The following is a 60,948-nucleotide window of genomic DNA, read 5'->3' as shown; positions in this document are numbered from 1 at the left end:
AATAAATAAAAATAAATAAATAAATAAATAAATTTATATATATAAAAACGGTATATGCACACCAATGTTCACTGCAGCATTATTTACAATAGTCAAGATATGAAAGCAACCTAATTATCCATGATAGATGAATGAATATATAATATATATGATATTACTCAGACATAATAAAAAATGAAATCTTGCCATTTTTGACCACATGGATGAATTTAGAGAGTATTATGCTAAGTGAAATAAGTCAGACAGAGAGACAAATACCATATGATCTCATACGTGAAATCTAAAAAACAAGAACGCATACAAACAAACAAAACAAAATGACTCACAGATATAGAGAACAAATGGGTGGTTGCCAGTGAGGAGGGGGTGGTGGGCAAAATAGGTGAAGGGGATTAAGGAGTGCAAATCACCAGTTATAAAATAAATAAGCCATAGGGATGTAATATACAGCAGAAGGAATAATGGTCAATGATATTTTAAGAGCTTTGTGTTGGGACAAATGGTTACTAGACTTATCATGGTGATCAGTTCATAATGTATGCAAACGTCAGATCACTATGTAGTACACCTGAAACTAACACAGTATTGTACATCAACACTACTTCAATAAAAATTAAAGAACCTTTAAAATATTGACCCAACATACAAATAACTGCCATCAAGAAAAAGACCAGTATTATTTAAAGAAAGACAAGACCAAGTCATCAGCCACATAAAATTGACAATGTTCAGCAATCAGTGAAAAATTACTAGACACATAAAGAAGTAGGAACATGTGACACTTAATAAGAGAAAAACCATTCAATGGAATCAGGCTTGGACATGACAGAGGAGACAGACCTAGCAGACAAAAACATTAAAACATTGATTACAAATATTATCCATATACTCAAGGATGTAAAGGAAAACATTAACATAATAAAAGAAGAAACATAAGATTAAAAACCAAGGAAATTAACTTGTAGAGAAGAAAATAAATTATCTGAAGTGAGAATTTCACTGAATGAGACTAACATCAGATTCAATATTGTGGAAGAATAATCAGTAAACTTGAAGATGTAGCATCAGATCCTATTCAAACTGAAGAATATAGAGAAAAAAGGTTGGAAATGGTGAACAGATGCTCAGAGCTGATAATGAGATAATATTGGGCAATATCACATATGTAAAATTGGAGACCCAGAGGAGAATAGAAAAAAAATATATATATATATAAACATTGGCTTCTATTTTTAGAAATTTGATCACTACTATAAAATTTCAGATTCAAGATACTCAACACCCTCCAAGTAGGATAATCTCTGTCTCTCTCTCTGTCTCTCTCTGTCTCTCACACACACACATTTACATGCCAAGGCACATATTATTCAATTATTAAAACGCAGTGAAAAAGAGAAAATATTAAAACCAGCTAGAGAAAAATATAAACTACAAAGAAAGAAAGATGAAAATAAGGCAGAATTCTCATAAGAAACTAGGCAAGCCAAAAGAATTTAAACAACAGAACGGGGAAAAATTTAACCTAGAATTCCTAATCCAATAAAAATATCTTTCCAAAGCTAATGTACATGAAAACTTTTCCAGACAAACACTGGCTGAGAGAATTCATCACCAGCATACCTACACTACAAAAATATACGAAAAGATCTTCAGGTAAAAGGAAAATGATACTATAGAGAAACTATACTGTCATCTTAAATTAGAAATAAATCTGAGAAAAGAGGCAGGGTTATCTTAATGCAAAAGGACAGCTTTATTGTTCGCAAGGTTTGCAAACCAGGGATAAGAAGCCTTTGGCTGTAACCAAAAGTACGTTCCTTGGAGGTGAAGGGGTGAGGGATTTTTAAAAGCACAAGCCCCAGAAGCCACAGTTGAGAGACTTGTAAAAGGGGATTGGATGGCCCTTGCAGCCTGACCAGAAGTTTCCAATGATGGCTGTCATTGGAGCATCTCCTTAGGGTTTTATCAGCACAATCAGAAGTCCTTATAGTTTTTGTTCGTGGTTTTTCTAAGAACTCAAGAGTACGTGACTGAACCCTAGGTCTGTCATGATTGCCTGGTTCCATTTTATTTGGGGTACCTGTTAGCCACAGCAGGTCCATTTTCTAAATATGTTCTTTCCACAGGGAATTCCTCTTATTTTTACTCTTCCTTAGGGGATTTTATTTTTACAACAAAGGGATGAAGAGCAATTGAAATGGTTCATATGTGGATAAATATAAAATAGTTAATTTTTCTAATTAAAAAAATCTCTTTAAAATTAACTTCAAAAAATACTATATTATGGGATTTATAACAATATATTATAGGTCACGTTATGGGCATATCAAAACCATGCCAAGGTAAGCACATAGAAGAAAAAATATTACATGGAGCATAGTTCAATTTAATAATAAAAATATCTATTTCCTCCTTGCCCTCACAACAACTCATATAGAACTATCAAGAAGAAACCTGGAGACCAGATGTGAAGAGATGTTATTTCTGGAAAGGAAGCAGGGCCAAGTCATCCAGGACCTCCTTGTTCATAGACCTCTGAAGCACCACCGTGAAGAAGGGGACTCAGACACACCTCTCAACACTATTCCCTTGTGAGTTTCTGCACCTGTAAGGGAAACACAGTTCTGAAGTAAGGGACCAGTTTCGTGGAAGGTTTGCTCTGGAAAGGACAAGATGGAGGTGTCCCCAAATCAGGGACACCTTAAGAAGGGCTTCTCACCTGGTATAGTAGATCCAGGTGAGGCCATAGGTGAGAAGGAAACCAGCCCCCATCAGGGCCCCCCTGAGCAAGGTGAGGACTAGGGGCCAGGAGCCCTGCCGCTCCCCAGAGACTTGGGGGCAGGAACAGGAGACACCTGGAGGACGAAAAGAGAGAGGAAGGTGGACGTTAGGTGTGAGTTTCTGTAAGTCCACACCATATTTTTTTTCTGGCCGCGCTGCTTGCCATATGGGAGTTCAGTTCTGTGACCAGGGATCAAACCCACGTCCTCTGCATTGAAAGCATGGAGTCTTAACCACTGGACCACCAGGGAAGTCCCTGTAAGTCCACACCTTAACCCTGCTTACCACCCTAGCTCAGAACTCAGGCATCCTTGCTTATATTCATCCTGTACAACTAGGTTCAGGGAGACACGGAGCGAGCCCCTCAGGTGCTGGGCTCAGCAGGTTAATTCTCCTCCATCCCCTAAGACCACCTGGGGCAGCTCCAGGACCCCGGGATCCAAAGGCTGTGAGGGGCTCAGTGTCAGGCACCCCTGGGCCCAGCTTATCCTGGCGGGTGGGTTGCTGTCGACAGCACAGACCAGGAGCAGGGACTGGCCCTCCACGACCCGAAGGGAGGTGGCATTGCCCAGGACCTCTGGGACTAGGGAGACAGAGAGAGCTAGAAGGGCAAGGCTGAGAGGCCCTTCTCTCCCTCTGTCCTCCCAGACACAGGAACAGCGGCTCTGAGACAAGCACTGCAGGCAAGGCCAAGGAGCGGGGGCGGTCTATGAGGTGAGATGGGGGAAGGAGAGGCAACTTGATGATCCCAGGACAGGGGGAAGTGGACGCTTGAGGAAGAGTCGGCCATATCTAGGCCTGGGAGAGAACATCCCAGGAGGTAGCCCCTGATGTGTGAAACTGCGCAGGGCACTGACACACGTGGGTCTGGCCACTTGGAGGCCCGCACACAGGCGATGAGGGCCCCAGGGAGCCACGGGAGGGTTCTGAGCAAGGAAGCCATAGGGTCAGATCTGGGGCATGTAGAGATCCCTTTGGGGTCCCAATTCTTGCTGGCTGGACAGGGCCAAGACTAGCGGCTGACAGGCCAGGGGGGAGGCTGGTCCGGGTCCAGGCCAGAGAGAGGATGGAGGCCTGAGTTGGAGCTGCGGTCATGGGGATGGATGAGGTCGATGACGTGAGTCATTTTCAGAAAGTCAACTTTGCAAAACTCACTGAGTCCTGGGGACGGTTGGGTGAGACACAGAGTCTAAAGGAATTTCCGAGATTTAGGCTCGGATTACTCATATCAGAGGGTCCCTTGCAGGGGGAGTGGAGGGCACTCAGGACAGAGGTTTGTGAGAGTCTTCAGGGCAGAGGTAGGATTGGAAACCCCGGGGTAGATGAGCTTCCCCTTGGAATCCTGCAGAAATCAGCCAGAAGCCTGGTACCCAGCTTGGGAACTCAGTCTCCTTGTGGGAGAGACGGAGACAGGGAGGTGGCAGGGAATCAGGGAAAGGATGTCATGGGAAAGTGAGGAGGGAGCAGAGGTGGGAAGGGAGGGAGCAAGCGGAGGTGACAGTGAGTTGTCACTAGGAATCCACAGTGGCCCTAAGGTGAGTCCTGCCAGGGGACAGGGTTGGGGGGCGGAGGGCAGACGTAGGAGCAGAGAGGGGATGAGGAGTGATGGGCTTGATTCTGTCCATCTTCACAACACCCCTGCATCTGACCTCCATTCCACCCAGGTGCTCTCCCACCTGTGCTATTTCCCCGGAAGACACGAATGTCCAGGTTCTGTGGAGCGTCTGGAACAGAAAGAAATAAATGTCCCCCTGCAGTGTGATGACGTGTCATGAGTAACATGACACCGTGGGGGGGGGATCTCAGCATTCTCCTCATCTTGACCCCAGCGTGCCTCTAAGAAGAGTCCCCAAGTATCCCACCCAGGCCTCCCCGCCCCGACGCCGTCCGCCCTCAGGGACCCGGCGTCCTGGCCCCGCGCTCACAGGACACGTTGAGCCTGACGGTCCTCTCCGTGCTCACGCCAGCTCCGGGGAAGGTCACTCGACAGGTGAGGTTGGTGCCATGGTCCTGGGGCCTCAGGGCGAGGGTGAGCACTGAGGAATGGGGACTCTTGGGGTGCAGGGAAGTGAGGGCAGCCCCGATCCAGGAGAAGGTGTGGGGTGTCCCCCTCTCACAGGCCCAGGGCACTGCACAGGTGATGTTCCTGGGGCGGCCGGATTCCAGGGTCCCCTGGACGCGGATGTCGGGTGTCTGTGTCAGAGCTGAAGAGGAGAGAGAAAAGGACCCAGGCCCTGGAGGGGGGACCCCGAGTGTGCCCCTCAGAGCGGTCTCTGCCCCAGGCCAGCCACAGCGTCCTGTCCTCCTAGGTCCCCTTGGGTCCCTCCCAGGATGAGAAGACAGGGGGTCCCCTCCCAGCCCTGCCCTGGGGGCCCTCAGGGCCCGTGCGTCTGTGTGTCCTCTCCTTGACACCATCCTCACCTGTTACATTCAGGAAGATCGTGTTCTCTTTGTAACTATATTTCACAACAGGCCCTCTCTCCACCCTAAAGAAGTATGTGCCCGTGTCTCCCCTCTGTGCATCTCTGATGTCCAGGGAGCAGTTGTAGGCCCGGGGGTCTCCAAGGAGGTGGAATCGGCCCTGGGACTCCGTCAGCACCTCACGATCTGGGTTGTTTGTGGCCACTGGAGGATCCTGGTAGATACTGGCACCTTCCCGGAACCAGTAGCCGTGAGCTGGGACAGGGTAGTCCCAGTAGCTCCGGGGATAGTAGAAGGAGCAGGGCACGCGGACACACAGGCCCTCCTGCACCGTCACGGACTCCTGCACTTGCAGCCAGTAGTAGCTCGAACCCTGAGCCAGGGACCCTGCGGGGGAACGAGGGTCAGCCGCAGCCCCTGCCCCGCCCAGCCCTCTCCCCGCCGCCCACCCACCTGCCCACAGCAGGGACAGCAGCAGCGGCGGCATCTCTGAGACGGAGGGCTCCTGGGCGTCCTGTGTGTGAAAAGAGAAGCAGGAGGCGAGAGGGAGGCAGGACTGCGGGGAGACCCCCGGGAAGCCGGGGAGGAACACGAGACTCCGCTGTGCACAGAAGAGGAACTGCAGAGCCGCAGCTCGTCCCCCCTCCGCGCAGAGCGGACGGACACCCCGCGGCCCAGAGACCCCGGAGACCTGCCCAGAGAGGAGCAGGCGAGGAGGAGACCCCTGCCCTGCCCCCCATCTCGGGTGGGTCCTTCCCGCCCCAGAGCCTCTGAGGACACGGGGACGTAGGACACGGCGAGCCTCCTAAGGGCCTCCCGTCTGAGCACCGCTGTCCACACCAGGGAGCCGCTCAACCCCCGTCTCGACCTGGAGGCTCACAGCCTCACCTAGACCCTCGGGTGGCCGGTCCTGCAAGACGTAGGGCTCTTTAGGGTCTGTGTGAGCGTCTGGGGCAGAAGACAAGAAGGGGCTCCTGGGTGACGTGAAGGCAGCAGCCAATCCGCCACTCACTCCTTCACCCAACAGTGAGCACGTTGGGCTGGTGACCTGGAGACCAGAAGGGCTAGGCTGGCCTGGTCCCTGCCCAGGAGATGCTCCCACCCGGCCCCATCACTTCCTCCCAAACAGGCAGCAGTGTCGGGCTTTAGAGCTGCATGTGAGATCGCCATGTGTCCTGGTAGCATATTGGGATTTTTTTTTAATGAGTATGATTTTTTTTTAATCTAGTAAAAAAATAACTCTTTTCAAGTTGAAAACCTTGAAATTCTGTACCTACTAAACAACCAATCCTTATTCCTTCTTCCAGCTCCTGGCAACCACAGTTCTATTTTCTATGTCGAGGAATTTGACTACTTTGTCTACCCCGTATAAGTGGAATCGTGTAGTGTTTGTCTTTTTTTCACTAGGTTGTTGAACTTACCATAATGTCCTCAAAGTTCATCCGTGTGGTAGCAAGTGTCAGAAATTCCCTCCTTTTTCAGGCTGAATAATATTGCATGGTTTTGCTTATCCCTTCATCTGTTGAGGGGCAGTTGGGTTGCTTCCATCACTTGGCTATAGTGAATAATGCTACTAGGAACATGAGTGTGCAAATATCTCCTAGAGTCCCTGCTCTCAGTTCTCTTTGAGAGATATCCAGAAGTGAAAGTCAGGATCATATGTTAATTCTATATTTAAGTTTTTGAGGAAGTATCAGACTCTCATCATCCCACCCCACCCACTTTTTTTTAACCTCATCTATTGTCATCTTACACTAGCTATACAATTTAAGGTCTCTACCCTGGACCCCTCCTCTGATCCCCAGACTTTCATATCCAGCTCTCTACATACATTTCTGCATCATATTTGATCCTCATTTCCCTTCACCTACAACGTCCAGTAGACAATTCTGTTGGCTTGACCTTCACAATATATTCAAAATATATCCTCTCTATCTACACGACCTCCTTGGTCCATTGCACCATCACCTCCTGCCTGGAGTACCCAGCAGTGTCGTGCCACATCTCTTTCTTGCTGCCCTGGATCCACTCTGGCTGATTCTGAACACAACAGCCTTAGGATCCTACCCAAATGAGAGTCTAATCATATGTCCGTTCTCCTCAAAGGCTTCCAGAATCCTGCATTGGCCTGCAGTCGCCTTGCACGGGGTCTGCAGAATCCTCCCATCTTCTCCCCAGTCCCTTTGTCTCCCCACACCAATATGTCACATGCTCCTGTCCTTGTGTGATTTTCCTCCAAACCTGTCAATAGCTGACATGCTCTAATTTTACTTATTATTTATTTGAAAAATCCTTGTCTGCATAACGACATCCCCATTAGGACAGAAGTACTTCTCGTTTCTAAAATCGCCATAAAACAAAATGCCATTTTAAACATTGCATACGGTACAATTCAATGGCACTAAGTACATTCACAACGTGAGCGCAACCATCATCACTCTCTATTTCCAGCATGTTCTCATATCCCAAACAGAAACTCTGCTGCAGTTACACAATTACTTCTCACCATCCCCATCCCCTAGCTGCAAGCAACACCATTCTACTTTCTGTTTCGATGAATTTGCCTTGTAGGGAGCTCATATAAGCAGAATCAAACGATATTTGTCCTTTTGTGTCTGGCTTCTTTCAGGTAGCGTACTGTTTTCAAGAGTCACCGGTGCTGTAGCATGTGTCACAATCGCACGTGTTTCTTTGAAAGGCTGAATGATATTTGACTGTATGTGTCTACCACATTTGGTTCATCCATTCTGCAGTTGCTGGATGCTGGGATTGGTTCCACCACTGCTGTGAATCTTGCTGCTGTGAACGATGGCATGCAAGTATCTGCTTGAGCCCATGCTTTTTTCAGCAATGAAGACCCATCGCCCCCCCCAAAATAAATAAATAAAAAATTTATAAAGTATGTTACATAATGAATATTTCAGTTAACAACTTGCCATCGCCAAGAGCAGTACACATGTGCAGGTCTGGGCTGGGAAGTCAGGGGTTGAGAAGGTAGCAGAGTTGCCCCTGGAGGTGGACACATGGACACATTCACCGAGGGGGAGAAGAGGGCCCTGGGCGGAGTACTGAGGACATGTACGCTCTCACGCGCGGTGCGCACGGGCTTAAGCTTAATTGTGGGTTGTAGGGGGAGGTGGTAGTGGTGACTGAGATGGCCCGGCCAGGGAGAGAGGAAGAGAACAAGGTGGTTATTGGTGACCCAGGTGAGAGTTCTGCCAGGCAGGGGTGGGAGAGGGCGGCAGCCAGACGGCCGGAAGCAGAGGGGTGACGCGAATGGGAGGCATTGCGCTGACCGCCTTTAGCCCTCTCCTATTTGAGCTCTGAGACCCCGCTTCTGCCCTGAGCCGCAGAAACCGACCCCACCTCCGTCAGTGCCGCAGAGGAGAGCTTCCCTCCTACCTGTGCCATTTCCTTGGACGGGGCCAATAGCCAGGTTCTGGGAGCATTTGGGATAGAGAAAGAAAATATTTTCTACTTCAATCATGGGAAGATATGGTGGCTTTAACTCTTTGGTTGGATCCACAGAAGGGTGGCGAGGTGGGGACGGTTGTGCTTTCTTCTCCCTTCTCAGGCCAGGCTTCTGGCCACACATCAGGTCCCACAGGCTCTGCAACTGGGTCCCTCTTCAGGGATCCAGGTGTCCTGACCACCCCCCACAGAGGATGCCGAGCCTGATGGGACCAGGAGCTCAGCCAAGCGGGGAGAGAGAGCCTGAGCTGCTAGTGTCAAGTAGCTGATTAAAGCAATGAGTCAAAGTGAAAATAACAATTAAGCCTTTAATCACTTACTTGTTAAAGAACAGTGAAGCAGACTTTATTCAGGACCATTGTCATAGGTGCAGGGACCCCTGCAATGGGGTTTTCCAGCAGGGGAAAGAGATCAGCCTCAACTCTGAATACAATGAGGAAAAGTGGGAATTTATTGCCAAGGAGCAGGGCGAGGGGTCGGCGGATGGAAAATTACTAAGAGGAAACATAGGGGCAAAGGGGGATTCTGGCTAAACCGACCTACCAGGCTTCTTGCTGAAGGCAGGCCAGGGTGATCGGATATCAGCTGGGGGCTAGTGGAGGAAGAGGAACCCCATCAGACATTGAGGGTAAGGGATTTTCGTTAAACTGACTTACCAGGATTCTTGAAAAAAAATGGACGATGCAAAGATAGATGCAGAAGTCAAGAACTTGTTGAAAAAGAGCTTGAAGAGCCTGGCTAGAGTTTAGCCAAGGAGAGAACCTTTGCCGATGGTCAGGGTGGCCAGCACAGACATGGGGGTCGTCTCACGGATGAGGGACCCAGAACAAAAAGCTCTAGTGGGTCTAAGGACCCTGGGTTGGGGGTGGCGTTGGGAATGGAAATGTACTGAGTCCTGAGTCAGAGTGGGGAAAAGTGTCTCCAAGTTTTCCTGCTCCTCCTCCATAAGGAGGCTTCAGTAGAGATGCCTGAAGACCTCTGCCCAAGGCTTCAGATAAACAGACCAAAGAATAAAGTCAGCTGAGCTAGGAATGCAAAAATGTGAACAGCACGATGGGCCAGAGCAGTCTGAGTCCTTCACTGCAACTCCTTTCAGAGACTACAGTGCATGCCTATGAGGCCAGCCAAGGAAAGCTTTTGCATTTGCCTATGATCAGGCCTGAAAAATCACGTATAGGTTTGTAGCCATAAGCTGAACTCTTCAGATGGCTCTACACACAGACCTATCACCTCCTAGGAAGGTCTCCTGACAACGCAGGGCTGGTGTCATGATCCTTTTTAAAAATTTTATTTATTTTTTAAAATATTTTTATTGGAGTATAGTTGATTTACAATGTTGTATTAGGTGTACAGCAAAGTGAATCAGTTATACATATACATATATCCTGGTGTCATGATCTTGGGACCCGAACATATGGGTGAATAATAAGGAATGAGGGACCTTGGGCCCCATGGAGGAGAGAAGCACCCTCCTACTGGACTTCGGGCTGTTTAGACTCCAAGATGGTTGTACTTCAGGTTAAAGGGATGTAGATTTGGGGTATCTGGTACAAGCTGAAGAGGAGAAAACGATTCAGACCCCAGAGAGGAGACCCTGAGACTCCACCTTGGCTTCCCCTGGGGTCCTCAACAAGTCCCCCACCCTCCAGATAAGCAGTACATGTGTTCCTGTCTCTGGGGTTCTCTCCTGGGGATCCCTGGCTACTTGTCACATTCAGATATATTGGGAGTCATTTTTCACATAATATTTCTCTACCTTAAAGTATCCCCACTTTCCCGCATCTTTGGAGAATCTGATGCTTAGAGAGCAACTGTGGGCCCCTGGATCCCACAGAAGGTTGGATTGGCCCCAGATTTCTTCCAGGTTTTGATGGGGTCTGTGGCCAGAAGGGGATTACAATGTCTGCTGCCCACCTCCAGGATCTGAAGGTGGATGTCGAGTGGGCTAAAGTCAGTCCAGAAAATCCATGGGTTGAAATGGAGAATGGGATGGGATGCATAGGTCCTCCTTCACCATCACTGAGTGAAGGTTACAGATCGCACCTGCACCAACCTCCAGGGACCACTGCAGGAAACAGAGTCTCTGTCTGCAGCCCCGCCCGGAAACCTCTTCCTCACATCTGTTGCCCTCACGGTTGTGGCCACAGCGGCAGCAGCATTTCTGGGCTGCACAGGATAATCTAGATTCGCTTGACACCATCTGATTAGCCTTTCCTAGCTTGGAGATGGGGGTGGCCATGGCGTGCTAAGAGAGCTGAGGATGCTTCCTGGGTTGAAGTGTATGGCTTCTATGTCAAACTTCTCCCTTCAACAGAATTACCCATCTCTCCCTCAGGCCACTGCGGGGGGAAGTGAAAGCCAAGCTCTTCTCTCCTGGGACCACAGCTGGGTGGACTCTTCCTGTACCCTGAAACACTGACTCTCACCTCCAAGACCAACACCCGCTCCCCTTAAGAGACATGGGGGGTTTGGGGGGTCTATTTTCCCCAGACAGGTTTCTTGGAGTCCAGACAGACGTAGATAGGGAGGCCTTTATCCTGTTCATATCAAGTCCCCAAGCCCTCCCAAGTCGCCTTCCCATCAGAACCTACCCACAGTGGGAATGCTCTTTCCAGCCAAGACACCATCTCGTCCCAGGAAGCAGGGGCGGGGTGTCGCTGTCCGTGGTGCTGAAGCAGTATTGGGTCTTGAGTTTAGGAATAACTGGATTGTACAGAAGGGTCTGACTAGACACGAACCAGATCTGGACCTCAGGCCAGAAAACCATCTGAGGCAGAAGGACTGGGCCTGTCTAGGAAGGAGAAGATCAGGGAGGGGCCGACCCTCTGGTCTGGGGCCGATCCTGAGCCTCTCCTTCTTCCTTCTTTACTCTCTGGAAAGTCTTGTAGATTCTGCCAAGCCACTGAATCAAAGCCAGCAGCAGCTCTCCCCGCCCCCCACCCCCACTTCTTGTTTCATGAGAAAAATAAAGCCCTATTTGGTTTTGGTTTTTTTGTTTTATTTATTTTTGGCTGCGTTGGGTCTTCATTGCTGAGCGCGGGCTTTCTCTAGTTGCGGTGAGTGGGGCTACTCTTCGTTGCGGCGCGCGGGCTTCTCTGCGGTGGCTTCTCTTGTTGCCGAGCATACGCTCTAGGCGTGCGGGCTTCAGTAGTTGCGGCACGTGGGCTCAGTAGTTGTAGCTCACGGGCTCTAGAGCGCAGGCTCAGTAGTTGTGATGCACGGGCTTAGTTGCTCCGCGGCATGTGGGATCTTCCCAGAGCAGGGATCTAACCCGTGTCGCTACCAGGGAAGTCCCGCCCTATTTGTTAAGGTTCCTGAAAGTCAGCTTTTTTTGTAACTTAGAGTGAAATGCATTTCTAATTGATACAGTATGTGGAGATGATTCCTCCAATTCCATTTGAAGCCAACACGACATTTTCCAAAAGTGCCCTACTCACATGAGAGTGCCCGGTATGCTTGACTTCTTTCACTTTTGCAAATTCAAGAGTAGAGAAACAGTATTATATCTTTTCTTTACTTTGCATTGATGTGATTATAAACAACCTTTCCCATCTTTTTAAATTAACTGTAATCCTTCTTTGTGATTTATCTATTCAAAGGGTTTACACAGAAGGACTGTGGAGTTTTCCTTATCAACTTCTCTAAAGATTCTGATCTCATCCCTATTATTAACCTTAGAGGATAATATATTTTTACCAACAAAATATGCATCCCTAGATTTCGAAGTTATGGTTTTACTATTTTTGACCTTTATGTGAATGGCATCATACAGTACACATTTTTTCCCTGGCTACTTCCACTTGGTATCAGCTAAAAAAAATTTTTTTATGGTAAAGTGTATAATGTTCAGAAGATACAAATGGGTAAGTGTGCAGCACAGTGACTTACCACAAAGCAAATGCACTCAGTTCACGAAATACCGTCAGTTTGAGATATCGAGTATTGCCAGCTCCCAAAATAGCTCAAGAGTCTACACACCTACCATCAGAGCATGAGGTTCCTACTTCCTCACATCTTTGCTACCCTTGCTGTTATCTGCCTTCTTGGTTTTCCAATCTGATGTGTGTAGAGCAGTATCTCATTTCGGTTTGATTTTTTTTCAACTACCAGTGTGTTTGAGCATCTCAATATGGACTTGTTTTCCATTCATATTTCCACATTTCTGAAATAAAGATTCATGTCATTTGCTATTTTTATGATGGCTTGTTTTTCTTCTTGTTGATTTGTTAAAGTTTTGGTACATTCTAGTTAAAAAGCTCTTGTGAGCTTAAATGAAGGAAATAATTCCTCCCATTCTGTCATTTCTCAATTAAATTGATCTCAGTTGTCCTCTATTTGATGGGAACCTTCATTTTGATGCAATCAAATCTATGTGTCTCTGGTCACAACACTGTGTATCCCTCCTAAAAGTATCCATGATCCTGGCTTTTACATTAACCATTTCCATGCTTTCTTTATAGTTTTATCACCAATGTATCCCTAAAAATTATAGTTCGGGGCTTCCCTGGTGGCGCAGTGGTTAAGAATCAGCCTGCCAATGCAGGGGACACGGATTCGAGCCCTGGTCTGGGAAGATCCCACCTGCCGCGGAGCAACTAAGCCCGTGCGCCACTACTACTGAGCCTGGGCTCTAGAGCTCGCGAGCCACAACTACTGAGCCCGTGAGCCACAACTACTGAAGCCTGCGCACCTAGAGCCCATGCTCTGCAACAAGAGAAGCCACCGCGATGAGAAGCCTGCGCACCACAACGAAGAGTAGCCCCTGCTCGCCGCAGCTAGAGAAAGCCCATGCGCACAGCAACGAAGACCCAGCACAGCAAAAAATAAATAAATAAAATAAATTTATTTTAAAAAAGTATAGTTCAGATAAACCTATTTTTGCACTTTCTATAAGTGCAATCATATTATATGTCATTGCCTGTGTCTTGCTTCATTTTTTTATTGTGATATAATTTACATATAATGAATATATATTTAGGTACATTTATAAATAATAGATTTATACACAACAAGTAAATTTTAAAATGATCAATAGACTTTTTTTTTTAGAACAGCTTTAGGTTTACAGAAAAATTGAGCAGACAGTACAGAGAGTTCCCATATGCACCCCAACCCCCTCATATTCTTCCCTATTATTAACATCTTGCATTAGTGTAGTATATTTGTTACAAATAATGAACCAATATTGACACATCATCGTCAACCAAAGTCCATAGTTCACACTGAAGTTCTCTCTTTGTGTTACACAATGCTATGGGTTTTGACAAAAGCATAATGTCATGTATCCACCATTATAGTATCTTACATACATATTTTATCATATATGCATGATATACACTTATGTATGACATATAGCTATATATATAAATAATTTTTATTTAATGTATTTATGTCTAGTCCACAGGTTTTTTGTTGTTTTTTTAAATTTTTTTTTAAATTAATTTTTATTGCAGTATAGTTGCTTTACAATGTTGTGTTAGTTTCTGCTGTACAGCAAAGTGAATCAGTTGTATGCATACATACATCCAGTCATTTTTAGATTTTCTTCCCAGTTAGGTCACCACAGAGCACTGAGTAGAGTTCCCTGTGTGATACAGTAGGTTCTCATTAGTTATCTATTTTATACATAGTAGTGTATGTATGTCAATTCCAATCTCCCAATTCATCCCACCCCCCCCCTTGGTAACCATAAGTTTGTTCTCCACATCTGTGACTCTATTTCTGCTTTGCACATAAGTTCATCTGTATCATTTTTCTAGATTCCACATATAAGCAATATTATACGATATTTGTTTTTCTCTTTCTGACTTACTTCACTCTGTATGACACTCTCTATGTCGATCCACGTCTCTGCACATGGCACTATTTCATTCCTTTTTATGGTGAGTAATATTCCATTGTATACATATACCACATCTTCTTTATCCTTTCCTCTGTCGATGGACACTTAGGTTGCTTCCATGTCCTGGCTATTGTAAACAGTGCTGCAATGAACATCGGGGTGCATGCATCCTTTTGAATTATGGTTTTCTCAGGGTATATGCCCAGGAGTGGGACTGTTGGGTCATATGGTAGCTCTATTTTTAGTTTTTTAAGGAACATCCATACTGTTCTCCACAGTCACTGCACCAATTTACATTCCCACCAACAGTGTAGGAGGGTTCCCTTTTCTTCACACCCTCTCCAGCATTTACTGTTTGTAGATTTTTTGATGATGGCCGTTCTGACTGGTGTGAGGTGATACCTCATTGTAGTTTTGATTTGCATTTCTCTAATAATTAGTGATGTTGGGCATCATTTCATGTGTTTGTTGGCCATCCGTATGTCTTCTTTGGAGAAATGTCCATTTAGGTCTTCTGCCCATTTTTTTATTGTGTTGTTTGTTTTCTTGATACTGAGCTGCATGAGCTCTTTGCATATTTTGGAGATTAATCCCTTGTCAGTTGCTTCATTTGCAAATATTTTCTCCCATCCTGAGGGCTGTCTTTTCGTCTTGTTTATGGTTTCCTTTGCTTAGCACACAGGTTTTTTTTTTTTTAATGTCTTTCCATTACTTCTTTTATTTATTTATTTATTTATTTATTTATTTATTTATTTATTTATGGCTGTGTTGGGTCTTCGTTTCTGTGCGAGGGCTTTCTCTAGTTGCAGCAAGCGGGGGCCACTCTTCATCGCGGTGCGCGGGCCTCTCACTGTCGCGGCCTCTCTTGTTGCGGAGCACAGGCTCCAGACGCGCAGGCCTAGCAATTGTGGCTCACGGGCCTAGTCGCTCCGCGGCATGTGGGATCTTCCCAGACCAGGGCTCGAACCCGTGTTCCCTGCATTAGCAGGCAGACTCTCAACCACTGCACCACCAGGGAAGCCCAGCACACAGGTTTTAATGACTTTTGATAAATGCCTACATCCACCCCAATCAAGATGTAGAATATTTCCATCACTACTCAAATTTTCCTTATACTATGCCTTCCTGAGGCAGCCTTTACTGATTTCTATCTCCATAGCTTAGTTTTGGCCATATTAGAACTTCATAAAAATGGAATCATAACTGTGTACTCTTTTATGTCTGGCTTCTTCGGATTCCTGCATGCTGTTGGTTCCTGCCTCAGTGGTTCATTCCATTTTATTGCTGAGTAGTATCTCTGGGACAGGGAGTCCAGAATCTGCTGCTTCCTGTATCTGCCCTCAAGTGCTGGAGAACTGACTCTGGAGATCCTGCTTATCTCACATGATCCATCCCGCTCCTCTGGACCCAAGACCTGGGGCCTCTGGGGCAAATTCATATCAGCAGGCATGTCTCCTCTGGGCTTCTACTCTCGGTCTTTCTTGCTGACAACTCCACTTTTCCCAGGAGCCCAAAGATAGGTGGGCATCTGAAGGCTCCAACCAGAGCCACAGGAGAGAGTGGGATTGGGAAGTGAAGGAGGATTCTGTAGGGCCTCAATGATGTGGCCTGACCCAGGGGCTCTGCAGAGACACCAAGAAGCCCTCGAAAGGCAGTGACCACATGCTCACTCATCCACCATTCACTCTACATCAATTTCTGGGGGCCCTTTGGGAAGGTCACTGTGCTAGACACTGACAGTAGACAAAGCTCAGAAAAACTGAACAGCATTAAAACAAAAAAAAAGAGATTTGTACTAAATGAAACTTAATCACAGCTCTGCCACCTTTTAACTGTGAGAATATGAAGCTATGACTTTAGTTGTAGTTTCCAAAATGCGTTGGAAGGTATTAATCACAGGTTTGAAAGTGACATTCGATGAGGCTTGTGAAGTCCTGAGCACCTGCCTGGCACTTGGTAAACACTGTACCCTAAATAATCCCCAATTTGGGGTTTCAAATAACCCGTCCCAATAGGAAACCATCAGCAATCTGCCCAACAGCCAATCAGTGACCCTTACTATGTTCACAGGGACCCAAGGAGAGGCCAACGCTGACCCACTCATTCATTCCCAAAGGACCCCGACACTCACTGCCCAGGAAGCAATGCAGTCACCCTCGCAAACCTCCATCACTGACCCCCTAGGTCTCCCATCCACTGGTTCCCACATGCTGTGCTCAGCACTGCACTTTACTGATTTCGTATGTCCTCCATCCATTACTGTCCCCCTTGAGTGTGTTACAATGTGAGCCTCAAAGCCCTCCAATCCCTGAAGCTCCTGCTCCCAATCAATCACTGCCTCCTACGGCCCCCCAAGTGGTGGATCACTTCCCCTAATGTCCCCCAGCCCCAGGAATAGTTCTCAGGAGCCTGGGGGCAGACACAGGGAGCAGATATTCTGGACTGCCTGTTCCTGGGACCATCTGGTTCCTCCTGCTGACAGCAGACCACAGGGGGCAGATGTTTCCTCGTCCACAGGCCTTCAATGTTACGGAGGTAAACCATGGTCTGGCTGATGAAGAAGTATGTGTTTGTTTTTGTTTTGTTTTGAATTAATTTATTAATTAATTAGGCTGCATCGGGTGTTGGTTGCGGTACGCAGGCTTCTCTCTAGTTGCGTCTCGTGGGCTTAGCTGCCCCATGGCATGTGGGATCTTACTTCCCTGACTAGGGATCGAACCCGCATCCCCTGCATTGGAAGGCGGATTCTTAAGCACTGGACCGCCAGGGAAGGCCCCAGAATGTGTTTGTTGGAATAGATTTGCTGGGGAGAGCGATGGGGAATCCGTGGGGTGAGTATCAGGGCTGTTTCCAGGGTGAGTGATTGGGGAGATTTACAGTGGGTGAGGGGGGGGTCTTTGAGGAGAGTGATCTCTTCCAGGGCGTTGGTGGGGAGAGTGACTGTGGGGGACTGCGTAAGGTGAGTGATGGGAGGATCTTTTGACTGCGTGACAGGGAGTCTGTGGGGTGAGTAACAAGGTTCTGAGTGTTGGGGGCCAGTTTCTCTAATTTAAGTTGGACGTATAGTTCCTGAAGTTTAACCCTCTCCTTTTGCTTTTCTGTATGTACGTATATAAGTACTTTTGTAACCGTTAAACTCCAAGTGTAATTTTACTGTTGGGTTTTACATCATTGGTTCATGAGACTTGCTCATTTGAGGACAGTGAAACATGCATCTGAGAAGGGACCTAAGTTTGGAACCTTACAGGAGATGAAGCTTGTTGAGCCCTTAGCACCTTCCTGGCACGTGGTAAACAGTGAATAAAATAAAAATCAGCAAGTTGCAGAGTCAGGTATCAGGTACCGTGTTTAATTTTCACACAATCCTGTCAGCTAAATAGTATGTTCATTATTACACCCATTCTGTGGATGAGGAAACTGAGGCTGAGGGCTGTTACATAATTTGCCTTAAGGTCCAAAGGGAAGTACAGGGAATCGGTCCAACGTCCGCCTCATTCTAAATTGCACACAACTGCCACTATCCCATCTGGTTCCCTACATGATCCAATTCCAGAAACACCATTTCCGTTTCCTGTTGCCTTCAGAGAGCTTAGGTTTTGGAGTGGCCATGTCTGGTGTGCCTACTCTGAGTTGTGGACATTTCACTGCCTATCCAGATTATTACAATAGGATGCTTTTCCAGTCTTTGCCCTGAGGCATGTGATGATACACATCTGTCAACTGCCGGCAAAGAAAGAACTATAATCCCATTTCAGGGATTGAAGCTTGCCATCTGCTAAGGGCTCAACTGTGCCTTTTGAGATGTTTCAGTAAACTAATAAGGAATGTGAAGACGTTATCTCAAATTTTGGCGAGCTGCTGTGAAGTCATAAATTAAATTAAGCACAAGGCTGATGTTCTCACTATGAGACAGCAAGTTTCCTGTCTGGATATTTGTTGGCTGAGCAATTCTTCTGGGAAGAGAATGAAAATTCTTTTACTGATGGGGCTCTCTGTTCATCCCTTGTTGTATAAGACTAAGAACGTGGCATGTGTTTACATGTATAATTTGGTATTTAATGTCAAGTATGTGGTTTTATTATCCACATTTTGTAACTGTACATTTCTTCCAGGTGCTCAATCCATCCCTGTCCAGAGAGTTTTAAAAATATAAATTCTAGTGTGAAAGCAAGCTATGGTTGTTAGAGAAAAATTTAAATGACAAAAAGTAAAAAAAAAAAAAAAAAAGAATAAGATGTTTGTGAGGCTTACAAGCGGGTGGGCGAGAGGGTGCCTCCCCAAGAACTTAGTGGGCTACCGTTTTATAATCAAAGGAAAAGTGGGGAGGGGGAGAAGACCACCTCCTTCCTCATTCTTGAGTAGACGTCATGCTTCCATCATCAGCTCCGCCTCCAGGTTGGGCAGGGGAGTTTTTTTGTCCCTACATGGTCAAGCCAGGACTGTAAAAATTATTTTAGGTCTCTGTATGATGAGTACCTTTCCAAAAATTATTGTTTTTTATGTGTGCAGAGAGCATGTCCTAGGGGTCATTAACCTACTGAGCTCACTGGGCAGGATGTGGGTCTCATGCCACCATTGTTTTATTGTTTTGGGACATGTCTCAAACTTCTGTCGCATGCCTTTGTTGCCAGGCAAGCCTGCTTGGTTTTGTGGTTAAGTAAACCTGCTTTCTTGAGTGATCATTAACGTACAGGGGTCTCCCATACTTTTTTCTTCACTTACAATCCCCTAGTGAGATTAACTATTAATTATCTAATTTGTCCTTTAGCTCTGTCCCTATCATTGGGACACTTCATTTAAAGGGAGGAGAAAGAAGAAAAGTCGAGTTAAGAGGAAAATACAGTTAGTCGGGACAATGCCAGCAGGCCCAGTTGGGCAGAATTTTCAGGAGGCTTTTCCATCATCAGAAACGTACCCTAGAAAAGTAGGCAGTAGTGGTCATAAAGTAAACAATGGGGCAGATTTCAGGAAAGGGAGAGCAAGGCCGAGTGAGGTTCTGAAGGAAAGGACCTGAAATGAGCCTCATTCATGGTAACACGGAAGCATTTCATGGTCACGGGAAGGATAGCCATTAGAAGGGAATATCACACAAGATAACACTGAAATAACTCAGGTCTACAAATTCATGACTGCACGAGAGAACACATTTCAGACTCAGGGAGAATGGCGATGCTTGGGAAATGAAACAAGAACGAAAAGTCTGGGACGAACCCTAAGACTGGTAAGAGGGTCACATTCCTTGAATAACATATTCTCACCCAGGTATTCTTCCATTCATTCAATTCATCCGCCCATCTATACATCCATCCACACATCCATCCACTTACCCATATTTCCATCCATCCCATCCACCCATCACATCTGTATTTCCATATATCCATCCATTCTTCTGGTCATCTCTACCAGGTAAGGTTCAATTATGAAAATGGAAATCACTCTAAGTATTTAAGACAAAGGAAATTTAATCAATAAGATTGGCTACACAGTTGACAGAAGAGATGAAAAATTCAACAGAGGACAATAATGCAACCTAGAAATGAACAACAGCAGGAGACCACCACCAGGACAAAGGGAAGGGGCAGTGTGACAGAGCCCAGGGATCTGGACACCCAGAGGAAGCTGGACCATGGCAGGTCCTCCCCTTTGGGAGCTGGAGGCTCAGAGGGGATGCAGCCACTGCCAGAGAGTTGCACAATGCAAAGAGAGGGGAAGAAATAAATACCTTGGATTTTACATTTTCCTCCTTGACTTTAATCTCCAGCATTTGACTCAGTAACTGAACCTAGCTGGAAGCCAGCTAATAAAGGTACTTGGAAAATGTAGCCTGCAGGGGTAAATCCCATTAGTACAGAGCAGTGTAGGTGAGGGACCAGGAAATGGCCTGAGAGCACACTAGCCAAGGACTGATCTGTACATCCACCCATCCTCTCCCATAGGTCCATCCAGTTCAGAAGACCAGACGTGAAACTGGACAGAGGTTATTTCTGGCTGAGAAAAGTCAGCAAGTATGACCTGATACACAGAGGTAAGCTGTGGTGAGAGCGACACCTGGGGGACAGAGACTCTGTCTCTCTGAGCTTCTGTGCCCTGCCTTTCACCACGTCCGGAGGAGAGAGAGTGGTTCAGCCCACAATCCCAGCCATGCTCCTCTAGGACCCTCCAATTCTGTGGGAAATGGTAAGAGAAGGTTCTGGGCTAGGGCTGCAGAGACAGACAAGGCCACTCTCCCTTGGGATTTGGGGGCTCACGTGTTAGATCATCTGAGGAACGGGCTGCTCACCTAGATCCAGGTGAATCCACAGGTGAGTACGAAGCTGGTCCCCATGAGGGTCCCCTTAAGGAGGGTCAAACCCAGGGGCTATAAAACACCTTTCTCTACAGACATAATAGTCATCTGAGCGAGAAGAGAGAATGAAGTTGAAGAAAGACAACTGTGGAGAGAAAGGGCCTTGGATTTTCAAGGTATGGAAAATAACCCTAAAAGGCAAGAGGAAAGGAGTGTGTATGAAAGTGTGGAGGGCAGAGGCGAAGAGAGGAAACCTTGGCAAGATTATATGTAAATGTAAATCCAAATTAAATATAAACATAAATATAATTGTGTTTGTGTGCATACGTGTATACATGAAGATACATACATTGTCAACCTAAATAAATTTAGGAAGCAATAGTCAAGCAGAAAGCATTTATTTGGGATCAAAGAATTGCAATTCAGGGCACACAGATTCAGGTAGCAACCCAAACAGCGTCCCACACGGGAGTAAAAGTCAGGGATTTTTAAAGGCAAAAAGGGGAGATTTGCACTACAAACATTTTTTATTGGAGGGACTTCCCTGGTGGCGCAGTGGTTAAGAATCCGCCTGCCAATGCAGGAGACACGGGCTCGAGCCCTGGGAGGATCCCACGTACCGCGGGGCGGCTGAGCTCATGCGCCACAACTACTGAAGCCCATGTGCCTGGAGCCCATGCTCTGCAACGAGAAGTCACCGCAATGAGAAGCCCGCACACCGCAATGAAGAGTGGCCCCCAGTCACCGCAACTGGAGAAAGCTCACGTGCAGCAATGAAGACCCAACGCAGCCAAAAATAAATAAATTTATTTATTTTTTTTTTTTAAAAAGAATTTTCATTAGAGTTGGAGGCAGAGTCTAGTCTTAGATGAACATGGTTGAGTGCTAAGGCTATAACTAGAGGGTGGAAAAAGTTCGTTGCAGTGACAAGTCGCAGGTGTTCTTGCAGTGTTCTTGAAATATCTGTGGTTTGATCCAGTTCAAAAGTTCATGGTTCCACCTGGTGGGGACGTGCATAAGGTCCACCCCCTTAATGGCCTCCTGGATCCATTTTAAAAACCCTTGACATAAATGACTCCATTTAATTTCACATTTCACAACATCATATATAATCTCAGAGTTGGGAATGCCAGAGTGATTAGCAAAGAGTTATAAGCTTATAAGCTTTAAAGCTTAAAGACGTAAATTCAACTATATAAAACGAAATTTGGATAGCAAATCCAAGCTAAATGAAATCAAAAGACAATGACAAACCAGGAGAATATATTCACGGTCACGTTATAGACTAATAATTGTGTTTCCTAACATAAAAAGAACTTGTCCAGGGGCTTCCCTGGTGGCGCGGTGGTTGAGAATCTGCCTGCCAACGCAGGGGACACGGGTTCGAGCCCTGGTCTAGGAAGATTCCACATGCTACGGAGCAACTAGGCCCGTGAGCCACAACTACTGAGCCTGCGCATCTGGAGCCTGTGCTCTGCAACAAGAGAGGCCGCGACAGTGAGAGGCCTGCGCACCGCGATGAAGAGTGGCCCCCGCTCGCCGCAACTAGAGAAAGCCCTCGCACAGAAACGAAGACCCAACACAGCCAAAAAAAAAAAGAACTTGTCCAAATCCTTAAGAAAAGAAATATAGACTAATAATGATGGAAACAGATATGAATAGTCAGTTCATTGAATGGCAGAACAGATTAGAATGGAAAATATTAATCATCATGAAACCTATTTAAAAATGCTCACCTTCATGCCTAAAAAGAGAAATTCTAGTTAAAACTACGATGGGGTACATTTTTCATTGTTAAGAATGGAAAGATCAAAATCAGTGCTAATGCAACCTGCTGTTGAGGTTGGAGTGAAGCAGAGACTCTCATCACATTGCAGGAGACGGTGATGCAAATTGGCACAATTTCCTGGAGAGCCATTTGGCCATATCTATCAACACTAGTAATGCACGTGCCCTCTGAGGAATTCAACTTCATACAGACATTTTAGCAGACAAGCATACCTTGGAGATAGTTCAGGTTCAGTTCCTGACCACCACAATAAAGCGAAATAAAGTGAGTCACACAGTTTTTGTTTTTTTTTTTTGGCTTCCCAGTGCATATCTAAAAGTTATGTTTACACTATGTAATCTGGTAACTGTGCAATAGCATTTTGTCTAAAATAAAGAAAAAAAGAAAAACAACCCAATGTACACACCTTAATTCACAAATACTTTACTTCTAAAACATGCTAACCATCATTTGAGCCTTCAGAGAGTTGTAATTTTTGCAATAGTAACATCAAAGATCACTATCACAGATCATCGTAAAAACTAAAATGAAAAAGTTTGAAATACTGCGAGAAATACCAAAATGTGACACAGAGACATGAAGTGAGCAAATGCTGCTGGAAAAATGGTGCTGATAAACTTGCTCAACGCGGGGCTGCCACAAACCTTCAGTGTGTTCAAAAAAAAAAAAAAGGTGCAGTATCAGTGAAGCGCAATAAAGCGAAGCGCAATAAAGCGAGGAGTGCCTGTATATAACGAGAGAATACATCCTTAAGTGCTCTCCAAAAACTACCACATTAACATAACAAAGGACACTTTTATGGCTCTCATCACTAAGGAAATGTCGAAGTTTTTAGGAGTTCTCTGTCAAGCTCAACACCTCTGGGCTCCCAACATCAGTGTAAAAAGTACAGAGAAAGGGTATTTTTCAGAATATGCAATGCTGTTTTCTCCTAGAACTATATATACACAAGTATTTAATTGGTCCCCTTCCAACGCGGGACAACTCCAAGACTTTTTAGGAAGGTTGCCTAATGTTTTCCCTGCCTGTACGGAATGGAAGTTCCTTGAAAATGGCGGCCTCCTTATCATAATCCTTATGGGCGCGGCCATGTCGTCCTCCTGACACAGTCCCTGAAAGAAATTGAACCGCGGAGTACAGAGACGACGTGACACGCCATGATAACTATTGGCAGGCAGTGGCTTCAAAGGTTCTAGTGAGCATGCGCACAGTTCAAACCCGGCCTCCCAAGTCCTGACCGGAATCCCAAATCGCAAGGGGCCCAGAGCGGCCATTTCGCTTATGTTGTCAACTGTTCTAAGCCGTGAACCGTCTGCGGGATGCTGAGGTGATGTGGAGTATTAGCAATGCAGAATCTGTTGGGTCAATGAGGGGAGATCGGCTTGGCGTGAGCGATGTGGGCGTTTGGGGGCCGAGTGATGGGGGGCCTGTTGAATGAGTGATGCCGGGTGCGCGGAGTGAGTGGTGGGGGTCCATGGGGTGAGCGATGGGGTTCTTAGTGGTGGAGGCTATGGGGTAAGCGGGGTTTTCTAATTTAAGTTGAATGCTTGGCTCGCTGATTTTCACTTTCTTTGCCTAATTTCTGTATGTATGTAAGTATTTTTGTAACTTGAATTCCAAGTATACTTTAATGCAGATCTTACATTGTTGGCCTGGGAATCTTGCTCATATGACAGTGAACTTGCGCCTCAAGAGGGCCTTGGCTTGGTACCAGGAGCCATTTGGGGAAGTGATCCACAGCTTGGGGGGGCTGTAGGAGGCAGTGATTGATTGGGAGCAGGAGCTTCAGGGATTGGAGGGCTTTGAGGGTCACACTGTAACACACGCAAGGGGGACAGTGATTGAGGATCTATGAAATCAGTAAAGTGGGGTGCTACGGGTAGCATATGGGAACCAGTGGATGGGAGACCTAGGGGGTCAGTGATGGAGGTTTGCGAGGGTGACTGCATTGCTTTTTGGGCAGTGGGTGTTGGGGTCCTTTGGGAATGGTTGAGTAGGTCCGTGTTGGTCTCCTCGGGTCCCTGTGGACATGGTAAGGGTCAGTGAGTGGCTGTTGAGCAGTTCAATGATAGTTTCCTACTGGGGAGCATTATTTGGAACCCTATGTTGGCGGTTATTTGGGGGGGGGGGGTCCTGTGGAAATCACACTCCCTTTGGAAACATTTCTTGGCAATCAGGGCAGTAATGATTTCAGAAGCCTGGCCGTGGGTGACTGGGAGGCATTTCATGACCTTCTTTGGTCTACTCACTGGGGATTTCTAGAGGTCAGTGTGGGCAACGACTATATTTTGGTTGGGGCGGGGAGGGAGAAATGGAGAGGCAAGAAATGGTAGGTGATTGGGAGTCCTGGTGCATGTCTGCAAGTTTTCCAGGTGAAGGTGGAGTTCCATATATTGAATTTGAGTTTTGTTTTTGTCAGAAAATGCTGAGCTGTCTATATTATGGATGGGCACTGAAAAGGCCAGAATGTCGGATTAGGCACTCCCGACACGGACAGCTTGAAGCCTCAGCTCTCTGAAGGCAACAGGAAATGTAAATGGCATTTCTGGAAATTGACCACGTAGAGGACCACATGGGATAGTGGCAATTGTGTGCAGTTTAAAGTGAGGCGGACCTGGGACTCACTCCCTGTTCTTCCCTTTGCAGACTGAGTGACCTTGTAACAGCACTGTTTCCTCATCCACAAAATGGGTATAATAATGATCATAATATTTAGCTGACAGGGTTGCATGAAAATTAAACAAGGTACCTGACACCTGACTCTGCAACTTGCTGATTTTTTTTTCAGTGTTTCCCATATGCCAGGCAGGTGTTGAGGGCTTGACAAGCCTCATCTCATGCAAGCTCCCCGATGCCTACGATAAATACCTTCCTTCTCATTTTGGAAACTGCAACTAAAGTACTATCTTCGTCTTCTCACGGTTAAAAGGTGTCAGAGCTGCAATGAAAGCTTCATTAAGTTTAGCCCAAACCTCTTCATCTTTTCTCATTTTTTACCCCAACAGCTAGACTTTTCTGAGTTTTGTCTACCCTCATCTCGAACACAGTGACTTTCACCTAATGGCCTTCAGAAATTCATGTGGAGTGAATATTAGATGAGAACTATGTGGTCGTTGTCTTTCCAGGACTTCTGGTGTCCCTGCAGAGCCCCTGGGTCAGGCCACATCACTGAGGCTGCAGGATCTCCCTTCACAGCCCCAGCCTGACTCTTCCCAGCAGCTTTGATTGGAGCCTTCTGATGCCCACCCAGCTCCAGGCTCCTGGAAAGAGTGGAGCTGTCAGCAAAAGGGACCAAGAACTGAAGCCCAGAAAGGACATGCTTGCTGATGTGAATTTACCGCAGAGGCCCCAGGTCTTGGGTCCAGAGGAGTGGGATGGATCATGTGAGGTAAGCAGGAGCCCCACGGGGACAGTTCTCCAGAACTTGAGGGCAGGCACAGGAAGCAGCATATTGGACTCCCTGTGTCTGAGACAATCTGGATTCTCCTGCGTAGAGCAGAGCACAGGTGGCCAATGTTTCCTCATCCATGGGCATTGTGTGTTACAAAGGAAACTGAACTGGCTGAAGAAGGATGTGTAGTAGAAGAGGGCTGGCCCTGGGGCAAAAGGAAGAAGCAAAAGTACATCCAGCCACAGGCGGGGAAATGCTGATTCCTTCCTTCTCAGCACAGGCGAAGATCCTGCATCTTCCATCCACCGCTGGGTCTTCGCATGGTCTTAGCTGGTCCCCACCTGACTCCTCACCCGAGACTGGCTGGTTTTGTCCTCATAGTTGACAGTCATTGATACTAGAGCAAGAACTGGCTTTTAAGGACCATGTTGTTTTTCCTACTTTAAAAGGTGAATAAAAGTGCCGGAGAATAATGTTTCCAAATTGCCCACAGATATTAATATTTGATATTTTGGAATGAGAAAGCAGGGTTCTTCGGTATACTCAAGATTTCCTGAAATTCCAAGTTATTCTGTGTATTTCATGACACTTTATTTGCATGTTTTTAAAATAATAATGACCCACTCCGAAGACCTCATTTTAACTTTGTTACCTCTTGAAATACCTTGTTTCCCCAAACACAGGCACATTCTGAGGTCCTGGGGGTTAGGACTTAATAAGCATATGAATTTCGGGTCGGGGCACACAATTCAGCCCATACCAGTGACACTGTTGTAGAAAAATGTCTTTCATTTTGTACTAAAGTTGGCTGAATTGTTAAGAGCATTTCCAAAAGCACGTTCAGTTACGTGTTAAGATACATGATACTTAGTAGCCTTGTTCCTTTTTTAACATTGAAGATATTTCGTTTGCTTGCCCTGATTCTGTTTTGCTCACTGAGATTTTCGAGCAGTTTCTCCGCTCACGTTAGAATGTTCTCCAACAACATTCACGTCATCTTGGCTTTGCAGCCTTCCCTCTACTCTGGCCAATACTGTGTTGTTAGTTTTTTTTTTTGGTTCTGTTTTTGTTTTTGTTTTAAATAACTCTGCTAATTTAATCAAAAGAGATATATCATTGTTGCTTTAATTTGTATTTTTTACAAGCAAGATAATTTTTTTTCCCAAAGTTTTATTGGTCAATGATTTTTCTCTTGTGATTTACTTTTCTTGTCCTTTGACAATTTATATTTTAGTTTGACTTAGTCTCTGGACTTTCAAAGATGTATTATATATTAATAACCCATTTTTCTTTGCATATCTGTGTAAATTTCTTTTGCCACTGTTTCCCTTAGAAGTAGTTTTTGGTTTTATTTGCACATGGTTTGTTTCGCTGGGCTTGTAAATAAAACAGCTGTGTCACCATTGTCTTTTCTTCTGAAATCCACCTCCTGAGAGGCAATCAATTTTTACCTTTTTAACTAAATGTTTTGGTACTTACTTCCTAATCCTTTAATGACACCCTAATATAGCTCCGCATCAGATTCCCAGGTTTATGTTTGGCCCTCTGTCATATACTCCCACCTGCAGCACTCCCATGCATACTTTTCACGCTTACCTTTCCAAGAGGTGGGTTAAATTTTGATTAGCTCAGTATTCCCTGAAATCAATTTACTTCTCCTGTGTGTCTCTCTCTACATAGAACACTTCACTTCTGACACTTATGGTCACCAAATGTGCAGGGATTTTTCCCACCCCAAGCAATTCTGTGACACCGGCTGGGTGTCCTACAATTCAGTTCAATTCTGACACTGTCTACCTGGAGACAGTGTCAGATCCCATACGTTAAGAGCTCAGTTCTTCAAGAGTCCCCCCACCCCCTTTCAAATGCCAATGGCACGTCCACCTGTGCTTCTGACCTATCGGCTATAAGTCAGAGGTTCTCACAACTCCCTCCTTGGGTTCAGTTAATTTACTAGGGTGGCTCACACAACTCAGGAAACCAGTTTACTCGCTAGATTACCAGTTTATTACAAAGGATAATTAAAGGACACAAATCAACAGCCAGATAATGAGATATATAGGACGAGGTGCAGAACAAAGGAGCCAATTTGTCACGCGGCCCAGCAGTGAGGCCAGGTAAGAATCATGGGGTTAGAGATGTATGCAATGTAGCCAATATTCAATTAATAAGTCACTCAGTTTATTGTACACAATTAGCACACAACACAGGTTCGTCAAAGTAGGGAGAAAAGGGGTGGGGAGTAAGGAGTCACTTGGCCCAGTGCTCTCATTATAAGGAGTCTGTCAATAGGATGTAATGGTTACACCCCAGGGGATCTTGTCTCGCTCAGTTGCTCCTTCTGTTCCAGTAAAGTCGTTCCTTATCTACTCTTAATTTATCACTCTGAGACGCTCCCAGCCCTATACCGGCTGTTTCACAACAACTAATGCGGAAGTTCACATTGGCCACTGTGACTCCATTTTGCACTACTTAACATAGCTTAAATCCTATGAATTTCACACAGAGGAGTAGGAATCATAACATAAAAGAAGTCACATCACTGGGAAGCCATATATATCATGGTGAAAAAAATCATTAAAAACACACCCTTGTATGTAAGTGCCCGTTCACCAATGATGACTAATTCTCATTGAGCTGGGGTATGTTGTTACAGGGCTCCGTGTCATTTGAGGACGTGACCATAGACTTCAGCAGGGAGGAGTGGCAGCAACTGGACCCTGCCCAGAGACGCCTGTACCAGGACGTGATGCTGGAGATCTACAGCCACCTCTTCTCCGTGGGTGAGCACATCTGACCTGGGACTCTTGGACAGGCCTCCTTGAGGAGATGCCCTTCCTTCTTGTGGCATGCAGTGGGACGTCTGAAGAATGTAATCAGTTTGCCCTTGGCTTGTCCCAAACTGTTGATTCCTTTTGGGCATCTTTGAGTGTTACTTTGTTCCTAGTGAAAGGTGTTGACTTTTCTGATGTGCCAATAGAGCTTCATTGAATGGCCTCTAAAGCCTAAGACCATGTCCGAATGCAATATCCTTTCTTATTCACAGGGTATCACATTCCCAACCCAGAGATCATTTTCAGGATGGAAAAAGGAAAGGAGCAATGGATGGGGGAGGCTGAACTCCCACGTCAGAGGTATCACGGTGAGTGACTGTCAAGTCCAAGTCGTGAAGATCTGAGGGGCCATTATTCAACCTACCACACTTATCCATTCCCCCAGTGGTGGACACAGGTTACCTCCTACTCCTAGTTTCTAAGGCTAATGCCGCCAAACATTATTTTGTAAATGTCCCGTAGGGGCCAACATAAGAATTTCTGAGGTGAATAGTCAGGAGTGGGATTGCCTCATCACTGGATATGCCTACACTGAATTTAGCTAAGTAAACCATGTGGCTCTTCAGGTGGGCTTCACCATCCACACTGTCATGTGGGAATGCACAAGGATTTGCATTTGTACATCTTGCTTGCCAGCATTTAATATTTATCAAATTCCTCATTTATGGCCTGTGTTATGATAGAGCTGCTTCATACTTTAATCTCATTTTTCTAATAACAGAGTGTTTCATGTTACCTGACTGGATTTTCCATCTGTATATTGCTTTTGTCATCTTGTTTTATCCCTTTGTGGAGTTTTCTGAAAGCCTTTTTTTTCCTTTTTATTTGCCCCCTAAATTCATCAATTTTTTTCCTGTGCTGGATCTTTCTTCTTCACCCCTAATTGCGGTGCCTCCAGCTTGGGCCTCTGTACTTCCCTCTGGTCATCCCTTCATAGAGGAATTACTTTAAATTCCTTAAATCCCTTTAAAGGGCCCTTCTATTCTCAACACTTAGGCCTAAAAATTTTTTTCTGATGATCCCTTTATCAACCCCTCCAGGCCCCATGCCTAAACTGTGTTCTCTTATTTAGCTACATGGTGGACAGTTCCTGTGGGATGACTCACTTCCTTATTTTGGGGAGCTCAGAAATTGGAATCATTACACAAATCAGAAATTCTTCTCACCATATACATTTTTTAGATTCTTCTGTTTCTTGGCTCTTCCATCTCAGTCTTCTAACTCATTTTCTTATTTTAGAAATTCTACCCCTTTTTCTTCTTTTTTTTTGGCCACGCCACTCGGCTTGTGGGATCTTAGTTGCCTGACCAGGTATCGAACCCACACCCTCGGCAGTGAAAGTGCAGAGTCCTAACCACTGGACCGCCAGGGAATTTCCATTTTTTCTTTTTTTTTTTTTAAGGTATTTTTTAAAATTTATTTATTTTTGGCTGCGGTGGGTCTTTGTTGCTGTGTGCGGGCTTTCTCTAGTTGCGGTGAGCAGGGGCTACTCTTCGTTGCGGTGCGTGGGCTTCTTATTGTGGTGGCTTCTCCTGTTGCAGAGCACGGGCTCTAGGCGCCCGAGCTTCAGGAGTTGTGGCTTACGGGCTCTGGAGTGCAGGCTCAGTAGTTGTGGCGCACGGGCTTAGTTGTTCCGCGGCATGTGGGATCCTCCTGGACCAAGGCTCGAACCCATGTCCCCTGCATTGGCAGGCAGATTCTTAACCACTGCACCACCAGGGAAGCCCCATTTTTTCTTTTTGAAAGTACAATTTAATTGACCCTTTTCGTTAATTCCACGGGTATCACCATAAACCAGCTCCCTATTTTCTCATGCTTGGGTTATTTTGTTCCTAATGGGATTTGTGGATTCCCGGTCATCATGAGTTCGGTCAAGATGCCATTGACAGATTTTATTACCCCAAAGATTGGTATTTTGTTTCTTTTTTCCCAAATTTTAATAAAATATATATATAAATATATATATATATATATACACACACACACATACACACCAAAAGTGATTATAAAGAGCATTCTCATTTTTTAAAAATAGTGATAGATGACTGAGGTTTGGGGACAGGACAAGGGTCTGGGATACAGTTTGTCCAAGTGATGGAAAGAGAAAAGAAAACAAGATGTGATGGTCTTATCATACTCAGTATTTATATCTCTGGTAGGATAAAGTAATAATAAAATTTAGCCACTTTTTTTTTTAAAAGAATCTGTTGTTACGTTCTTACTAGAGAATAGGATGATCAGTGACTCCCATTCTTAGGAAAAAATGGCATATTAAGTAAAGCTGAAAGTTATAACAAAGAGACCAAGGACCAGTATAATTTCCAGAATAATTTCCCTCCTATAAAGCACTTCTAAAAGGCAGGTCAGCAGGAAGCCTTACGTTTTGTATTCATTCGGGTGTTGAAGTTTTTCTCTTGTCATTGCAGTACCATCATTTATGATGCTGTCGCTCTGTGGGACTGAATGCACTGCACCCAAAGCCAGGTTCTACTAGGCAGAAAAGGGGTGGAGGGTATTGAGAAGCTGTGATTTATTACCCTGGCCAGAAGTGGTGCATAATGTTGTATGCACATTCCATCAGCAAAAACAGTGTCTGTCACATCTCATTGCAAAGGAAATCGTGAGCTGTTACGTGGCTTGGCTGCCCTGTACCTGGCCACAGTTAACCTCTGTGGAAGAAGGGTGAAACAGATTCTAGGGGACAGCTTGCTTGTCCAGTCTTCCAGTGTACCCTTCTTAGGATTTGCATATTCCCAAGTTCAAGAAGACAAACTTCAGTTTCATGGAGAGTTGCGAGTTTGGGTATAGGTATTCTTTCAGTGCTTGGCTATGTCAGGGTTGATACTTTTTTTAAAATTTACTTATTTATTTTTGGCTGTGTTGGGTCTTCGTTTCTGTGAGGGCTTTCTCTAGTTGCGGCAAGCGGGGGCCACTCTTCATCGCGGTGCGCAGGCCTCTCACTATCGCGGCCTCTCTTGTTGCGGAGCACAGGCTCCAGACGTGCAGGCTCAGTAGTTGTGGCTCACGGGCCTAGTTGCTCCACGGCATGTGGGATCTTCCCAGACCAGGGCTCGAACCCGTGTCCCCTGCATTAGCAGGCAGATTCTCAACCACTGCGCCACCAGGGAAGCCCCTAGGATTGATTATTTAATAGTATTTCAGAGGAATATCTAGGGCTGATGGATTTTGTATTGTTTCTCACAAGTGGGAGGAAGCTGGGAGATTAGTTACAATTTAGATCTGAAAGCTAATGAAGACCTATACAGATGGTCCCTGACTTATGATGGTTTGACTTATGAATTTCTCAACGATGTTGCAAAAGCCATACATGTTCAGTAGAAACCATACTTTGAATTGTGAAATTTGATCTTTTCCCAGGATAGTGATATGCAGTACCTTACTCTTGTGATGCTGGGCAGCAGCTCCCAGTCAGCCATGTGATCACGAGGGGAAACAACCAGTACACTTACAACCTTTCTGTACCCAGATAACCACTGTTTTTCACTTTCAGTATAGTAGTCAAGAAATTGCATGAGATATTCAACGCTTTATTATAAAACAGGCCTCGTGTTAGATGGTTTTGCCCAACTGTAGGCTAACGTAAGTGTTCTGAGCACATGTAAAGTAGGCTGGGCTAAGCTACGACGTTCAGTAGGTTAGGTGTATTCAATGCATTCTCAACTTAACGATATTTTCAACTTCTGATGGGTTTATCAAGATACAACCCCACTGTAAGTCGAAGAGGCTCTGTATTCTGAGCCCCCTCCTTCAACCTTTGGCTATCCACAGATGCTGCCCTATGACACACTTGCCTCTTTTATCCTGTAGTCATCCCACTAGGTCTGGGTATCAAGACCGCCTACATGAGTGGAGCCATTTTGCCCTTGTTCAAATCTAACTTTCCCCAAGGCTGAGCAAAGTGATTTTGGCTAATTACTTAACCATTGTGTGTTTCCTTTTCTTCATGTGGAAATCTGGGATAATAAGTAGTTAGCTCCTGGGGTTGTTGTGAGGACTGAATGAGCTTATGTGTACACATCACGTAGAACATTGCCTGACGAGTGCTAAGTGCTATACAGATAAGTGCTTGACATAAAATAAGGGCTGTGCAACTGTTTTCTCTCATGATCACCATCAGGACCACCACTGGTATATGACCCAGCAATTTCCCTGTGCGCAATCTCAATCAGCTCCATGTGACTTTTCCTCTATCCTTTGCTAACTGTTCACTGTATCTATTTCATCTTTTTCTCCTTCTAGAAGGGGAGTTTGGGCTTGAAACCCCACAATGGGAAATTTCTGAAACAGCTTCATTTCACAATGAGATGTTGGGTGAAGTCACAAGAGATGGCTCATGGTGTTCCATTTTAGAAAAGCTGTGGGAAGAAGCTGACCAAACAAAGAGAGACCAGAAAAATCAAAGTAAACCTTCACATCAGGGGGCTTTCCTCAACAAGAAAAAATTGAACACAGAGAGGGACTGTGATTATAAGGACCCTGGGAAAATCATCCACACGAGGCCCCACCTTGTTCCTTCACAAAAGAGACCTCATAAACATTGCTCTTTTGCAAAAAGGTTGAAACCTAACCTAGAAGTAAATCATCAAAGTCAAAGCAACACCACAGAACACCTTGATGAGATGGTTGAATCTGGTCAGCTATTCACCCATAGCTCTTCCAGTGCCAGCTGCAAAAATACTCATACAGGAGAGAACTTCTGTGAAGGTAATTCATGTACAAAAGTCTTCGGCCGTAAACAGTCACTCACACAACATCAAGTTCACACTCAGGAAAAACCAGATAAGTGCACTGAATGTGGGAGGGACTTTACCCAGAAGTCACACCTCCTTGAGCAACAGAGATTCCATAGTGTAGAAAACCTCCAGGAATGTGGTAAATGCGGGAGAGCCTTCACCCCACAACCAAAACTCGGTGTATATGTGACAGATCATACCGGTAACATACCGTATATATGTAAGGAATGTGGAAAAGTCTTTGTTCAGAGGCCAGAACTGGTTACACACCAGAAAGCTCACACTAGAAAGAAGCCCCATAAATGCCATGAATGTGGAAAAGCCTTTTTCCAGATGTTATCTCTCTTCAGACATCAAAGAACTCATACTAGAGAAAAACTCTACGAATGCACTGAATGTGGGAAGGGCTTCTCCCAGAATTCAACCCTCAGTATACATCAGAAAATTCATACCGGCGAGCGACAGTACGTATGCAGCGAATGTGGGAAGGCCTTCACCCAGAAGTCAACACTCAGCTTGCACCAGAGGATCCATTCAGGGGAGAAGTCTTACGTCTGTATTGAATGTGGCCAGGCCTTTATCCAGAAGGCACACCTGATTGTACATCAGAGAAGTCACACGGGAGAGAAACCTTACCAGTGCCACAACTGTGGGAAATCCTTCATTTCCAAGTCACAACTTGATATACATCATCGAATCCATACTGGGGAGAAACCTTATGAATGTAGTGACTGTGGGAAAACCTTCACCCAAAAGTCGCACCTCAACATACACCAGAAAATTCACACTGGAGAAAGACACCACGTGTGCAGTGAATGTGGGAAGGCCTTCAACCAGAAGTCAATACTCAGCATGCATCAGCGAATTCACACCGGAGAGAAGCCTTACAAATGCAGTGACTGTGGGAAAGCCTTTACTTCCAAGTCACAATTCAGAGAGCATCAGCGGATCCACACTGGAGAGAAACCCTACGTATGCACTGCATGTGGGAAGGCTTTCAATGGTAGGTCAAATTTCCATAAACATCAGATGACTCACAGTAGAGAGAGAACTTTTGCCTGTTACAAGTGTGGACACACCTTCACCCAGAAATCAGAGCTGATTACACATCAGAGAACTCATATCGGAGAGAAACCTTACGAATGCTGTGACTGTGGAAAATCCTTCAGTAGGAAACCACAACTCAAAGTGCATCAACGAATCCACACGGGAGAGAGACCTTACGTGTGTTCCAAGTGTGGGAAGACCTTCAACAACAGATCAAATTTTAATAAACACCAAACAACTCATACCGGAGACAAATCTTATAAAAGCAGTTATTCTGTGCAAGGCTTTACTCAGAAGTCAATTCCTAATATGCATTATACGTAAATGAAATAAACTCTGAATTTCTTGAAGAAAAAAATCTTATGAGTCAGATTTAATCATATATTATAGAATTCATGCTTCAGAAAAACTCTAGGGATGCACTGCATGTCACCAAGTTACACATTTTATGTGAAGGAAATTATTCGGGAAAGAACTTTTAAGAATGAGTGGAAATGTCCATATTTGTACTAGCCTCATTAAAAGTTATAAAATTCACTTGGGGAAGAAACCCTGACTAATGCATTGAGAAGTTTCTGTAGAATATGGTATAAGACAGAATCTTTAGGTCAGCATATTTGTTTATATACACACATACACATACCCTCAATTCTGTAGTGTTTGCTATAGAATTCACTGCAGAACAGGAGGTGTCAATAATTTACACATTTTTTAAAAGAACCTAATATATATACAGATGAATGTACATTTTTTGGTAAATGCATAAATGTGACTCTAGTCTTCACAGTGTCATTTTTGTCTTCTTTCATGATTAGTTCAGCTCTACCCTCCTCTTTCCACCTCCACCATCTATGGTGAAACTTTTGGTCTATGGACTCTTTCGTATTTTTATACACGCTCCTAATCATTTACGCCAAGAGTCAGCAAACTGGCCATCAGCCAAATCTGGTTGGCCACCTGTGTTTTTTAAATAAAGTTTTATTGGAACACAGCCATGTTCATTTGTTTATGTATTGTCTGTGGCTGCTTTTGTGCTCCAGTGGCAGAGCTGAGTAGTCATGGCAAAGGCTGTATGGCCTGCAAGCTGAAAGTATTTACTCTCCGGCCCTTACAGAAGAAGTCTGCCAACACTTGTTATCCACACACACTCATTACTATGCTGATAAGCATACACCTATATAGGTACTCTTCCCTTTGTTTTATAAATATCAGACCACATCATATATACGTGTGCACTTGTTCTTTTCACGCTACAATACAGCTGTTCAGTGACTACATTAGTATTCTATCAGTATGTGGACATGCTGTAATTTATTCAACCATCCTCACATTTTTTATTATTCATTCTTTCCCCCACCTTTTTTGCTACAAGAAAGCAGCAGAATAGCATAATCTGTAAATGGACAGGCCCAGGAGTCAGGTTTCTGTACTTGCTTCTACATCAATCAGGCAAGATATTTAACTCATCTGTCCTGGTTTTCAAAAGCAAGATGACGGTAGTGCTACCCCACGAGTCCTTGTGAGAAATAAATGGGTAAATAAGCCTTAACTTTTAACTGCGTGGAGAGAACCAGACCTTGGTGAATTTGAGTAGGGCCCTGTGTGACCAAGTGAATGGAAATGAAAGGATGGGGGTTAGGGATGGCAGAGAGGAGAAGCAAGTAAAATAAAGCCTCCTTTAATATGAAACCAGGTGCGATGGGTGGGAAGGCTGCCCTGCAGCCCCGGTCTCAGGGATTCTGTTCCAGCCTCTAGATACCCCTCAGCCTGGCACCGGGGCTCCTGGGGCTGAGAGGCTGATGTCCACAGTGAGGCTGGTGTAGAGGGGCTGCAGCTCCTTGGAGAGCAGCCTGCATCCCAGCGAGTTCATGCCATCGTGCCGCCACTTGCGACGGATCCGGGCCAGAAGGCCAGGACTAGGAGGAGGGGCAGGAGGGGCAGGCCGTGTGAGCCGAGGGCTCGGGAACAGGCCCAGGACTGGCTACCCGCGCCCCCAACCCTGACTCACCTCTGGGGGCTCTGCTTTTGGCTGCAGTCCTGCCCCTCCAGCATACGGTAGCAGCCAAGGAGCAGATGGGGCCGTAAGAGGAGCATCCCACTGAGTTTCAGCCTTACAGGGGAGAGGGCAGGGAGGCCAGATGCCTGTCTCGTCTGATAAAGAGTCCCCGCGCCACACCCGGCCCCTCAGGCCAGAGTGGCTTGCGTCTCCTGCAATCCGACATAGCTCGCGTCCCCTCTCAGTCTAGGGCAGCCTGTGTCCGCCACACCATGGGGGGACCTGCCGCCCCCTGTGCTGGGCTCCCTAGAGCAGGGCCCCCTACCTGGAAGTGACGTCATCATCCTCCGGATCCCAGCCCCAGTATGTGGTGGGGAAGCCATGGATCCTGACGTAGTGAAGGCGGCGCAGGGCAAACACCCCTCCAAGGTAGCCCCGGTAGGGCAGCCTGCAGAGGCAGGGAGAGTTGGAAGCACAGAGAATTTCAGGGGACGGTCCCTGGCCCTTTCCTGGCCAGGATCACAAGGTTGACTTCTGGGTGAGCCCTTCTCCACTCACCCCCATGGGAACCTCTCCCCTGACCCCTAGGATGTCTCCATGCCTGATTCTGGGGCAGCCCTTCCCCTGATGGCCCCTCACGTGACCCTGGGAGATCCCCTCCCTGAATCATCTGACAGGCCATTCTTGTGACCCCACTCAGGGCCCCTCCTTTTATAAGTTCTCCTTCTCTGACCTCTGGTACAACCTCTCTGCCTACGGCTTTATTAAGCGCATCCTGATTCCCCCACTGACAGCCAATCCCACTCCCATTTGACACCCACACCCAGGAGGAAGGTTCTTCACTGTCTACAAGGCCTCTCCCCAGGCCCCATCATCCTCTGCACCCTCAGCACCAGGGATCAGGGCCTGGACTACACAGAGAGGCGGGGCAAGGCCCAGGGAACTGGGGGCCTGGCCCGGAGTCTCCCACAGGAGGTCCCCTCCCTCCACCTACGTGTACTTGAACCTGTCAATGGCCACAGACACGTGGGCAGGGAAGATGTCACAGATGTAGGGGTTGCGATCGTCCTTGGGGAGCAGGTTCACATCATGGAAGGAGACACAGTCCCGGTCCTCCTCCTGCACGGCCTCCCAGAACCCCATGCTGTGAAGCTTGCCCCGGTTGAAGGCGGTGTTGTTCACCTGGGGTGGACAGAGATGCTCGGCGCTGCCCTCACCGCAGGCAGTGGTGTCCCTGCCACCTGCCAGGTCTGTCCTCTCTCACCTTGTCGAGTGCCATTCTCCTGCCTGGAACCCCTTCTTATTCCCACTGTGGAGATGGAAAACCCAGACTTGTCCAGGAAGGTGCAGTTCAAAGGTGCCCTCCCCTGAGAAACTTTTCTTGGATCCCCACCCCCATCCTGGTCAGAGTCAGTACCTTTAGCCTCTCAGCTCTCCCTCCTTGGCCATCTTCAAGGTTCTCAAGGATCATCACCTTCCAGAGGCCATCGGAGGGAGGCAGAGGTCAGGAGTGATTGGGGACCACCTGTGTCTCTGTTTCTACTCCTACTAGATAAAGACTAGGTCTGATGCCCAGGATAGGGTTTGCCTCTCCTCCTCCTCTTCTTCCTTCTTCATCATCATCTTCTTCATCACCATCCTAACCATAACCATCATCACTTATGATTACCATGATGTTCATCATCAGCATCACCACCATCATCACTTCACTATCTTCATCATCTTCAACATCACCAACAGTCACCTAACCTCCATCATCACTATTACCAACATCATCATGACCATCACCACTTTGACCATCACCACCATCATCATCACTGTCATCAACAGCATCTTAACGATCACCATCATTACCACAATCACCACCATCAACACCACCACCACCATCATAATCACCACCATCATTATCACTATCACTTATTGAGCACCTACTATGTGCCAGGCATTGGCTTCACTGCTTTATACTCATTAACTCAATGAATCTTTGCCTCACGAATGAGAAAACAGTGGCACAGAGCATAAATGCCCCAAGTTTATACATAGTTATACTGAGTAACAGTGTGCTGAATGAATGGATGGATAAATGGATCGATGGATGGATAGGTGGATGATCGGTCCCAACCTCAGATCACACAGGTAATAATGAACAAGGCCAAGATTCAAACAGGCATCTAACAGACCCCAAACCCAGTGCTTTAATTTACCCCTTAGGTTAACTGCCCAATCTGACCAGCCCTGGTCTCAGAGAGACCCAGATTCACTGGGATTGAGCCCTTCCCTCAGACAGCTATTCAAGCTGATCCCAGACTCAGCCAGTCTAGACCAAACCTATAGCCTTTGGTTCTGGTTTCCCCCAGTGCAAGTTCTTCTTGACTCATCAATCCTGCCCCCTGGATACTCTCTGGCCCAGATGCTCTCAGCTCAGAGACTGACAACTCCAGCCCTGACTCTCCAAGGCCAGGCTCAGACCCCTCTGCCCTCTTGCCCCTGCCCCTCCCCATTCCTGCCGCACCTGGTTCACCACATAGATGGCACAGTGCAGTGGCTGGTGCTGCAGGAAGGGGTGCAGGTGCAGGAGCAGGTGCTGCAGGTGCTGGGCTTGCCCGTAGGGCACCACTACCGCCGTGTGGTGCTGTGTCCAGCAGTCAGGTGGCCAGTACTGGCCTCCCAGCTCCACCAGGGCGTTCTTTTCCACCACCTGCTCCATCGTCAGGTTGTCTGGGATCATCACCTTCAAGGGCCCACCTGAGAGAGGCAGAGGCCAGGGATGGTCAGGGACCCACCCCAGAAACCCCACCACCCAGTTGTATTGGGTTAAATCACGCCCCCCACAAATTCATATCCACCTGGAACTCCAGTATGTGAACTTATTTGAAAATAAGGGCTTTGCGGATATAATTGGTTGAAGTGCGGTCATGCTGGTTGATGGTGGGCCCTAAATCCAATGACTGAGGTTCTTATAAGAAGGCCGTGCAAAGACCCAGACAGAAAGTAAGTGGCCACAGAGGCAGAAATTAAAGTGATGCTCCTCCAAGCCCAGGACTGCCAGCAACCACCAGAAGCTAGGACAGAGGCACAGGATGGTGTCTCTCAGAGCTTCCAGAAGGAACCGACCCTTGACAACACCTTGATTTCAGACTTTTGGCCTCCAGAACTGTGAGGGAATAAACTTCTGCTGTTTTAAGCCACCCAGTTTGTGGTACTTTGTTATGCCAGCCCTAGCAAACTAACATACCAGTCCGAAGGGCTCTGAGCTGGGCCCAGTTGGCTGAAAAATGTCCTGCCCTCCTGGGTTTCCCTTCACCTCTCCGTACCTCCTTCTGTGTTCCTCCCCTCATCTCTCCCCTGGCTCCCGTGCTTCTCTTGTCCCTCCCTCAGCAAGCTCATCACCTCCTGTTGCTTTTCTTCCTTTGGGCCCTGATGGTCCTCAATCTGTCTCCTGAGCTCCAACCCCAACCTGCCTCCCAAATGTCTCCTCCTGGGCGGTTCTCAGGCCACCCACTCTCCCTACGTTTCGGACCAGCCTCCTTCTCAGTTCCCGCTCTCACGGAGGGCTTCACCGTCCACTCACTCGCCCCCAGCTGTGCCTCTTCTTTCAGCAGCAGACCATATTTTTTTTCCCAAGACGGCCACAACGATATCGCTTATCCAACATGCCCTTATCTCAGCCCTGGTGGCTGGCGAGGCAACATTTAACTGAGCCCTGGAAGACGGGGCAGAGGCGGCCATGGGGAGTGTCTCTGGCAGAGGGAACAGCAAGTGTAAAGGCCCTGAGGCAGGAAGGGGGAGAATACGGAAAGAGTGGTAGATAAGAGATCAGAGTGGCAGGGGACTGAAGCTAGATCAGAAAGTCTCTCCCGTGGTCTTCCCTGTTGGCGCAGTGCTTAAGAATCTGCCTGCCAGTGCAGGGGACACGGGTTCGAGCCCTGGTCCGGGAAGATCCCACATGCCGCGGAGCAACTAAGCCCGTGCGCCACAACTACTGAGCCTGCGCTCTGGAGCCCGTGAGCCACAACTACTGAGCCCACACGCCACAACTACTGAAGTCTGTGCGCCTAGAGCCTGTGTGCCACAACTACTGAGCCCGCGTGCCACAACTACTGAAGCCCACGTGCCTAGAGCCTGTGCTCCGCAACAAGAGAAGCCACCACAATGAGAAGCCTGTGCACCGCAATGAAGAGTAGTCCCCTCCTGCCACAACTAGAGAAAGCTCCCGCACAGCAACGAAGACCCAACGCAGCCAAAAAAATTAATTAATTAATTAATTTTAATTTTTAAGAAAAGAAAAAAGAAAGGCTCTTCCAGGTCACGGTGAGGGAGCAGGAGAGAGGTGTGATCTGGTTCACATATATAAAAGATTGCTCTGGAGCGAGGGTTCACAACTGGGGAAGTTTCTGTCCCCACCCAGAGGACATCTGGCAATGTCTAGAGACATTTTTGATTGTCACAAACGGTGGGGGGGATGCTGCTGGCATCTGGTGGGCTAGTAGAGGCCGGGGATGCCCCTGAATATCTTACGGTTTACAAGATGGCCCCACCCACACCCCGTAAAACCAAGGATGTCAAGTACTGAGGTTGCAAAACTGCTCTACAGGCAATGTGGTATGTTCTTCAGCAATGGAGGGTGACCCAGCGGGGAGGAATGCCTTGGTCTCTTTGTTTCTCCCTCCCTCCCTCCCTCCCTCCCCTCCCCTTCTTCCTCCCTCTCCCCCACCCCCCACCTCTCTCTCTTTCCCCAAAGAAACTTCTTGGCCTTGAGACCTGGGTCGCTGTCAGCACTGGTCCCTAAGGAGGACTGGGGAGTGTTCTCATTTCCTGCTCTTCCAAAGACTCACTGATGACAGGGACTGATTCATGGACCCTGAAGGCTTCCCTCTGGCTGTAGCATGAAGAACAAATCCTGGGGTTTTTTTCCCCTTTCTTTCCTGTGTTTCAAGGGCTCCCAGCTGATGGATGACAAATCCTGTTTTGAACTTACACTTGGAGAGAAGTGGAAAGTGGGGATCTTGCAGAAAGATGGTAGAGAATGAAATGGGATCAGGAGAAGTTCTGCTCCCCAGGTTCATCCCAGGGGACACCTTTCAGCTGGAAGCAAATGGGTCCCGTGAACAGACACGGGTAGGATTTGCGTTGGTCCATGCTGGTCCCCGTGATCATTCTGAAGCCAAAGGTGAAGAATATGAATAGATGCATCAATGAGCTAATCGAAAGGCACTGAAAAGTTACATACAAGCTGATATCCTTATCACTAAACTGGCGAGTATACTTTTAGATGAACTAGAAAACGATCTCGTTACAGAAGCAGGCTCAGGACCAAGTCTCAAATGGGGGGCAAGACAGAATGTGATCAGGGATAGACAATCCTCCAACTTAAGGAAACAAGAGCATTAAGGAAATAAGAATCCAATCTCGGTAGCAGATTCTGTTGTGGGATAGGCATAAGGTAGAGTTTCTCCCAGCCTTTCAGCTGGAAAGGCAGGTTTCAAAGGAGCGCTGTTTCAGAGAATACCATCCAGGCTTTTTGAGTGGCACATCTAGAATTAGACAGCCGTCCTTTGGGTAAAACGAGAAGAACTAGACCCCACATGTATGGTGGAAATGCACCCTGCTCACACACAGAAGGTAATCAATAGTCAAAAACAACTCAGGAACTTCAGCCCGATTTGGTGCTGTCCTTCAGGGACCAAGACCAGTCTCTGAAATACCCTGGTAGAGTTGGCCCAGCAGCAACTTATGGACGTGTTTGCTGGGATGAAAAGAGCAGGGCTCATAACAATCCCTATGTCCCCGCTGGGAATGCTGCGGGTGTGGCCCACGCCTGAATCATGCCATACGGGCCAGTGTCCAGCTGCTCTGTGAACAGGAGGTGCCAACAAAGCCTCGATGGTGACATTTCCCGTTCCGAGGCAGGGGGGTCAGTGAGCTTGGAGGAGCGAAGAGTCTCAGGTGGGGTATGTCCTCTCAGGAGCATGATTCTGCATGCAGGAGTTGGATGCATCAGGGGTTTCCAGGGAGCCACCAACAGAGCAAGTGTGTTAGTTACACATCATGTTGGTTACAGAGTTCAGACAGCCAGACTCACGTTCCCAGATGTCCTCCTCCTCATGCTGGGATGGGAAAGCCTGCTGCTATTGAAAGTGTGGTCTGTCTCTTGGAAAACCCAGTAAAAATGACCCCTCGGATTCCACAGGATACGTGAGAGGCACTTTTAGAGCCTGAGAGTTACGTAGATTTCACATGATTGTTTTCTTACTCCTGGTTTTATAATTAATCTCTATTGTATCCATAGGGATTATGATTTAGTGCTACACAGTGCTACTGTATTTGGGGCTCTTGATGATGAAAGTTTAATTATAAACAATGATTAAAAAAAAAAAGAATTTGCTAATCCCAAACTCCTAGTCCTCCGTATGTCTGTGAGTCTGTTTCTGTTTTGTAGGTAGGTTTATTTGTGTCACATTTTAGATTCCACATATAAGTGATACCATATGGTATTAGCAGATATAAACTATCATATATAGGATGCATAAACAACAAGCTCCTACTGTATAGCACAGGGAACTATATTCAATATCCTATGATAAACCATAATGGAAAAAAATATATAAAAAAAGAATGTCTATACGTGTATAACTGAGTCACTTTGCTGTGCAGCAGAGATTGACACAACACTGTAAATCAACTTTACTTCAATTAAAAAAATTTTTTAAAAAAGAATTTGGCAGTATTATCATGTGACTATAGTTGTGGAAGCACAAAGGTGTGTTCTTATTACTTCCTCAAAAAACAGAAAAGATTCCATCTCACTACCATTGAAAGGTAAACCGGGTATGACAAAATCAATTTTATGTTTTCTCAAAGTTATGTAAGATTTCAGGAAAAAATTCTGATGTCTTAAACTAGCAGCAATGTTCATGCAGGGTACATGATTCAAATTAGTAAAGTGTACACCCACATTTTCCAGCTGACACGGTACTGTCTGGTCTAATAATAATCTTATACTTTCATTTGTAGGCAAGAGGGAAGGTGTGGAAAGCAAACCATCGAGAAGCCCCTCTTTCCAAAGAAAATCTCACATTAGAAACATGTCTTCTTTAAGAATGAAAGCCATTTTTTCAGTCAAGAAAATATCTTTCTGCCTGCATCTGTTAGGCTCAGATATACATGCCCCAGATCAGACTGTGCTTTTTGCCCTAAGGCAATCCCTCAACTTCCTGACCTCCAAGGAGGTAAGAAATGTCTTTGGGGATATGGAACCTGTTTCATCTAACAAAGTAGAGGTCTTCCAAGTGGGGTATATACACAAAACTCCCTGGGCGGTGGCGTGTACTTCTAGTCTTCTCATTCTGATGAAGGTGAAGCTTGGCTCACGTTGGGATGTTCTGTATTTAGAACAACCAAAAGCTTTATAATTTAGTGAAGCTAATTTTTTAAAAAATTTAACTGGGATGTTTTCAGGGACAAATTTTTCAAGTTACACTGAATGCAATATCCAAGTAAACTGGTTAGAACTGGTGCACGTTATTCTCTAAGATAATTAAAACCTATTTGAGTCATGTCACGAAATATTTATCCCATGAACAGCCTACCCTCATCTCATGTCACCTTATAAAATGTGTTGTTTCTACCTGTGAGTAACAATAACAAACACTTGTTAATGTTGAAAAATTTCAGGTATCAACTTAAAATGAGTGAGGTGGTGGTACAAAGCTTTTCAGAATGGTTTTGGGGTCTCCCAAGCAGAAGTGTTTTAAGATGACTACAATATACACACACACACACACACACACACACACTCAGACTTCTTACATCTTAGCTAGTTTCAAGACTTATGAAAAATTGTCTTAGCCATTTCCTAAATCGTAAAACAGAGACTAATGGGAAAATTCATTTACTGGATCGTAAGTACACATATTAAACTTCTTGGTTAAGGTCCCTTGACTTGGGGAGTAGAGCAGAGTGACTTTGCTATTTGCTAAGACTTACATGTAGTCCAGAACAGGGCTATCCAACATAATACAGGTCACAGATGTAATTTAAAATTTCCTACTAGCCACATTTATAGAGTAAAAATAAACAAGTACAATTAATTTTTAATATTACACTTAACCCAATGTATAAAAAATATTACCATTTCAACATGTAATCAAGATAAAACATTTTAGTGAGATATTCCACATTTTTTTTTCACATAAAGTCTTCTCATCTGGTATGTATTTACATTTTCAGCACAGCTCAATTCAGATTATCCACAGTTCAAATACTCACTAGACACATGTGGCCCAATGGGTACCATTCTGAACAGCCACACCTCAGACATCTGTACATAGTTCCTGTGTGCCTGGCAAAAACCTATATGCTCACATCACTGGGTTCCATTTCTGTCCATGAGTTCAAGCTGGTTAGTGGTCTTGTTCAAATTTTCCAGAGCTTTATTGTTTGTCGTCTACTTGATTAATTACTGAGAGACGTAATAAAATGTCACAGTGCTTCTGGAATGTGTCAATTTCTTCCTGTCGTCCTGTTAACTTTAGTTTTATTTCTTCTGGGACTATGCTGTTATGTGCATCCCAGTTTAGAACTGTTTCATCATCCCGGTTGTTCCTTTTTCACCTGTGATGACATTTTATCACTGACAGTGCTTTCTGACTCAAAATCTGTTTTGGTTGGTGGTTAATGTGGCTAAAAGATTTCTTTGAGTTCTTTTCCTGGTATATCTTTTCCCACCCTTTTACTTTCACTTTCTGAGCCTATTCATTACATGCAGATCTCGTGTATATAGCATATAACATCTTTTTTCTTCTTAACTCTCTTGGTGCTAGAGAAAATTCCGCTTGTTCCTATTTTTTCTACAGCAAAACATATTTAAAAACATATTTCTGGGGCTTCCCTGGTGGCGCAGTGGTTAAGAATCCGCCTGCCAACGCAGGGGACATGGGTTTGAGTCCTGGTCCGGGAAGACCCCACATGCCGTGGAGCAACTAAGCCCGTGCGCCACAACTACTGAGCCTGCGCTCTAGAGCCCACGAGCCACAACTACTGAAGCCCGCGCGCCTAGAGCCCATGCTCTGCAGCAAGAGAAGCCACCGCAATGAGAAGCCCATGCACCGCAACGAAGAGTAGCCCCTGCTCGCCGCAACTAGAGAAAGCCCGCGCGCAGCAACGAAGACCCAACGCAGCCAAAAATAAATAAGTTAATAAATTTAAAAAAAAAAAAGAAAGAAAAAGCAGCCAACCCAAAGAGATGCTGAAACAGAGACAGCCACAGCCCAAGGTGACAGGGCCTCTGACAAAGTAAGGGACCAGGGGCGTGGGAGCCCAGAGGTGGCTTTTTAATCCAAGGCAGGGGAGAAGGGATCCTGTGCACTTCCTGGGGGAAGTACATCCAAGTGGCTACCTGGAGGAGGAACAGGAGTCAGTGTGGCGGGGGAGGAGGAGTGAGGGACGGAAGGTCTTCGGGAAGGGGAGAGAGCGTGTGCAAACACCCGGCAGAAAAAGTTATTTCTCCACCAAAGGTGGGGACCTGCCCGAGGTGCAGGGGTGAGAGATGAGGCTGGGAAGTCATCAGGTGCCAGGTCACACACACCAGGCTGAGGGACTCAGTCTTTACCCTGTAATCGACAAGCAGCTGCAGACAGTAATCCGCCCTCTCCAGAAGCCCCGGACACCAACTCAGTCTTTCCCCTTAGAAACTAAGCTGACGTGTTACCACTGCTGCCCCAGGGGAGTGACATAAGGAACCAGAACACTGCCCTGCACTCTTTTCACAGCTCCTCCTAAGCACCAAGCCCTGTCCTGAATGCTTTACACGTATGAAATCATCTAGTTCCTCCAACAGCTGCTCTTATTATCCCCTGAACAGAGGAAGCCCAGAAAGGTTAAGACACCTACTCAAGGTCACACAGCTAACCAAGTGGCACAGAAGTCACGCGGGCAGGCTGGCTTTCACATCCTCTTTTTTTTCACTGAAGCCCAGTTTAAGACAAACCTTTTTTTTTTTTTTTTTTTTAACTAACTTCTCACTCAATATGTGAGTGGTGTGGAGATCCGCTTAAATACTTAAAGAAACTTTCATAGCGAAGGGCTAAAACCAACACAGCAACACCTGAATGTATACTAATTTTGGGGTAGAAAACCAGGCACAGCAGAATACCACTTAAGCCAGGGCCCCTCAGCCTCGGCACTACTGTTATTCGGGGCCCGGGTGATTCTTCGCTGTGGGAGGCTATCCTGTGCAGAGTATGTTTACCAGCATCCCTGGCGCTGCCTGCCTGACACCAGTCACACCCTTCCCCTCGCACCCCAGTCGCGGCAACCAAAAATGTCTCCACACATTGCCAAATGTTCTCTTGGGGATAAACTCACATCCAACTGAGAACTGCCTTAGATTATCTGTAGGTTGCCTGAGATTTTGAAATTCGCAACTCACGGCTTGCTTTAAAAGAAAACTTAGGCCTAGCCCCCCAGAAAAGGCAGCCATGCCTGGTTATAAGACTTGAATGACGCGAAAATTTTTTATAAAAGTTTATGGTTTGGTCAATAAACACTTTGCTGTTAACTCATTTATTTTCACACACACTCTGTGAGGCAGGTACTATGATCATCACCCCCATTTTACACACGAGGAACTTGAGATGGTGCAAAGGAAGTGCAGAGCACCGGTGTCTGGCACATGCTAACTCCTTATTAAGTGCCCCCCACGCCCCATGCCCTGGTTAGCAGCACCTGTTATCTCTGGGCTCCTGCAGCCCCTGACATCTGGAACCTCCACATCAAGCTGTGCCATCCTTATCTCCCCAACCAGGCCTGGTACACCTGTGTCCCAGAGAATAGGACCTGGCACACAGAAAGCCTCAGGAAATGATTAACAAACGAATGAACCCAATGACCAAGCTTCAACAAATAGGTTCAGACTCCCAAATGTCCCCCATCACTACCCTCTCAAAGGCTTCATAGGAGTAGAGACAAAAGGATCTCAGAATATAACATGCAGGAGAGCCGGCAATTAGGGGGCTGAAAGCTTGGACCTGGGGATCAGGGCTCCGGATGACTCTTGGGAAGGTGCTCCTTTTTTTGGTTTGGGAGGACTTGTTCCCCGGGGAACCCTCCGTCTTCCGGGTCTCACCTGCCCTCCATCCCGACCTCTGCCTTCAACTCCACCAGGCAGGAGGCGTGAGCACTGGCCCCTGACCCAGGTGCGCGCATATCTGCTCACCGCGTTTATGCCCTGAACCCCCGTAGAGAACCGCAAACCACTACCTTTCGGCTCCACGCAAGCATAACGCCCCCAGCCCGCACGGCGGCGGTCCTCAGCCGGGGCGCACACCCGCTCTCCCGTCAGTGGGGGCGCGCGCAAGAACCCAAACTGTATCCCGATCCTTGGAATCGGTCCACCGCCCTCTCTACCTCTCCCTTTCGCACCCCTATCCCCTTCGTACCCCGCCCTGACGCCTCTCCACCCCCACCACAAACTCTACCATGCTCCCACAAGAGCAGAAAATCTGAAAAACATCCATCTTTGAAATAAACCACACCGCGCAACGCAGGGCATCACCCAAATCACACACCTCACCAGCTCCTGCGCAGGCGCACTCGGAAATCGAACCGCACTGGCATGGGCCACTCTGGGAGCCGTAGGCGGGAGCGAAAGACTCCACCGCGAGGATCGCCGGGAGTTGTAGGCCCAGCTTGTCTGAGAGCCGTAAGCGCTCCAGGCCGAACCGCCGCACGGGCACCTGGGAGTCATTCGCGGGTTGACCCAAAGCCTTCTGGGAGTCGTAGTTATTTTACCTGCTTCCGCGTTTTCTCTGAGCCTGGACCGTCCGGCGCGGGTTCTACTCAGGTGAGTTCCTCCTGCCTCGGCGGGTCGATCTCGGCCCTTGGTCGCGCTGCAGTGGAGAAGTTAACGGTCTCCATATTTTTCTCCCACGCATTCCCCTCCGTGATCCCCCCAAAGCCGGTCTCCCGGCGGCCCTCCGGTCTCCCGGAGTGCCCTAAACCGCTGGTGTCCCTGCTGACCCGCTTTGTACTCTGCCGGCCGGGTCTCACTCCTTGTTCCCACCGCCCAAGCTGGGTGCGGTGCGAGCGCACCCTCTTCTGTCCCGATTACAACCTTAGAGTGGTCAGGGCTGGCCTTCGGTGAGGGTCAGACGGCCGTGGAAGCCCAGAGGAGGCGCCAGACCCAGCCCAGAGTTCTGGAAAGACTTCCAGAGCAAAGGACCTCAAATCTTACCATGCCCAAAAGAAATTCCAGATTCTTTGCCCTAAACTTACTCCTCTTACGATATTTCCCCATTCTTCCCTAACCCCCACCACCTCTTTACTAAATGGTCCCGCTACCCTTACAAGTGCTCAAGTCAAAACAAAAGTTGGAGTTGCCGTGAGTCCTCTGTTTCATCCACTGCCGTCCCCCAAAACTTGGCAGAGTCCCATCTACTCTGTCTCCGGAAGCGATCCAGAATCTGACCACTTCTCTCCAATTCCACTGTCCCCACTCTGCTCCGAGCTACCACTGCTGCTTACCTGGATCACTGCAGGAGCCTCCCCACTGGTCTGCCCATGTCTGTCCTTGCCACTCTCCACCCCTCTATTCACACGCAGCCCAAGAAATCCTGTTAAAATAGAAATTAGATCCTGTGACTACCCAGCTTAAAACCATCCAACGGTTCCTATTTCACTCAGAATAAAGTCCAAGCTCCTCACCCTGCCAACCTCCAAGCCCCCGACCCTCTCCAGTCTTGAACCACCAACACACCTTCCAGCCAAGAGAACAGACAGGACCTGCCCTTTCAGGTCCTTTGCACTTGGTATTAACTCTATCCGGAAAATTCTTACCACCTTGATCTAATGCCTAACTCCTTCTCTTCCTTCTGGCCTCAGCTCAGAGGATAGTTCCCTCATATTACTGTTTATATCTGAAAAGTATTTCGGGTCGGCTCCTCCACTAGAACTTAGTGCCTGCAACCTTTCCTGTTTTGCTTCCTGCTGTGTCCCCAGTGCCTAACCAGTTGGGCACTTTGGAGGCACTGAGTGGATATTTGTTGAACGAATGAACGAAAGCTTAAGCTGAGACTTGAAGGTGCCAGGCCTGCACAGTGCTGGGGGAAAAGTGTTCCAGACAATGGGTTTACTCTGAGCACTATCTAGGCAGCCCGCCAGGAGGCAACGACCCCGCAATCCGGAATCCACGTGTAACCCGCCTCCCCTCTCCACCCATCCAGGAGAAGCCGACCCCTCCCGCCTCGCCAGGAGCCCGCGATGCCCGCCCCGCAGTGCGCGTCCTGCCGCAAGGCGCGAGCCGCCCTCCGCCGACCGCGCTCGGGCCAGGCGCTGTGCGGCACCTGCTTCTGCGCCGCCTTCGAGGCCGAGGTGCTGCACACGGTGGTGGCGGGCCGCCTGCTGCCGCCCGGCGCCGTGGTGGCCGTGGGCGCCTCGGGCGGCAAGGACTCCACTGTGCTGGCGCACGTGCTGCGCGAGCTGGCCCCGCGCCTCGCCATCTCGCTGCACCTCGTGGCCGTGGACGAGGGCATCGGCGGCTACCGGGACGCGGCGCTGGCGGCCGTGCGGCGGCAGGCAGCGCGCTGGGAGCTCCCGCTCACCGTCGTGGCCTACGCAGAGCTCTTCGGGGGCTGGACGATGGACGCCGTGGCCCGCAGCACGGCCGGCTCCGGCCGCAGCCGCTCCTGTTGCACCTTCTGCGGGGTGCTGCGCCGCCGGGCGCTAGAGGAAGGGGCGCGCCGCGTGGGAGCCACGCACGTCGTGACGGGTGAGCGCAGGCGCGGCACAGAGGGGCGCGGTGGGAGGAACGGGCGCATGCGCGGACGATGGGCGGACACTGTAAGGCCACTGAGGCGCGTGCCCCAGAGGTCGTAAAGGAGACTGCGCATATCCTAATTGGAGACTAAACAGGGAGGAGGAGGTGTGCATGCACACTTAAGGTTCATAGTATGTGCGTGTCCTTAGGATGGGCATGGTAAGCTTTTGAGTCACTGCCATCATCTTTGTACACACACGCTGGCAAATGGGTGATAAGGTACTCTCTAGGGGCTAGGGCTGTGGTTCTCTGCACTTTATTAATGACATTCTTTGTGTCCCTTGTCACAAAAGGAGGGGTATGAAGGGGCATCTCCCATGAGAAGCCATCTATAGTCCGAACGCAACTGTGTCCTTTTCTCTATTCGCTTCTCTTTGATAACACTTTCTCTGTACCAATCATTACTTAAACAAATAATTGTTGACCATTTATTGTGTGCCAGATGCAAGCTATATAGCCTAGAACAAACTACCTAACCTTGGTTTCCTCTTTTATATAATGGGGATATTAATACTATCTAGGTCCTAGAGTTACTGGGAATTAGATGAATTATGGGAATTACGTATGAAGCACTTAGACAAGACACTGAGAAACAGTAAACGTATAAATGTTTGCCGTTATGATGATGCACAAGACAGTCTCTGCTCCTGTCCGTTTCTCACATACGTAATTATAACCTGATTATAATTATTTCCTGTGCCACTAAGGAAAATGACACAGGAGGACCTAGTGAAGGGAGAAACGTGGGGATTAAGGAAGCGTTTCCTGAGTGAGCGGAGACCTGAAGCCGAGTGGGTAACTAGGTGAAGAACGAAAAGGGGGTGGGGAGAGGTTCTGAGCAGAGGAAACAGCTTATGCAAAGACCCTGAGGAGGAAAAGTATGGCCGACTTGAGAAGCCCTAAGACCAGTGTTTTATTACAGACTCAAGTATAAGATGACAAGTTGCAGAATAAGTAGAGATTTAGCTTCAAATTTATGGTGACTGTTCTGTAAATATGCACTTACTTTCTCCCTGGTCCTTCTAAATACCATAATCTGCATTCCCAGAGGCACTTGTGTCAACAGCCCACTTGAGCATCTCCATCAAATGCCATTTTGATGTCTGTGCAGTCTGAAGTACACTTTTCACTAAGACTGAAATTATATCTGTAGCGTAAAGCAGTTTTACTCACTACCTGAAAGGGCACCGAGCACAGAGCCTGGTTTGCAATACGAGGGGGGCAAATGAGGGCACGCCAAGTTGCTCCACGGGAGCCTGGTGTGTTCCCCTCTCCTTTCTCGCGGGGTCCACCCGCAGCCTCGCCCCGGCCGCCCCGCGGTACCGCGGCGTCTCCTCCCGCGGACCCGCCGGCCCCCGCGCCCCCTCCTCACCGGCTCGCGTCTCTCCCCCAGGACACAACGCCGACGACATGGCGGAGACGGTGCTCATGAACTTCCTGCGGGGCGACGCGGGCCGGCTGGCGCGGGGCGGGGGCCTGGGCTCTCCGGGCGAGGGGGGCGCCCTGCCGCGCTGCCGCCCGCTGCAGCTGGCCTCGCAGAAGGAGGTGGTGCTGTACGCGCACTTCCGCCGCCTGGACTACTTCTCCGAGGAGTGCGTGTACGCGCCCGAGGCCTTCCGCGGCCACGCGCGCGAGCTGCTCAAGCTGCTGGAGGCGGCGCGGCCGTCGGCGGTGCTGGACCTCGTGCACTCGGCCGAGCGCCTGGCGCTGGCCCCGGCCGCGCGGCCCCCGCCGCCCGGCGCCTGCTCCCGCTGCGGGGCGCTGGCCAGCCGTGCGCTCTGCCAGGCCTGCGCCCTCCTGGACGGCCTGAACCGCGGCCGGCCCCGCCTGGCCATCGGCAAGGGCCGCGGGGGGCTGGACGAGGAGGGGCCGCCGGGTCGCCGCGGGAGCCGCAGCCGTCCGGACCCCCGGCTTCGGAGCCCATCCCCGGCTTCTAGAGACTCCGGTTCTCCGCTGGGATCCGACGACGTGGGAGTGCGGGGCCGCCTGTAAATGACACTGTGAAGGAACTCGAGTTACCTTAGCCCGGGCTTCGGTGTGAGGTTGGGAAGGGGTCGGAACCCCTTACCTGTGATCCTGCAGAAGCTGGGGCTCTGGGCTCCTGGGGCTGCGGAGGTCTCCTGGGTGTCTGGGGGACTCCTGGGCCCCAGAGAGGAGAGAACTAAACAACTTTCCATTCCTGAGCGAGTGGGAATTAGGGGGCTCCTTGCCTGTACCTCTGTGGGGTTCTGGGCGTGCTCAGATAGTCCTAACCCTTCTTGAGCGCCTACTGTGTGCCTGAGGTTTCATGTTTGCCTGTAGTAGGATAAGCAAAACCATGTAACTTGATGGGCACGTCAGTTACAGCAATCGTGATGCTTCTGTGTGAGCGCTGTACACAGGGCAGGCGCTGGGTCGTCTCATTTCATCCCCAGCATGATTTCATTGGCTGTAGCCTTGTTACTGAGTCCAAGCTCGCTCTGCTTCCTGCACCACAGGCCAATAAATCGGAGAGGAAGTGTTGAGGCAAGGAAACGACTTTATTCGGAAAGCCGGCAGACCAAGAAGATGGCGGACTGAAGTCTCAAAATAAGCATCTTATGGGGTTTGGTTGCCAGTTTCTTTTACTGCACAGAGAGGGCGAGGAGATGAGGAAGTAAGGTGAAAAGGCCATAAGTTTTGTAAATATCACCTGGAATAGCCAGCCTCGGGGAGGGGATGTGTTAATTTCTTCTTTCTTGTATCCATCCACAGGTGGACAGGGTCCGGATGTTTCCCTGAACAAAGGCACTTTGGTTTAACCTTCAGGCAGAGGGGCAGGGTTCCCCGAGGCAGGCCATTATGTATAGATAGTATCCTTTTAGTGAACAAAAGCAGCGGAAAGCAAAGGTTAAAGTAAAAGAAACAGATCCAACATGTAGTCAGATTTGACTCTTCCCTGTTACAACCTGAGGCTAACTAGCCTGAGGTCACCTTGCTGGAGCCCCAACTAGGGGCTTTCACCCAGGTCTGCCTGGGGCTCCTCAAGACAGTGGATTTAGTCCTTACCCCCAATCTCTGTGTGATGGGTGGGGAGCCGCTGGGTGAGCTCCCCAGACCTCAGATTCTAGAGGCAAAGCTGGGTGAGCCTGGGTCAGTGACTTAACCTCTCTGGTCTTCCATTTCCTCCACTGAAAATGGAATCAAAGCCTCCTAGCAAAGAGCACTGTTGTGAGTATTTGATAAAGCGTTCAATAAATGGTGTCCGACTTGGTTGTTCGTATTAAAGTTTGGCCACCAGGGGGCTCTGGGTTGCAGGGTTGCCTCCCTGCTGGTCCAGACAGGTGTGAGGCTCAGAAACTTCCTGCCTGACCCCTGGGGAGACTTGGTGTCCTCAGTCCCACCTCCGAGCGTTGCTGGGCTGGTCCCTTGTCAGGAGTGCCCTCCTTGCCCATCTTCTGGCTCACATCCTCCAGGGACCTCCCAGAAGCCTCCCTGATTCCTCCCATCTAGGTGAGGATGTCTCCTTCCCAGAACCAGCCGCCATGAAGTGGATCTGAATCCACCTGAGCATCTTGCGGTGGAGAAGGTGCAAGGATGCAGAGCTTCTGCATCTTCACGACCATAAGATGGGGGGAGGGTGACTCAGAGACACCCCTTGCCAGTTGTTGGGTGCCCTACCCCCTCAGGATTCCCTTGTGCCCAGATTCCAGGGTCCCCAGGATATAGATGTCAGGTGTCTGGGTCAACACTGGGGAGGGACGGAGAGAACCAGAGCTCAGAAAAGTATGACACTAGGATGAACCTCATGCCATCTCCCAGTGTCCTGCTTGCCCCCATCCTGGCACCTCTGTTGCTCACAGAGCAGTCATAGGTGGAGGTCCTCAAAGAGATGGAAAAGGCCCAAGGTCCTTGATCCTCCCTTGCAGCTTTTGACCTGGTCTGTTTGTGGGCATAGGAGGATCGTGGTCTATGTTGGCCCCTTCCATAAATCAGAAGATGTAGACTCTTCTAGAGTAAACCTAGAAATTTCAGGATGAGAGACGTCAGAGCATGAAGAAGCACTTTGTCCTACACAGTGTCCCCAATCTTTATACCTGCAGCTCCTACCCTTTGTGCTTCTCCAAGTTGTACCCCGAAGTGGAGACCAAGGACCCTGCATAGAGTCACGTGTTGCAGACCACTTACCCCTATACACTCGCAGCCAGGGAAGTGGCAGCAGCTTGGGCTTGGATGGGGCAAGTCTGGGATGCCTGACACCACCAGATCAGTTCCTTCTATCTGGAGATCAAGGGCAGCTTCAGAAGCAGCAGTCATCCAGAGACTCTTTCTGGATTGGGCTGCCTCCACTCCTCCCTCTTTCAGGAGCTCCCCTTCTCCCCAGTGATGACCAGGGAAGTGAAGGCTGAGCTCTTCTTATCCCAGGTCTGATGATAACCTGTCAAGGTGGTTCCTTCCATCCCACTCACCACTCATGTTGCCTCCCCCAAGTGTCCATCTCCATCCCCTTCAGAAAATGGATGGACTGTGGTCTCTCACTGCTCTCCTCGAATTCTCTCAGAGCAGGGGAGTGTGGGGGGCACAGGACCTACCTGAAACAGAATCTTCTCAATCCTGGCTCTTAGCCCAGGCCTGATCACACAAGAAGCTTCAAGAAGGGATGGCTGACCTCAAACTCATCTGCAAGGGGCTCCTTCTGGTCAGAGGCTGAAACTGAGAACTGGGGTGCTGGGTCCAGACCCAGAATTGGGTGTGATGTTTGCAGGTTTCTGGTGTCAATTTCAGTTCAGAAAGCCACTGGATTGGTATGTGGCTCTCGGTCCGTTCTCAGGTTTCCCATGAGCCCTGCACTCGCACCTTCAGAATGAGTTCTAACTTCTGTACAATTCCTCCAGCCTCAGAGAGTCTCCCCTCTTTATGGTATCTGTCGAAGCTTCCTCTCCTTACCCCACTACTACTTTTTCCTGACCTTGCCTGGCTTCCTCTGTACTTCATGATAACTCTCTCCATGCTGTGGTCCACTGAGGCCACAAGATCTTTTCCCCAATCTGAATATTTACCATTCATGGAGAATAAGGAAAACTTAGAATTTATTTCTGTGACCCATCAGCTAAACCAGACTTCTGATACTTCATTCCTTTATTTGAGCTGAATCAGGACGTGGCAGAGCGCCAGGCATAGAAAATGATCATAAACTATGTTCTCTGTCATCCAGAGTTCCATGACAGTATGAGAAAGGGATTAAAAACAAGCGCAAACTGTCACCCTACTGGAAAGTGAGGGGAGAAAGGGGAGGAATCTGACACAGGGAAGATTTTCTGCAGGGGGTGAGGGTAGAGTCAGCCCCGAGGGGCAAGGAACTGTGAGAAATGCATTGTGTCTCTGAAGCTAAGTCCCCTCTTCCCTAGGATGAGGAGGCTTTCAGGGGAGACTGAGGAGGAGTTGGCTGTCCCCTGATGAGCACCTCTGTCCTGAGGGACAGAATGTCACCACTCCCGTTCCCCCAGCCCTCTTTCCTCTGCAATTGAGACAGGTCAGGGATCTGCCCCCAGGGGGCACTCCAACCACCCTGCCAGACCCCGGGGAGGTCCTAGCTGAAAGGTTGACGCTGTCCATGGTTCTGGATCATAGCTGGGTACTGAGTTCAGGAAAACCCCAACTCTGTCAAGGACCCCAATCCACAGGCACAAGGTCCTGAGCCTTAGGCCAGCAGGGCACCTAAGTCAGAGGGGCTTCAGAAGGCTTTCTTTTTTAATGTTGTCATGGTATCTAATTTTGTCTGCTTTTACATTTGACTTTCTCTATCCTTATAATTTAGATGCATATATTATAAAGAGCATATACTTGGAATAAGAATCCAAGCTGACTCTCTGTTTTTAACTGAAGCATTTATCCAATATAGTCAATGTAGGTACCCCACGTTACATTTTATTTTCTATATGTGCCACCAATTTCACATTATTTTATCTCTCCATTCTTGTCTTCTTTTGATTTACTAAGCTTTTTATAGGATACTTTTAAAGACTTCTAGTTTGTAAGTCATACATTCTGATTCTATTCTTGTCGTCATTACCATAAAATTCCTGCATGCATAATTAACCTATTAAAGTAAATGAAAACCTCTATCTCCTCCTGGATAATCTGCAGATATTAGGAAATGTAAAGTCCACTTACCTCTCCCTGCCCCCAGCTTTGGACTTAGCTGTTGCTATTGTCAGGAAATCTTTTTAAGTTTTTGGTCGCACCCCACAGCATGTGGGATCTTAGTTCCCTGACCAGGGATCGAATCCACGCCCCTTGCATTGGAAGGCCGAGTCTTAACCACTGGACCTCTGGGGAAATCCCTATTGTCAGGAATTTTTAAACTATCTTCTATTGTTATTCTACAGGTAAAGAACCCCCCATTTATTTGTTCTAAATTGTATTGCTTCCTCATTTTTGAATTATCTTTACAGAGTATAGGTTATAAAATTATATTTCAAGATAGTATTTGCTTTCTTCTGCTCTCCATGGTGCTACTTGATAAGTCAGTCAAACTGCTCTTCTTTGGAAGGTAATTGGTCTTTATTATATATAAATTTATTTATTTTATTTTATTTATTTTTGGCTGCGTTGGGTCTTCGTTGCTGCACGTGGGCTTTTCTCTAGTTGCGACGAGCGGGGGCTACTCTTTGTTGTGGTGCGCGGGCTTCTCATTGCGGTGGCTTCTCTTGTTGCAGAGCATGGGCTCTAGGCGCACGGGCTTCAGTAGTTGTGGCACGCGGGCTCAGTAGTCGCGGCCCGTGGGCTCTAGAGCGCGGGCTCAGTAGTTGTGGCACATGGGCTTAGTTGCTCTGCGGCATGTGGGATCTTCCCAGACCAGGGATCGAACCTGTGTCCCCTGCATTGGTGGGCGGATTCTTAACCACTGTGCCACCAGGGAAGTCCCCATGAAGGACTTTAAATGCTGGGACAGATGCTTGCAATGTACTAAGACCAGGAAGCCACAGACAGGTTTGTGCAGGAGAATAAGGGTCAGCCCTCTGGCTGTTGGGAAGATCCCTTTAGGGTCCATAAATGAGATAGGGAAGGGACTGGAGGTCAGGAAGTGAAGGAAATGTGCTGCAAGAATTGACAGATAAGAGTGAGGCAGGGAGATAAAGATTATGAACCGAATGTCAGGCTGAGGGGCTGATCTCTCCCTGGGGAGGCTTCGAAGAGTTCTGGGAAGGAGAATGACATCAACAAGTTGCCACCCTTTCCTCTGTGCCTGTTGTAAAAAATAAATAAAATGAAGCCTCAATTTAATAGAGTCAGGAGACCAGAGGGGGAGCTCTCACCCCCTGTGATGATAGTAGAGCCCAACAGGAAGAAGAAAGACTGCTCTTCTTTCCTGGCAAGGACTCAGCCAATGAAAAGCCAGGGACTCTTTGTTTACTCTAGCCCCCAACTTCCTTTGCCCCTCTGTAAAAGCAGTCTCCTTCCCTTGCTGTGTCAGCACTTGCGCATGGCTCACAATGGTTGCAGACCCCAAGTTGCCATGCTCAGGTAATGCGGAATAAACCCATGTTTGCTGGAGAAATGTTTGGCCGTCGATTTTTTTCAGGTCAACACTCGTCACCCCCAGCCTCAGGAGAACTTGCCAGGAGGACCTTTCTGTTCAAGGAAGAGAAACCAGCAGACACTAAGCGCACGCCACATGACGGGACCTCTGTTGGTTGATTTTTATGTGTTCTTTCTTTAATTCTCACACGACTTTGAGGTAAGACACATGATCTCTGATTTACAGAACGGAACACTGAGACACAGAGAGATGAAGTGAATTGCTTGCTAACGATGCCTTAGGAAGTGCTGGAACCTGCATTTGATTGAGCCCAAGTCTCTCTAATCCTATCACCTGTCTTCTTTCTGCTCTACCTGGGGACACTCACACAGTAGTTAATGCTAACACTGCCACAAAGGCTTCATCAACTAGTCCCTGACTTCTCCTCTTCCCCACAGAGACTGTGATTCCTCCAGCCAGGACCAAGCTCTGGGCGAGTCCTCATTAGCTCGTTTTGATCTCTGAGTACTCGGTGGTGCTGGTGGCCTCCTGGTCCAAAGGCTCCCAAGACTTCATCCCGTGAAAGCTGAGGGAGGCGTAATGGAGCTCCTGTTGCTCCCCTGAAGGCAGGGCATCCTCTGCAGGGGACGACGTCCGGTCTGGGGGGCCGTCTGGCCAGGGCTTTTGCCTGGAACCCTGAGTAAAGGGGAGAAAAGGGAGTCAGAGAAGGAGTAAGGCAGGCACTTTTCCCTCCAAGGGAAAGTCAGCTTGATGGGACATTTATTCATTCATTTATTCATTTATTCATTCATCTTCCTTTTTTTTTTTAATTAATTAATTTATTTATTTATTTTTGGCTGTGTTGGGTCTTCGTTTCTGTGCGAGGGCTTTCTCTAGTTGCGGAGAGCGGGGGCCACTCTTCATTGCGGTGCGCGGGCCTCTCACTCTTGCAGCCTCTCTTGTTGCGGAGCACAGGCTCCAGATGCGCAGGCTCAGTAGTTGTGGCACACGGGCTTAGTTGCTCCGCAGCATGTGGGATCTTCCCAGACCAGGGCTTGAACCTGTGTCCCCTGCATTGGCAGGCAGATTCTCAACCACTGCGCCACCAGGGAAGCCCCATTCATCTTCTTATTCCACACGTGTTTCCTATGAACTCAAATATTCACTCATTCATTTACAATTTTGTAATACTAAGACAGATTAGGCCATATCAAGGGCTTACGAATCGTATTTCACCTTCACAAAAAGCCCCAGTATGATTGATACTCTCATTATCCCCATTTTACAGGTAGGGAAACTGAGGTGGGGAGAGGTAAAGTAACTTGCCCAGGTCACTCATATGGTAAATGGCAGAGCCAGGACTCAAACCCAGGTCTGCTGTGTTATTGACAGTGTCTCCCATGCCAAGTCCTGGGCGAGGGGCCAGATGGACTGTGTGAGAAAACAGACATGGACCCTGACCTCAGGCAGCTTACAGTCTGCTAGGAGCACTGGATTAGAGACAAGTAAACAAAGGAAATTTCTAACTTCGCGGTGTGTTGTGAGATAGCTTATGCAGAAACCAGAAAAGAGATGGCAATTCTGGCTTCCGTGGTGGTGCAGTGGTTAAGAATCCGCCTGCCGATGCAGGGGACACAGTTTCAAGCCCTGGTCCAGGAAGATCCCACGTGCCACGGAGCAACTAAGTCCGTGCGCCACAACTACTGAGCCCGTGTGCTGTAACTACTGAGCCTGCGTGCCACAACTACTGAAGCATGCATGCCTAGAGCCCGTGCTCCGCAACAAGAGAAGCCACCGCAACGAGAAGCCCACACACCACAACGAAGAGTAGCCCCCACTCTCCGCAACTAGAGAAAGCCCGCACGCAGCAACGAAGACCCAACACAGCCAAAAATAAATAAATAAATAATTTTTAAAAAGAGATGGCAATTCTGGATCCTGGGCCTGGGCTCCGTAAAACAAAAATGAAAATAAAGCAGGACCCAAGTCTCCCAGCAAAGATGGTACCCAGACACTGGTAAGCCATTCCCTTTTCTCTCTCAAGTCTGCCCACACCCTACATCATCATGCTATAGAAGAGTGTGTTGAAAGCAACATTAGCCTTCAAAAGTAGCTCAGAAAGAAAAAAAAAAACGAGTTCCACGTTAGGAACAAATGGTTTTATGACCTCAGAAAAAAAATAGAATACCCAGACAGAGCTGCCCATATCAGACATGAGCAAGGTAAAACGAAATGACAAAGCAGCTAGGTGTATTGACGCTACTGCAGCCAAAGAGGGAGAAATAAGGATGTGCGTCCATTAATAATAGCCTTACCATATATTAAGAAGGGATTAAATTGATCATCATAAGGCAACATGCAGCTCAGATTAATAAACAGGAGAAAGTGATATGTGCATTCTTTCATTCAATACCTCTTTGCCGAGTGCTGGCTATGAGTTAGGTGCCGTTCTTGCAAATGAGGACATAAGAGGAACTGAAACAGCCCCAAATACCTGCCTTCATGCAGTTCCTTATTAGAGTGGGGAATAGTAACATTAGGTAACAGTTGTAAGCAATTTCCCCATGACCTAGGCACATTTCTAAGCATTTCTCGTAACAACCCAATGAAACAGGTACCACCATATCCACGGTCTCATTTCCAGAAGAGAAAATAAAGAAACAGAGAGGTTAACTAACTTGTCCAAGGTCACACAGCTTGGAAGTGGTTGGATCGAGGACTTGAACACAGTAAGTTGAACTCCAGGGCCTATGAAGCTCATCGCTTTACTATTCTGCCTACAGTATGAAAGTTACAGAAAGGTTGAGAGTAAAATAATGGGGAAAACAAAGCTGTCTGTCACGGTTCCTGTCAAGATAGTGAATTCACACATGCCACTGGCTCTATTCACCAAGATCCAACAATAGAAGAACTACAGATGGAACTCCAGGATGACAAAGTTTTATAAATCAATTAGTCGATTGCTTGATTAATCAGTTGATCACACCGAAGTCCCTGGGGGGAAGTAAAGGCTAATGTGAACAAATGGGGTCGGGGAGGTGAT

General features: G+C 47.4%; 5 protein-coding genes across 10 annotated transcripts in view; 2 read left to right on the top strand and 3 right to left on the bottom strand.

Moving 5' to 3' along the window:
* Positions 1-1,549: 1,549 nt before the first annotated feature.
* LOC118885117 (myeloid cell surface antigen CD33-like) lies at positions 1,550-48,206 on the bottom strand. 2 transcript variants are annotated; one of them, XM_036833495.1, is made up of 7 exons: positions 48,180-48,206; positions 5,656-5,716; positions 5,203-5,589; positions 4,707-4,985; positions 4,458-4,505; positions 2,720-2,831; positions 1,551-2,605 (listed from the first exon to the last, which is right to left on the bottom strand). In XM_036833495.1, the coding sequence occupies exons 2-7, from the start codon at positions 5,687-5,689 to the stop codon at positions 2,563-2,565; spliced, it is 903 nt and encodes a 300-aa protein (XP_036689390.1). In that variant the 5' UTR covers positions 5,690-5,716; positions 48,180-48,206; the 3' UTR covers positions 1,551-2,562. The 2 variants fall into 2 exon arrangements, with proteins under 2 accessions (XP_036689391.1, XP_036689390.1); XM_036833496.1 differs by lacking the exon at positions 2,720-2,831 and having other exon boundaries at positions 1,550-2,605.
* On the top strand, positions 23,823-35,603 carry ZNF175 (zinc finger protein 175). 5 transcript variants are annotated; one of them, XM_036833406.1, is made up of 7 exons: positions 23,823-23,917; positions 25,010-25,122; positions 25,237-25,281; positions 25,716-25,978; positions 28,638-28,764; positions 29,028-29,123; positions 33,076-35,600. In XM_036833406.1, exons 4-7 carry the CDS (start codon positions 25,829-25,831, stop codon positions 34,938-34,940), a joined length of 2,238 nt encoding a protein of 745 aa, XP_036689301.1. In that variant the 5' UTR covers positions 23,823-23,917; positions 25,010-25,122; positions 25,237-25,281; positions 25,716-25,828; the 3' UTR covers positions 34,941-35,600. The 5 variants fall into 5 exon arrangements, with proteins under 5 accessions (XP_036689301.1, XP_036689300.1, XP_036689299.1 ...); XM_036833405.1 differs by lacking the exon at positions 25,237-25,281; XM_036833404.1 differs by having other exon boundaries at positions 25,010-25,281.
* On the bottom strand, positions 36,211-37,912 carry LOC118885136 (beta-1,4-galactosyltransferase 3-like). Its single transcript, XM_036833530.1, has 5 exons — positions 37,877-37,912; positions 37,607-37,794; positions 36,938-37,060; positions 36,625-36,726; positions 36,211-36,532 (listed from the first exon to the last, which is right to left on the bottom strand). Exons 1-5 carry the CDS (start codon positions 37,889-37,891, stop codon positions 36,379-36,381), a joined length of 582 nt encoding a protein of 193 aa, XP_036689425.1. The 5' UTR covers positions 37,892-37,912; the 3' UTR covers positions 36,211-36,378.
* A 207-nt stretch (positions 48,207-48,413) lies between the features above and the next one.
* On the top strand, positions 48,414-53,216 carry LOC118885112 (cytoplasmic tRNA 2-thiolation protein 1-like). Its single transcript, XM_036833488.1, is given in 4 exon segments — positions 48,414-48,454; positions 49,833-50,377; positions 51,819-52,315; positions 52,318-53,216. Coding segments are annotated over 3 exon segments (1,050 nt in total). The 5' UTR covers positions 48,414-48,454; positions 49,833-49,869; the 3' UTR covers positions 52,363-53,216.
* Positions 53,217-58,080: 4,864 nt separating this feature from the next.
* SIGLEC5 (sialic acid binding Ig like lectin 5) overlaps positions 58,081-60,948 on the bottom strand; it is a 12,307-nt gene continuing 9,439 nt past the window's right edge. Inside the window, exon 9 of the mRNA XM_036833455.1 lies at positions 58,081-58,601. Coding sequence (XP_036689350.1) covers positions 58,410-58,601 — 192 coding nt within the window. The 3' untranslated portion in view covers positions 58,081-58,409. The remainder of the gene's footprint in view (positions 58,602-60,948) is intronic.

The sequence above is a fragment of the Balaenoptera musculus genome, chromosome 19 (genome assembly GCF_009873245.2).
Source record: "Balaenoptera musculus isolate JJ_BM4_2016_0621 chromosome 19, mBalMus1.pri.v3, whole genome shotgun sequence".
NCBI lineage: Eukaryota > Metazoa > Chordata > Mammalia > Artiodactyla > Balaenopteridae > Balaenoptera > Balaenoptera musculus.
This window is presented reverse-complemented; position numbering and strand designations above follow the sequence as displayed.

What these genes read in the sequence shown, in the direction of transcription:
- LOC118885117 (XM_036833495.1), bottom strand. Translation starts at nt 5,689, where the DNA reads ATGCCGCCGCTGCTGCTGTCCCTGCTGTGGGCAG. An exon ending in CGTCAGGCTCAACGTGTCCT is followed by an intron (nt 4,506 to 4,706) that starts GTGAGCGCGGGG and finishes TTTCTGTTCCAG; the next exon opens with ACGCTCCACAGAACCTGGAC. An exon ending in ACCTGGATCTACTATACCAG is followed by an intron (nt 2,606 to 2,719) that starts GTGAGAAGCCCT and finishes TTTCCCTTACAG; the next exon opens with GTGCAGAAACTCACAAGGGA.
- ZNF175 (XM_036833403.1), top strand. Translation starts at nt 25,829, where the DNA reads ATGCCCACCCAGCTCCAGGCTCCTGGAAAGAGTGGAGCTGTCAGCAAA. An exon ending in AGTGGGATGGATCATGTGAG is followed by an intron (nt 25,979 to 28,637) that starts GTAAGCAGGAGC and finishes ATGTTGTTACAG; the next exon opens with GGCTCCGTGTCATTTGAGGA. An exon ending in CAGCCACCTCTTCTCCGTGG is followed by an intron (nt 28,765 to 29,027) that starts GTGAGCACATCT and finishes TCTTATTCACAG; the next exon opens with GGTATCACATTCCCAACCCA.
- LOC118885136 (XM_036833530.1), bottom strand. An exon ending in ATTGACAGGTTCAAGTACAC is followed by an intron (nt 37,061 to 37,606) that starts GTAGGTGGAGGG and finishes CTGCCTCTGCAG; the next exon opens with GCTGCCCTACCGGGGCTACC. An exon ending in GATGATGACGTCACTTCCAG is followed by an intron (nt 36,727 to 36,937) that starts GTAGGGGGCCCT and finishes CTCCCCTGTAAG; the next exon opens with GCTGAAACTCAGTGGGATGC.